This window comes from Cantharellus anzutake, assembly GCF_015039405.1.
Source record: "Cantharellus anzutake strain C23 chromosome Unknown EI90scaffold_26, whole genome shotgun sequence".
In the NCBI taxonomy this organism is placed as follows: Eukaryota; Fungi; Basidiomycota; class Agaricomycetes; order Cantharellales; family Hydnaceae; genus Cantharellus; species Cantharellus anzutake.
The window spans coordinates 676,129-748,217 of NW_024066976.1; the positions used below are offsets into that span (position 1 = coordinate 676,129).

The 72,089-nt window shown below is 49.5% G+C and overlaps 3 protein-coding genes across 3 annotated transcripts; 2 read left to right on the forward strand and 1 right to left on the reverse strand.

Moving 5' to 3' along the window:
- Positions 1-37,126: 37,126 nt before the first annotated feature.
- EI90DRAFT_3124294 (uncharacterized protein) lies at positions 37,127-38,032 on the forward strand (the record flags this gene model as incomplete). The annotated part of the gene is made up of 4 exons (XM_039063699.1): positions 37,127-37,181; positions 37,245-37,378; positions 37,442-37,571; positions 37,617-38,032. The coding sequence occupies 4 exons, from the start codon at positions 37,127-37,129 to the stop codon at positions 38,030-38,032; spliced, it is 735 nt and encodes a 244-aa protein (XP_038915592.1).
- A 1,054-nt stretch (positions 38,033-39,086) lies between these two features.
- Positions 39,087-39,714, reverse strand: EI90DRAFT_3124295 (uncharacterized protein; the record flags this gene model as incomplete). The annotated part of the gene is made up of 3 exons (XM_039063700.1): positions 39,087-39,319; positions 39,468-39,636; positions 39,700-39,714. 3 exons carry the CDS (start codon positions 39,712-39,714, stop codon positions 39,087-39,089), a joined length of 417 nt encoding a protein of 138 aa, XP_038915593.1.
- Positions 39,715-43,341: 3,627 nt separating this feature from the next.
- On the forward strand, positions 43,342-44,317 carry EI90DRAFT_1141781 (uncharacterized protein). Its single transcript, XM_039051541.1, has 3 exons — positions 43,342-43,775; positions 43,855-43,984; positions 44,058-44,317. Exons 1-3 carry the CDS (start codon positions 43,586-43,588, stop codon positions 44,182-44,184), a joined length of 447 nt encoding a protein of 148 aa, XP_038915594.1. The 5' UTR covers positions 43,342-43,585; the 3' UTR covers positions 44,185-44,317.
- Positions 44,318-72,089: the final 27,772 nt, after the last annotated feature.

Here is a 72,089-nt window from a genome sequence, read left to right on the forward strand (position 1 = left end):
ATAAGGAGTGGGGTTGGCCGCATAGCGGCCGGCAATGACCGAGGGTCAAAACAAACAATAACAGATAAATAAAGGAAGGAGCATAGGGCCGCGATAGCGGTGGTGGTATCGTAGCAGCGCTGGACTCGGAGTTGGGCCAGAGTCGGGCATGGGAATGGTAGTGGCCCTGTAGGGGCCAAGTGGGTGGGGTAGAGGAGTCGCACTGGGCACGGTGCTGGAGGCAGACTCAGGGTGGGAAGGTTGGTGTGGCTGTGGGGGAGTCGGCCAGGTGCGGGGGAGCCTAGTGTCAGGGACTCATCTGGGGTTGAGGGGGCCTGGGTGTAGCGTCCAGGGCTGAGAGCCTGGCGGGGGGCGGATTGGGCATGTGTACTGACAGGCCTGATGCGGGACAATGGTCCCTGGCCACTTAGACTGAAGTGGAAAGTTGAGAAGAAGGCTACTTCTTTGGTTCCCACTTCAGGTTCGTTTATATACATGCGGCTTAGATCACATGACGGGTGCCATGTCACCCTTGCACACAGCCGTAACCACCTGGGTGTCTCCATGGGAGATCCCGAGGGCATCCGGTGCAGGCACGTGTACTGGGCACAGCAGGGAGTTGCCTGAGGTGCCCGGGTCAGGTACATGGTGGGTGTGCTGCAGATGGGTCAATGGTACATTGATACAAAGAAGGTCATCCGTGTAGAATAAAGAGAGAATAAAGAAGAAGTAAGATAGGGAGAAAGTGAGGAAGGAAGAATAAGGAGGGAAGAAGGGAAAGGGGGAGGAGGTAGGGAAGGGTGGACGGTGGGGTACCGGGTCAGGTTGGGCCGGGTGGAGCCGGGTCAGGCAGGTGTGCCCTGACACCTACCACCAATCCCTTAATAGCTCACTACATCACCAATCATGATCGATGGGAATTCAATCGTCCACTCCCATGCAAGACTGGGATCACTCATCGATTACATATCCCATTATGGTACAGACTAGATACGACGTTCATCATCCCACTATAAGAATGGATTGAGGAATGGGGATTTCCCCCCATCCCTGTAACAGTGAGCATGAGCCCCAACTTCAGCCCTATCCTCCCTGAGGACTCCCTGCTCACTCCCCCACTTGCCCCTAGGTGTCAGGGCACACCCACCTGACCTGGCTCCACCCAGCCCAACCTGACCCGGTACCCCGCTGTCCACCCTTCCCTACCTCCTCCCCCTTTCCCTTCTTCCCTCCTTATTCTTCCTTCCTCACTTCCCCCCTATCTTACTTCTTCTTTATTCTCTCTTTATTCTACATGGATGACCTTCTTTGTATCAATGTACCATTGACCCATCTGCAGCATGCCCACCATGTACCTGACCTGGGCACCTCAGGCGACTCCCTGCTGTGCCCAGTACATGTGCCTGCACCGGATGCCCTCGGGATCTCCCATGGAGACACCCGGGTGGTTACGGCTGTGTGCAAGGGTGACATGGCACCCATCATGTGATCTAAGCCGCATGTATATAAACAAACCTGAAGTGGGAACCGAAGAAGTAGCCTTCTTCTCAACTTTCCACTTCAGTCTAAGTGGCCAGGGACCATTGTCCCACATCGGGCCTGTCAGTACACACGCCCGATCCGCCCCCTGCCAGGCTCTCAGCCCCGGATGCTACACCCAGGCCCCCTCGACCCTGGACGAGTCCCTGACAGTAGGTAGTCGGAGACGTCAGGATGGACGGGTCAGCCACAGGTACTTGGCGCTCCTCAATGGAGCGTACTGTGTGCGAGGTCGCAACTTGTGAGGTGGGTGAGAACTTTGTATAACTGCCATCGGGTACTTGGCGTTCGCAGAGCGAATGTACCAGTAGCGGGTTGATATCATGAGCGTGCAATGAGGATTGACTAGCGGGGCCTTCAGTGACTTGGCGTTCCCAAAGGGAACGTACTGTTGGCAGGGGAATATGATGACTGACAAAGGAGGGAACAGACAGTGGATGGATGGCTACTTGGCATTCGCATAGCGAACGTGCCAGCATCACGGGAAAGTGGACCTCAGAGTATTCACGATCTCCAAGATCATGATGTGACGTCGTCTGTCGAGCACTGGGGTGAGAGCGGAGTGATGAAGTCCCATAGGGTACAGATTCCATAGGATGATACACATGTCGAGAGTCTTCGACTTGCGACCTCAAGTGTTACAGGGATGGGGAAAATTCCCCATTCCTCGATCTGTTCTTATAGTGGGATGAGTGAGGTCATATCTGGTCTGTACCATAACAGGATATGTAATCGATGAGTGATCCCAGTCTAGCCTGGGGGTGGACGATCGAGTTCCCATCGATCGCGATTGGTGATGTAGTGAGCTATTAAGGGATTGATGGTAGGTAGTCGGAGATGCCAGGACGGATGGGTCAGCCATGGGTACTTGGCGCTCCTCAATGGAGCGTACCATGTGCGAGGTCGCGACTTGTGAGATGGGTGAGAACTTCATATAGTTGCTATCGGGTACTTGGCGTTCGCAGTGCGAACGTACTGGTAGCGGGTTGATGTCATAAGCGTGCAATGAGGACTGACTAGTGGGGCCTTCGGTGACTTGGCGTTCCCAAAGGGAACATACCGTTGGCGGGGAAACATGATGACTGGCGAAGGAGGGAACAGATGGTGGATGGGCGGCGACTTGGCATTCACATAGCGAACGTGCCGGCATCACGGGAAGATGGGCCTCAAAGTATTCACGATCTCCAAGATCGTGAGGTGACGTCGTATGTTGAGTACTGGGGGGAGAGCGGAGTGATGAAGACCCATAGGGTACAGATTCAGTAGGACGATACACATGTTGAGAGTCTTCGACTCTCGACCTCGAGCTCTCGCAGCGAGGGCCGTTAGAGGACTCAATATAACCAGACTTATAAGACATATTGAGAGTTGTACAGTCACACGGGTTCAGTTGAGTCACAGGGAGGGTTGTTACAGAAGACGGTACACGAGACAGTTGTAGAGCAGTTGTTAGTTAGCGGGAACCACCTTCGGCGGTTTCCGTACAAGATGCGTGACTATCTACAAATGGTAAGGTCGTGGGAAATCCCGCGAAACACAAACAACCTCGGCCAGCACCAAAACCCCAATGGGGAAAGCTTTGCACGAGGGGGGGGAAAGGGGTAGAACGGGTAAGGAGGATAGGGTAGCGGGATAGAGGACGGAAAGGAGAAAGAGGGGAGGAGCGATAGAGAAGGGAAGTCTTTGACCATGCGACGGATATGGTCGTTGGAGACTCCGTATCTGTAACATCGAGTTCTCACGGCGAGGACCGTTAGAGGACTCGACATAACCAGACTTATAAGACATGTTGTGAGTTGTACAGTCACACAGGTTCAGTTGAGTCACAGGAAGGGTTGTTACAGAAGATGACACACAAGACAGTTGTAGAGAGTAGTTGTTAGTTAGCGGGAACCGCCTTCGGCGGTTTCGGTACAAGATGCGTGACTATCTACAAATGGTAAGGTCGCGGGAAATCCCGTGAAACACAAGTAACCTTGGCCAGCACCAAAACCCCAATGGGGAAAGCTTTGCACGAGGGGGGGGGCAAAAGGGGTAGAACGAGTAAGGAGGGTAGGGTATCGGGATAGAGGGTGAAAGGGAGAAAGAGGGGGAGCGATAGAGAGGAGAAGTCTTTGACTATGCAACGGATATGGTCATTGGAGACTCCGTATCCATAACACTCACGCTTGCGTAGCGGGAATGGGCTTGGGCGGCATCGGGATGGGTGGCTAAAGGGCCGGAATGCATGGCCGTGACAGTATCCTTCTCTTAGGGCCTGAACCCTTGAAGGCCTAAGAGCGGCGGTGTCAGGAATGCCAGCTGCAGCACAGCACCAGAGTCGGAGGAGAAAAAGGTGCGAGATGAATGCTGCCGACATCTCAGCAGGGTCTTGGTGTCCATAAAAGGACAAGGGTGCGGTACCTTGCTTTGGTATCCAGTCAGCGCATGCAGCACCGAGTCCAGAATCAGCAGAGGGTACAGCAGAGGGTGTCCCACAAGGAGACAAAGTCGGAGCGCTGCAAGCAGCGGCACAGGAAAAGCAGAATGCCTCAAGCAGAGGCGAAATCGGCACGGGATTGGTGTGGTACTCAAAATGGAAGTCGGACATAGAGTCGGCGATGATGGCTGGAGGGTCAGAGGAGAACAAGTTGGTGGACTTGTCTCTTAACTCAAACTTGGCCTTCCTACCATGCTTCCTATGAGTCCAGGGATCCGGGTAGTGGGAAGGAAGTGGCCTAATCGGCCCAAAGGGTGTGGAGGCGACAGATGGAGGCCGGTTGGGCAACTCACATCATGTCCAAAGGTTCAGAGGTGTGGCGCATGGAGGACAAGAGTCCACTCAACATGACCATGGAGTTCGGGGATGCGGCGCAAGGAGGACAGGAGTCAACTCACAAGGCAGCCACAAGCGGAGGGGTCAAATGATGACACATGGGAGACCACACAAGTGACTCTCATAGTGCCTGAAGGAATGGAATGTGATAGAGTTCCCAGTGGTGCAGCAGTACAAGGCACGGTACTGCTGCAGCATGGTGCAAACTCATCACGGAAGGAAATGGTGGGGTTGAGACGAGGTCCTCAGAGTGCTGGAGCACAGGCCGAGGGTAGACTCACTCAGGGTGTTCAGGTGGTTAGCCTGCCAAGGGCCGGGAATGCGCAGATTTGCGGCATTTGGTATGAAAACTCGGCCAAGTGGCAATGGCATCACCAGGAGAACGGGAACAACGGACTTGGGATCCCATTTGGTGATGGCACAAGGAGGTACTCCATGCCGCTATGGTAATTACGGCGAAGGCGGCGATAGCGGGATTGATGGGATGGAGTCCTATGGCCATTTGGGGAATCGGAGTCAACTGGGGCAGCCAAACAGGCTCGGAGCGGTGTACCTAGGTGCAGGTGAGGGAAGACATCTAGTCCTCAACTGGGTTACAAGGACCCAGCCAGGTGGGTTCGGAACCGGTGGTGTTGTATCATCAGATACGGACTCAAGGGTCATCGGGGGTTGGATGCAAGAGTTGGCCATACTAGGCCTTCTGCAATGACTGACCTATGAGGTCGGGAGAGGACTGTAGGGGTGTGCACTTGGCACTGAGGGGTCGGGAGTGGATAGGGATGATGTCTGTGTGGTGAGGGAGGATCGGTGTCTGTCAGGGACAGCTCCGAAAGCGGCAAGGTCCCGGCGTGAGGGACTCGATGGGACAGGTGTCGGCTATGTGTAGCGGCGGTCCCGTCGTGGGGTGAGCGTCCCCGACCACTTAGGCTGAAGTGGGAAGTTGAGAAGAAGGCTGCTTCTTCTGTTCCCACCCCAGGCGCTATTATATACATGCGGTCAGGGTCACGTGGGAGAAGCCACGTCATCTCCGCACACAGCCGCGTCTCCCCGCATGTCTCCATGGGAGATCCCGGAGGTGGCCGCTCAGTAGGCAGGAGTGTGTGCACGGTGCATGCGGCGATCAGGGGAGCGGGGTTAGGTACATAGTGGTACATGGAGAAAAGGGAAATCGACTGTAGAATAGAAATAGAGAGAAAAGGGGAAAGTGAGAAAGGAGGGACGGGGGGTGATAGCGGGGAAAGCGGGGTAGGGCAGTATGGCGCGGGGTGCGGCGCAGGGTCAGGCGGGTGTGCCCTGACAGTGTCATGCACGGGCTCGCTCCAGGCTATAGCGGTGCAGTGGTTGACAGGACAACGTGGTGAAAACTCCTAGGTGAAAACCGGTCAAAGGCCAAAAGTTGTTAGGCATGGAGTCCTTATCCCCCTCTTAGGGAAGACGTCCCATCATCTAACTGTACTTATAGGCTTGCACCGAGTCTTCTGGGGACAGCGGCGGAACATCACGGTGTCGGGATAGTACTTCAACTAATGGACAAGCCAAAATAGCCGAAGCCGGAGGGTGCAGTGCTATCGGGATAATTCCCAATAAACTACCACAGGTGTTCAGGATTCCACACACAGGCGGAATAGCAAATTTTCTTCCTCAAAGTCGGTCCTAAGGTTAAACCCATGATAAAACATGGTATACCCTCGGAGTCGGCAGAGAGGTCGACGGCGATGGGGTGTTAGCCCATAATACAAGGCCGGTGACAGCCAGGTGGGGTGTCAGCCAGCGGGGGTAAAGCTGGTGACTGGTAAGGTTGGAGGGTGCAGGGCTTAGGTGCTCAGATGCTCAGGATGTGTGGCCCATAACGTCAATCACTCAACGGAGTATCATGACTAGAGTCCGTGATCCTAGCAGTAGAGTGGTGAAGTCTGGCAAAGCGGAGTCGAGTCGGAGTGGAGTGTTTGGGGTTGGACTGGGTGCGCCGTTATCTAGATGCGGTATGTTCAAGTACCATTGCTCAACGGAGCCTCAGGGAGAACAACCTTGTCATAAGACAAGTGGGATCACGGCCCATCCAACAAAGTGATGACGAAGCATCGGTGAGATAGGCGAAGGTGGGTAGTCAACCAGCGGTGTGATGGCCGAAGGTGATGGGGAAACTAAGGGTGGAAGCGGCACAAAGGCATGCTATCCCGGGATGGTGTACCTAGCATTGCTAATGGAATGCCTGGCAGTCAAAGTGAATACATGGTGAATTGGCTGAAATGCCAACCAATGGGAGTACTGCCCAAAGGTGGCCGGGGGTGCGCAGGAGTACTAAACTGGAATACTCGGACATTCAGACTAATTTACTTGCTCAAAATCCCAGTCACTCAATGGAGCAAGGTGGGTGAGTGTAGTTGGTGTCCCAGAAACGGTAGGGTAAGGTCCATATAGCGAGGTGACATTGAAATGTCTAAATTGATTGCACCGGTAGCGTAGCGGGTTTGATACTTGTTGCAGGCCTGGATACCGGTTCGCTGGTAGTTGTCAGGGACTCGTCTGGGGTCGAGGGGGTCCGGGTATAGCGTCCGGGACCGAGAGCCTGGCGGGGGGCGGATCGGGCGTGCGTACTGACAGGCCCAATGTGGGACAGTGGTCCCTGGCCACTTAGACTGAAGTGGAAAGTTGTTATTATCATTAAAGGAGAGATATTGTACTACTTACCTGAAGTGGAAAGTTGAGAAGAAGGCTACTTCTTCGGTCCCCACTTCAGGTTCGTTTATATACATGCGGCTTGGATCACATGACGGGTGCCACGTCACCCTCGCACACAGCCGTAACCACCCGGGTGTCTCCGTGGGAGATCCCGAGGGTATCCGGTGCAGGCGCACGTGCTGGGCACAGCAGGAAGTCGCCCGAGGTGCCCGGGCCGGGTACATGGTGGGCGCGCTGCAGATGGGTCAGTTGTACATTGATACAGAGAAAGTCCTCCATGTAGAATAAAGGGAGAACAAAGGAGAAGTAAGATAAGGAGAAACTGAGGAGGGGAGGATGAGGGGGGAAGAAGGGAAAGGGGGAGGAGGTAAGGGAGGGTGGACCGGCAGGGTACTGGGTCAGGTTGGGCCGGGTGGAGCCGGGTCAGGCAGGTGTGCCCTGACAGTAGTACCTCAACAACAGTCGAAGTGATAATCGGCGATGAGCCAGATCATCAGGGGGTGACAAAATCCTCAGAGGTGAGGAGACGGTGACTGAAAAATCAGCAAGAGGACAGAGTCCTCGGATGGAGTGGACGGTGTTCCCAAAAAGGAAACAAATGTCCCAGAAGAACAGAAACGGAAACAAAAAACAGAGAGACATTGAAAATGAGCGACATGTTTCAAAATGGAAGTAGACCATTGGAGAGAAACAGAAGCAGAAAACAGCAAAAAATTGCGGGCAAAAAATCGGCGAAATACCGGTTTTGGCAAATAAGTCATTAACGGTGAAGGTGACAAATTTTTGGGGAAGTCATATTTTTATTTTGAAAATCTTAGGAACATGGAAAACAAAGATTGGATGGGAGACAGAAGTCCCAGGAATGGAAAACAACCTAGAGCCGGGGCATGTCCCCTTGAACGGGAAATCAACCGTAGTCAAACCAAAAAAGGAAACAGAAAAAGAAAACGGAAATGGAGCGACTATTTGTTTTGTCTCAGAAGAGACACCCGGTTTGATTTCCGGAGGTGCGGCTTTGGTTGCTCAGGCCAAAGGTGCACTAACAAGAGTCTTAGGTGATTCAAAGCCGTTAAGGCTAGAAAGGCCGCAAACTAATGCAGGGTTGTGAAGCGGTGAGCTTCAACAACGGGTCAAGAATGTGACAAGGTCTTTGGCAGTCCCTAGCTGTCTAGGCTGGGCTAACTGCAGACTAACAAGGAGTTGTGAAGCGGCGAGCTTCAACAACAGCAGGGGTGTAACAGCGATCTTTGGCAGTCTTTGGTCATCTAGGCCTGGACTTGCCGCAGATTAGCGGGATTGCGGAAATGCGGAGATGGTTGGTTCCTATCGACCTAATGGGTTTCACAAGCATCTACAGATGCGTCCTAGGGTACAAGATAACGGCTGAGGGTAAGCATATGGGTACTGTCTCGCCGAGACTTTGGCCATACTCCTAACCACTCTAGCCTAACAGAAAGCGGCATCTAGCCAAATGCGGGGGTGATGGCAAACTCAGCTGTCAGCAGACTGAGGAGAGCTAGATGCCAGCAGGGAACACCCATAAGGAAATCCAACCATGATGTGACCAGCGGCGCACTAAGCGTCTCCAGCAATCAATAGTCAGAGATCTGGGTGAATACCCAGCGGCTTGGAATGCGGGATTGATAACCGAAGTTGACGGTATCACAGGTGAATGAGTGGGGGTGCCTGGATGACTGGAATGTCATGTGGCATGGAAAAGCGGGGAACAGGATGGCAAGGAGACAATGGCAGTGCAAGCCAGACTACAAGTAGCCTGACCAGCTGAACACTCCCCCCTGGAGATGTGCTCATTCTGCATTGGCAATACCCCCCTGGGAGCAAGCCAATTGGCATCATCTGGGTCGGAATGGATAAGGAATGCCTACATCAGCAAAAGTCCGTTATGCTCCGGAGCATCAGGAGTGGCTGGAGCATGTGGGAGACAAAACAGCAGATTGGGCACTCCTGGAGCCAATAGTGTTCTCCTGGGAGGGGGTTCAGGAGCAGCTGGGAGTGGTGAGGAGTATGCAATGTGCCAGGAGCAGTGGGAGGAAAATTTTAGTCTCTAAAAAGTTGAAAAAAAAAATTTAGGGAAAAAAATCAAAAAAATTCAGGAACTATAGTGCCTTTAAAGTGCTTTCAGGACATATAATTATTTGCGAAATTGAGGAAGAAATGATGGAGAAAAATGGAAAATACTTTCGGAGACCCGAGAAGTAATGAGAACTGAATTGATGGGAAAGTCTGAAAATTGAATAGGGAAGCCTTGTAGCATTGTTATTTTCTGCTGTTGTGATTTTTCCTGATTGTTCTTGGTCTCACTCCCAGCTGCTCCTGGACCCTCCCAGGAACTTTCAGGAGCTTCCAGGAGTATTGAGGAGCAGCTGGGAATGAGACCAAGAAGAATCAGGAAAAATTACAACAGCAGAAAATAACAATGCTACAAGGCTTCCCCTCACTTTCCTATTCAATTTTCAGACTTTCCCATCAATTCAGTTCTCATTATTTCTTGGGTCCCTGAAAGTATTTTCCATTAGCTGCTCCTGGACCCTCCCAGGAGCTTCCAGGAGTATCCAGGAGTATCCAGGAGCAGCTGGGAGTGAGACCAAGAAGAATCAGGAAAAATTAGAACAGCAGAAAATAACTACAAGGCTTCCCCTCACTTTCCTATTCAATTTTCAGACTTTCCCATCAATTCAGTTCTCATTATTTCTCGGGTCTCCGAAAGTATTTTCCATTTTTCTCCATCATTTCTTCCTCAATTTCACAAATAATTATATATCCTGAAAGCACTTCAAAGGCACTACAGTTCCTGAATTTTTTTTTGATTTTTTCCCTAATTATTTTTTCAACTTTTTAGAAGTCCCTATTTTTCAAATTTTCCTCATTTCCCTCTGTATTCCCCCCTCATTTCCCCCCTCATTTCCCCCCTCATTTCCCCCCTCATTCTCCCCCATTTCCCCTTCCTCCATATTCTGCAAGTCCGAAAGTGATTAAGTTGCCAGATGTCAGGGCACACCCGCCTGACCCGGCTCCACCCAGCCCAACCTGACCCGGTACCCCGCCGGTCCACCCTTCCCTACCTCCTCCCCCTTTCCCTTCTTCCCCCCTCATCCTCCCCTCCTCAGTTTCTCCTTATCTCACTTCTCCTTTATTCTCCCTTTATTCTACATGGACGACTTTCTCTGTATCAATGTACAATTGACCCATCTGCAGCGTGCCCACCATGCACCCGGCCCGGGCACCTCAGGCGACTTCCCGCTGTGCCCAGCACGCGCGCCTGCACCGGATGCCCTTGGGATCTCCCATGGAGACACCCGGGTGGTTACGGCTGTGTGCGAGGGTGACGTGGCACCCGTTATGTGATCCAAGCCGCATGTATATAAACGAACCTGAAGTGGGAACCGAAGAAGTAGCCTTCTTCTCAACCTTCCACTTCAGTCTAAGTGGCCAGGGACCACTGTCCCACATCGGGCCTGTCAGTACACACGCCCGATCCGCCCCCCGCCAGGCTCTTGGTCCCGGACGCTACACCCGGACCCCCTTGACCCCGGACGAGTCCCTGACACCAGATTAATCATATATCAGGCCATAAATTTTGACTGTGTATTGGTGAGTCTCAGTGTCCTTGATGTATAGTATAGTGTTTGACCTAAATGGTAAGTAGTGTCTTGTTGTGTTAGTCTTGTGGTAGGAGGAGGTATTCATGGGGAGTCTTCCCTCTTTTTTTTTCCTTTTCATTTTCAAATGCTCCAGGAGCTCCCAGAAGCTTCTCACCCCTATACATTTTGAAGCATTAAATTGTATTTACTGGATATGTTTGTGCACAAAGCAATGCTCCATGCCCTCCTGGGAGTGCCCTGGAGTACCTGACCAACTCCGGAGGAAATGAGCTGTTCCTGGACCGGCCAATCTCCTCCTGATTCTCCCAGTGCTCCCCATACTCTGGAGCACTCAGGAGCATAACAATTTTTTGCTGATGTAAGTTAACCTACTCCCAGGACTTTGGAAGAGGTATCAGGGTGCAAAGCGGCGGTGATCTTGAAATCAGTTGCATGCTTGCTGGAGGTTTGGATGTCGGAGTTGAAGTGAATGATGGGTGCCTATCTGAACTGCTTCCAGGACTTTGGAAGAGATGCCCACAAGGGCTCGGGGTGCCAGCGGCTTGCTAGCAGCGTCAGAGGGGTCAGATTGGAGATCAGGATTGGCAGAAGTCAGGTTTCCGAAATCTGATCGAGATTGGATAAGACTGATGGGGGTCGTGATAAGACTGGATGGGGTGTCAGAAAGGACAGGGAGGGGCTACAACTCAGGCTCGCAGATCGGGGCACAATCTGTAGCACAGATTGGTATAGCCAGAGTCGGGTTGGAACTGAAATGTCATGCATCCAGTGAATATGGTGTTCAGTGACCTAAAAACCCCATCTGAGTGCCTATCCAAGGCCCCAGAGGGTCACAGAACGTGGGTTTGAGCTACACTAGCATCAGGAACCCAAGAATCCCTACTGAGAGCAATCCAGCTTCAGTGGGAGTGGTTTTCGCGCGATTATCGGCTGCGGGAAAGCTGAGATCGGAGTCAAAACTAGGAACGATGTTGAGACAACCTAGGGAGAGAGCTCTAATATACTGTTAGACACTGGTCTGGGGTCGGCACCGAAGGTCGCTATAGGCTGCGATGGCTGCGATGCTGCAAACAAGGCCTGAGGGTAGGGCATTTGGCCTCAGTGACTCTAAACTGTGCCCCCTAGTTGTCTCTTGGCCTTCATTTCAGACTTACTGGGGTTGCCTTGCTGGGGTCAGGACTTGGGAGTCATTGTTATAGGAATGGTGTCTCTCGCAACCGTGTCGACTGAACGTCCACCACAGCGGGTCCTCCTTCTCCATATCCTCCCTTCTCTTTGTTACCTTCTCCCCACTTCCCCCCTTTCTTACATGCTCACTCCACGCTAAGCTTTCCCTTATCGGGTTTTGGTGCTGGCTGGATTATTTATTCTATTTTGCGAGATTTCTCGCGATCATTTCTTATTCAATAGTTAGCATCACGTTCATGTACAGCTACAGCCGAAAAGACGGAACCTAACGAATAACACACCATCCTCTTCTGTGCAACAACTGTAAACCTCCTTGTGCCAACACTGTATCGTCTGTGTAAGATTGTGTATGTCTCAGTCACCATCTATATGGGTCATCCCTGCCGAGGTTGACGACTCCAACCACGGATCATCAAGTTTGCGTGCGACTCAACTCAGGTATGTGTGAACACCTTTTGTTACGACTCACGTCGCTCGCCCAGGTACTGGGCTCATGTCTGTCTCACCTTACGATGAGCATCTGGTTGATTCTATGGACGGATTGGTATTCGATACAAGCCCGTTTCCCTCATCACCAGTATGCTCTTGTGAGCGCCAAGTAGCCGTTGAACCCACCACGTGTCGTTCGACCTACGATCGACTAACCCCTCCATCACCGGTATGCTCTTACGAGTGCCAAGTACCCGTTGACACGAATACAGACCGTTCGCCAGACGAATGGTCTCATACCTCGTTGCCGGTACGCCCATCTGGGCGCCAAGTATCCATCAACCCAGCCTCTAGTTGCTCCCTCAAGGAGCTAGAACATCATTCGTTGCCAGTACACCCAATTGGGTGCCAAGTACCCGTCAACCAAATCTCAGGAAGCTCCCTCAAGGAGCCGTTATCTCACTCGCTACCGGTACACTCCCTCGAGCGCCAAGTACCCACTAGCCCTATGTCCTCGACTAGTCCCGTTCTGGACATTCTCTCAACCTGTGATCCTATACACCTGCACACGGTACGCTCACGTAACGAGCGCCAAGTATCCATCGTAGCAGACTCCCATTCACTGCAAGGTCTCAGCTTTCTGTCAAAAGCTCCAAGGCTATCGGACTATTCTAATTACAGGACTAGGCCACCCTACATACATGAGGTGGACGATTCCAAGTCGTCTATAAGGACGGAAAGAAATGGATTGCCCTTAACCCATTTCTTTAACAGTCATGGTCAATCGATATTAGAGCTAAAGTACTATAATGTAGTATTGTCATGGCCATGCATTCCGGCCCGTTCCCCACCCGTCCTGATGCCGCCTGAGCCCGTTACCACTATGCGAGCGTGAGCGCGAGCCCCGACCTCAGCCCTATCCTCCCTGAGGACTCCCTGCTCACTCCCCTGCTTGCCCCTAGGCTCCCCTATACTTGGCCGACTCCCCCGCTGCTGCACCAACCTCCCCACCCTGAGTCCGCCTCCGGCACCGTGCCCAGCGCGACTCCCCTACCCCACCCACTTGGCCCCTACAGGGCCGCTATCATCCCCGTGCCCAACTCCGGCCCAACTCCGAGTCTAGCGCCGCTACGATACCATCGCCGCTATCGTGGCCCTATGCTCTTTCCTTTATTTATCTGTTATTGTTTGTTTTGACCCTCGGTCATTGCCGGCTGCTATGCGGCCAACCCCATTCCTTATTCTTGTTTGCTTCCGGACCCTTCGGCCTCTGGCCTGGGTCCACCTCCATTCATTCTTCCTCCTATATATATCCTGTATGATACTTTATTGTACCTTAGCTCTAATATCGATGTGACCACGACCCCTAAGTCCTGACTCCAACAAGGCAACCCCAGTGAGTCCGAAATGAGGGCCAAGAGACAGCTAGGGGGCACAGCACTCCCTTTAGAGTTGCTGAGGCCAAATGCCCTACCCCTGGGCCTTGTTCGCGGCATCACAGCCATCGCGGCCTATAGCAGCCCACAATGGCGACCTTCGGTGCCGACCCTGGACCAGTGTCTAACAAGTATACAGGATATATATAGGAGGAAGGAATGAATGGAAGCAGACCCAGGCCAAAGGCCGAAGGGTCCGGAAGCAAACATGAATAAGGAGTGGGGTTGGCTGCATAGCAGCTGGCAATGACTGAGGGTCAAAACAAACAATAACAGATAAATAAAAGAAGGAGCATAGGGCCGCGATAGCGGTGATGGTATCATAGCGGTGCTGGACTCAGAGTTGGGCCGGAGTCGGGCGCAGGAATGGTAGCGGCCCTGTAGGGGCCAAGTGGGCAGGGTAGAGGAGTTGCACTGGGCATGGTGCCAGAGGCGGACTCAGGGCGGGAAGGTTGGTGTGGCTGTGGGGGAGTCGGCCAGGTGCAGGGGAGCCTAGGGGCAAGCGGGGGAGTGAGCAGGGAGTCCTCAGGGAGGATAGGGCTGAGGTCAGGGCTCACGCTCACACTTGCATAGCGGGAATGGGCTCAGGCGGCATCGGGACGGGTGGCTAACGGGCTGGAATGCATGGCCATGACAGAGCCCCCATATTCTGCAATCACCTCCAACTCCCTTGATGGTCACCACCCCCTCTTTTCAATATATTACCTATGCCTCCCTAAGTAGGAGCCCCAAAGGCTTCCAGACAGCTCCGATGTCTGCTAGCGCACTCCCACCCCTGCTGGGCAATTCACTTGCTTGCCCTGCAAGTCTACCTTTGGGCCTATCCCTCCTTTCCTTTTCTGGGTTATCACCTGCAATTCTGCTAACTCCGTAACCCGACTTGTCAGTAATATTCAGTCAGCTAATGTTTAACTCCATTAGCTCCACTCTGCTTGGTCCCACCATTCATGGCTGTAACTATATATACTTAACTTGTAGATAGGTTACACTCCAGTGATAAAATCGACTAGAGTTGATCAGCCTTTTTAGTTCTTGTTGCCAGTAAGTAAATTAGGGCATGGACATGTAACTTGGCACAGCGCTCCTGGTCTGAGTTGCTGAGGCTGAAGCCCTCTGCCACAGAGACAACTCCTTCATCTCACTCTGGTCTCTAACAGTTAATAGTTCCATGTGATAGAAAGAGAGCACAAAAGTAAAGTAAAAAGGGAGAAAGGGGGGAAGAAGGGAAGTGTCAAAGACTGGATTCGAAGTGAGAGTGTCAGAGACCAGGTTTGGGATGAGCAATGACATCCCTGTGAACAGAGGAGGGCTTCGGCCTCAGCGACCTATGCCAGGAGTGCTGTGCCTAGTAACATGTTGGTGCCCTAATTTACAGACTGGGAGGGGACTCTAGAAGAGGGGGAAAACTCTAGTTGATTTTATCACTGAGGTGTAATGTATCTACAGGTTAGGTATACATGGGTACAGAGGGAGTTTAGATCGCAGGCCCACAAATGGCAGGGGCTGGGCAGAGCAGACCTAATGGAGTTATGGGTCAGCTGACTGAGTATTACCGACGACTTGGGTTACAGGGTTTAACAGATTAACAGGTTATAACCCAGAAGCGGAATGGAGTAATTGGCCTGAAGGTAGACTTGCAGGGCAGGCAAAGAAATTGCCCAGCAGAGGCAGGGGTGTGCTTCTGGACATTGGAGCTGTCTGGAGGCCTTTGGGGTTCCATACTTAGGGAGGTGCAGGTAATATATTGAAATGAGGGGGTGGTGACCATTGGGGGAGTCAGATTGTGGAAACCAGAGGCTCCAAGGTTAGTGACAAAGGAGTGGAGGCAATCTGGAAGGACCAGAGGTGGTGGAAGGTGATGGCTGTGGATGGATATGACAGAGAGAGACAACTCAGTGTTTCAGAGGGCTGTGGCCTCAGCGACTCAGGCCAGGAGCACTGCACCCAGTAACACATTGGGGCCCTAATTTGCAGACAGAAGAGGCCTATGAGAGTGGGAAACTTTGGTTGATTATTGACTGAGGGTTTTCAGTATAAATGATGAGCAAGATAGTATGGGAGGAGCAGGGAATACATGGTGCATTTCCCCTATCTCGCTGAATAGTAGTCCAAATGTCCCAAAAGTTCGTGCACTACAATACATGTCCTCAAAGTAAACTTGATATATTTTCTCGTGACATCTGAGAGGCACTGAACTTTGACCTTGCATGTCATTTCCCATGCATGCCACTCCCATGCAGTGTTGAGTGAACCGAGAACCTGAAAGGTTTTGCTTACTATTTGGGGATGGTAACGTTCCATTCCCCTGTTCACCTCAGGTCTCAGGTATTCCATCTACATATAAGCTTGGATGTGCTGTATATTCAATGGGGTAGAGGTAAAAGGCTACTGGGCCTTTACAACTACTCTGAGGTATATATATGTAAATTACATATCTCAGCACAAATAAATAAGGAAATAACAGCATTACTATAATGGGAATTATAGCGATGCAACATAATGTAAATATCACTATAATTGGAATTATAGTGAAGTAAGGTTAATCCCTTACATCCTCCTCCCTTGCAATATTGAATTGCAGACAGGGTACAAGCATATTAAAGAAATATAGCACTCTACATACAAAGAATGTATGCAAGTGGGGGCACACTCATTGCAGGAGGCTATAGTAGTGGTTTGTAGGCAAAGCCCACTTAGAGTTTCTCCTGGAACATATGTACCCAGCTCTTGATGACAGTGTTGTCAACAATGAAGTAGCAGGTGTCAATATGACAAGCCAGAGTAATGGTTGAGTCACCATCAAAAATCAAAAAGGGAAAGAAAAAGAACCAACAGCAGCATTGTTGTTGATGAGAAAAGGCAGTGATACCTGAATTGGTCCATTGCAGAGTTGGGCACATACTGTGCAGTTGAGTTTATAATGCCCACAAGTTTGCAGCATCATGGGTTCTACCCAGCAAGAGATGAAGCAGTCAACCCAAATGTCAGAGACCAGGTTGAGACGAGGGAATGTCTCCGTGGCAGAGGGCTTTGGCCTCAGCAACTTATGCCAGGAGTGCTGTCCCAAGTAACACATCCGTGCCCTAACTTACTAAACTGGCAACCAGAACTGAAGGGGGGTAAACTCTAGTCGATTTTATTACTGAGGTGTAACCTATGTACAAGTTGAGTATATATATAGTTACAATGAGGGCGGGTCTGCAAATGGCAGAGTGGGGCTAATGGGGTTAGACATTAGCCGATTGAATATTACCGACAAGTCAGGTTACAGGGTTAACGGAATGGTAGGCGATAACCCAGAAACAGAAAGGAGGGATAGGCCCAAAGATGGGCTTGCAGGGCAAGCGAATGTATTGCCCAGCGGAGGCGGGAGTGTCAGGGCAATAGCCCCGAACCCCGAGTCATATGTAAATTAGATACATATAGTCACGTGGGTAAGCGGGAACCTCCGGGTAACTGCTTACACACCACCGTAAAATACACATTCTTGTATCACTTACGGCTTTGTGTGCTGAGCTACCTGTCAGAGACCAGATTTTAAGACGAAGGAATGTCTCCGTAACGGAGGGCTTTGGCCTCAGCGACTTCTGCCAGGAGCGCTGTGCCTAGTGACACGTCCGTGCCCTAACTTACTGACTGGCACTTAGAACCTAGTGGGGGTAACTCTAGTTGATTTATTTGCTGGGGCGTAACCTATGTACAAGTAGTGTATATATATGGTTACAGCGGAGGCGGTTCCGCAATTGGCGGAGCCGGAACGGAGCGGAGCTAACGGGGTTAAGACATTAGCCGACTGAATATTACCGACGAGTCGGTTCGCGGGGTTAGCGGAAAGGCAGGCGTTAACCCAGAAATGGAAAGGAGGGATAAGCCCGAAGGTGGGCTCTGCAGGGCAGGCGAGTGTATTGCCCAGCGGAGGCGGGAGTGCGCTAGCGGACGTCGGAGCTGTCCGGAAGTCTTCGGGGCTCCGTACTTAGGGAGGCGTAGGTAATAAATTGAAATGAGGGGGTGGTGGTCATCGAGGGGCACCGGGAGGTTTGCGGAATACGGGGGCTCCGAGGTTGGTGAGGGGGAGCGGAGTGAGGATGGAGGGGTCGGAGAACCCGGGAGTCGATGGCCGGGGATGGATATGACACTACCCAAAGACCTCACACTTTTTTAAGTGTATGAGGTGTGTTTTACAACACAACCCACAACAACTACATAATCTTAACTTCTGACTCGGTAGCGTGTATGGCACCTAAACACGCCTGCAAGGGCAAAGTCGCATCTGCAGCGGCACTAAAGAGAAACGGGCAGTTTGTTAAGGGACCGCGATCTCCCATCGTGGGGGGTTCAAACCGAAAGCCGTTGTCAGGTGGCGGCGAGGATCGACATGATCCGGCATTAGCAACCACCTCAGGGCTGGTCCCTGAAGGTTTTAGAAACTTACGTGGAGTAAGTGCGGGGCCAAATACCCCCAGAACTCCATGACATCCTGATCTAACCCAAGCTGGGGAAGATCCCTCACCTCCACACAAGGTGATCGACTTGCACGAAAAATGCATAAGTGCCAAACGATCAGCCCAAAAAGCTGATCGGATAGAGTTGCAGGAAACTCCAGGGCCCCACTATCCCCTGGAGTCCCCCCTCACGTCCCCAAGTCAAGCCCCAAAGGCAGACAAAGGGAAACAAAGGGAAGAGCCCCCACGTCGGCTATCCGAAAAACTACTGGACTTGTTCCAGGTTCCGTCTGAATGGAGGATGGAAAGTGAAGACCAACTTCTTCTCAGGCTAAAAGCCCGAGAAGGCGTGAAGATACGCCCTGAGAGTGTTAGAGATGGGCGGAAACGGACGACTCCGGAGTGGAATCGGAGACTTAGCGTGGAGGGACCTTGGCCTCAGCGACTCAAGCGGAGCGCTGTGCCATTGCTGTTTGTCCATTTGGTCCTTAATTTCACAGTAGGTGAGCAGGAAGTCTCTTGGGGGCATTTCAGGTCGATTTCGGACTGAAAACAGACGAGTATGTACAAGCGCCGATATATAAGGAAGGGGCAAAAGCACAAGGAGAAACAAAGGGTGACCGAATCGGAACGAAGACGTCCGAACGGGAACAAAGGGTTAGAGGGAGCGGAGCGGTACCGAAGGTCATAGGGCAAGACCTGTGATACATCCGAAAGGAGGTAGAGTGGGCGAGGCCCAGAGGGGCAGGAGGATGAGGGGAAGTGGGGGTGATGACTAACTGGCTAGAATAGAAAGAAGCAGTAGTCCAAATAGGGATGAGGGGGAATTGCGAGAAATACATTACAAACGGCGAGAGTGCCGGAGGCGGTCCGCGAAGCTCGGGGGTTGCGGAGCTTACGGAGGTTACGGAGGCGGGGTTGGAAGTCCGAGGAATATTGGCAATGGTGTTCACGTAGTATGAGGTCACCAATGCAATGGACTAAGACCGAGGTGGAGTCAAAGTCCGAGGTATGGACTGTGACGGAGGCTCGGAGTAAGGTACGAACGGTGTCCGAGTGTGAAGTACGGAACAGCGGTGGATGGTCGTAACTTGGCAGAAGGGTGGCAGAGGAATGAGAGAGGGGAAGGTAAGGAAGAGTAGTCAGGTCCGAAGGTGGATATCGGAACGGACGGAGATAGCGTAGGGGATGACGGGAGGGTGGAGGTGGTGAGGGGGAGCGGAGTTGTAGGAAGGGTGGCGAGTAGGGAGATGTTCGGTCCGAGATGAGTATCGGAACGGACGGAGAAGGGGTCGGAGAGGTAAGAGGAGGGGTGTGTTGCCGAGACCGAAGGTGAGTATCGGAAAGGCAGCGGTAGGTTATGACTCCGGAGGTGAAGAGGGTGGAGGTCCGGAAGTCGGGTCGGGGTCGGGTATGCACGGATATGACAGAGAGCAGGATCTCCCAGAGCGTGGAAGCTCCAAAAGAACTTCTGCTGTTTACACTCCCACACACCATGCCAGACAAGGCAAGGTCGCCAACCTTGGAGGAGGTCTCCGAGATAATGAAGAGGAGGCGAACTGAAATGAGGGAGTTCGCTGAGGAAGCCTTATGTAAAAGTAAGGAAAAACCAGCGAACAGACCCCTCTATGAAAGGGAAGCACCCTCTGCAACAGCCTCGCCTAAACAAAGCGAGCATGGAGTGTTCACTCCAAGAACCCATTCTGGAACCCCCAGAAGCGGAAATGTCAACTGGGGAGAGTCTCTGCTCGCCCAACCAAACTTCCTCCTGGAAAACCAGGAATCGCGCATAATAAACGCGATAAACTCGATCCAAAAAAAGATCGAGGAAATGAACCATAATAGTATGGCTCGTCTAGAGATAACTCTAGAAAGAATGGCCAACGCAATAGACATGTTGACTGAAAAAATCAGCGAACAAACAGACTTGCTGAAGGAAATAAATTTCTCAAAAAAAAGTGAGGAAACAAATAAACACCCCTGGACCACGGTCCAGGACATAAATAGAACTCGTGAAAAATTCACGAAAAGAACCACCAGTGAAAGTATCATCAGCGACTCGACAGAGACGCTAAGGGGATCCTTCTCCCAAGGATAGGAGAAGACGATGCTGAAAGAAGGCATCGTTCAGAGATTAGGAGGAGAATTGGCACGTACCAAAGGTTCGGCCAAACATCCACTTATGACGGACCTCTCGAACAGAGAGGTAACTCAATCACACCCTCTCAAAACAATGAGAGAATACAAATACAACTTCAGGCAAATTCGCCTGAAACCAAAGAAATGCTGCGAGGAAGATTTCCCCCAGCAAAAACCCCCCAAAGGAGAGATCTCCATTGGATAGCGACCCTGTGAAGGCAGGGGAGCAAGAAGAGTACCTGGAGAAATGGTACAAAAAGGCCATAAGAATGGCTGAAGTGAGAATACTCACTCCCTACCCAGAAGGAGTGAAGCCTGAAGCCCTAAAGAATGGGCCGGCATTCCCTGACAAGAAATGGTCAGGGGAGAACGACATGGAATCGTTCTGGCAGTGGTTCACAGAACTACTGGGATTCCTTGCCTCATGAGGATGCAAAGGTCCCCAATTCGACGAAGTCCACCTGGACTGCTTGATTCGTGGATTAGGGGGGCCCACATTCGACCTCGGAATTAGACTCCGAGACGAAACTCTCCTCAGAGGAGACGAGGGCATGTTCCTCTAAGTTTTCAACATATTGATGAGAACTTTCATTAAAGCCTCTGCCGTGCTGAACGCAACAAAGAAGTACCGCAACGTCAAATACGAAGCGGAAAAAGGCCTAAAACAGTTCTACCTAGAACTGTCCAAAGCAGCATCCCAGATGGTGATGCCGCCAGACCAGGCGTCCTTCAACGCCAGGTTCCTAAACTACATTCCCCTCAAATGGAAGAGGGAAATGATTGCTCATGATAGAATCAGAGCAGACTTCTCCTCAAACGAGGAGATGTTAAAAGCAATATCTCATGTAGACGAGATAATCGACGGGCTGAAGATGTCCTCAGCCTACAAATCAGGTTACTATACCCGAACAACTACCATGGCAACCACGAGCCGCAGTAGAGTCCTCCCATCAGGAAAGAAGGCTGAAGAGCTGAAACCCAGATGGAAAGAGGATACATCCTCGAAAAACTCAAGGAAAACTGACCAAAAGTCAGTTCCAATTTGCGGCAAATGCGGCAAAATAGGGCAAACGAAAGATTGCCCAAGACACAATGTAACGGGCGATGAAAAACCAAGGCGCATAGCTGCCATGGAGATCGCGACCTCAATGGATGGAGAGTCGAAAGGCTCATCAGATGAGAAACCAGAGAACAACTCCGGTAACTCTGAAGCATCAAGCTTTGAAGTAGAGGACCCATACAAAGGACCTCAATACTCACCTGACTCAGAGGATGAGGAAGTCAATGTCGGGACCATAAGGATGGGCCCAATGTCAGTCGTTGATCACGATGACATAAACTACAAATCAAACTGGCTGTAGCACGCCAGTTAGAAAACATGGGAGACGAAAAAGTCACCGAAGCCTTGGTGGAAGCACCAAGAAAAGATGCCTTGGGGAAATACACCAAAGTACCCAAGGAAAACAAGGACAAAGGGAAGAAGGACCAAAAGTCCATCGAAACCCAGTCCCCCTTGTTTGATGCGAAATTCCACATCTCTGTTAGAACCAGGCGGAAACAGACGACTCCGGAGTGGAATCGGAGACTTAGTGTGGAGGGACCTTGGCCTCAGCGACTCAAGCGGAGCGCTGTGCCATTGCTGTTTGTCCATTTGGTCCTTAATTTCACAGTAGGTGAGCAGGAAGTCTCTAGGGGGCATTTCAGGTCGATTTCGGACTGAACCAAAACGAGTATGTACAAGCGCCGATATATATAATGGAAGGGGCAAAAGCACAAGGAAACAAAGGGGAACCGAATCGGAACGAAGACGTCCGAACAGGAACAAAGGGTAGAAGAAGCGGAGCGGTACCGAAGGTCATAAGGCAGGACCTGTGATACGTCTGAAAGGAGGCAGGGAGGGCGAGGCCCAGAGGGGCAGGAGGATGAGGAGAAGTGGGGATGATGACTAACTGGCTAGAATGGGAAGAAGCAGTAGTCCAAATAGGGATGAGGGGTAAACGCGAGAGATACATTACAGGCGGCGAAAGTGCCGAAGGCGATCCGCGAAGCTTGGAGGTTGCGGAGCTTACAGAGGTTACAGAGGCGGGGTTGAAAGTCCGAGGGATATTGGCAATGGTGTTTACGTAGTATGAGGTCACCAATGCAATGGACTAAGACTGAGGTGGAGTCAAAGTCCGAGGTAGGGACTATGACGGAGGCTCGGAGCAAAGGTACGAGCGGCGTCCGAGTATGAAGTACGGGACAGCAGGGAAGGTCGTAACTTGGCAGAAGGGTGGCGGAGGAGTACCAGAGGGAGGAGAGAGGGGAAAGGTAAGGAAGAGGGAATGGCAGAAAGGAGAGTTGTCAGGTCCGAAGGTGAGTATCGGAGTGGACAGGGGAAGCGTAGGAGGATGATGGGAGGGTGGAGGTGTTGTGAAGGAGGAGCGGAGTAGGAGGGTGGAGAAGGAGGTGTGTTGCCAGGACTGAAGGTGAGTATCGGAACGGCAGCGGTAGGGTATGACTCCAGAGATGAAGAGGGTGGAGGTCCGGAAGTCGGGTAGTGGTCGGGTATGCACGGATATGACAATCTCAAAAGACGCAGGAAAATACCCCGCAAACAGACCGCTCTCAACGAAGAGAACGCTGATGGCTCACATAAAAATAGCAGGCATAAAAGCCTATGCGCTATTCGATAGTGGAGCCGAAATGGACGCTTTATCACCGGACTTTGTCCGTGTGGTCCACATCCCAATTCTCCAATTGGAGAACCCAGTCATCCTTCAAATGGGGATGAAAGGAACAAGATCACAGATCCTGTTCGGAACAAACGTGGACATTGAGATCAACGGCCATGTAGAAAAACACTACTTCGATGTAATCAACATCGATAGATATGACGCCATCTTCGGTGCCCCATGGTTAAACAAAAACCAGGTAAGCTTAGACTTCCGGTCCCTGTCATGACCAACAAATCCTGGGGCTCCGTCAGCGGCGAATCAATGCCGATAGGCGAATCCGCTGACCTGAAACCCAATCTAACCAGCCCCCAATCCGATGTCTGGCCCCCTGCCCTATCAACCATGCACTGCATCCAGACCTCCACCTGCATCTGTACCTCTGCCCACCTCCACACCCTCTGGACCTCTGCCACTCCTGGTTGCCCCCACACCCTGTGGTCAGGCCAACACTCCCCTCCGACCTTGCTGGCCATCATGCTGCCCTTGTTTGTGACGGCACTGATGGACCACCCTCTGTTGCGGACTTGTCAGCACCACACTGATTTCCATGTCCCTTCACGGACCTGTGTCAGCACCGCACCGACCCCGCTTATTTGCGGACTTGTATCGGCGCCGCGCACTGACCTCCGCTTTTCTCTGGCCATCTTGTCACTCGGCAGCATACCATTCATTCCTTGCCGAGTGCCTATATTGTTCATCCATTCATTCACTTAACTTGCCAATATTGGCACTTGATCCGCTTTCGTTTAGTTCATTGCCTCCCATTTCCCGGGCTCTTGTCCTTCATTCAGTTTGACAATCCCCGCTTATTTCCGTGCCGGACCACGCCGGACTGACCGGTCCTTCTGTGTTTCCCTCCTGCCTATTTATATCCTGTAAATACTTTCGGGGACCTTAGTCTAAAATCAACTAGAGTACCCCCCCTGTCTGGTCTGAGTCTCTCCTTCTGCAAAGGGGGCCCCCCACCTCTGAGTCCGTGCTCGTGGAGCCCGCACTCCTCCTACAGGTCCGCTCTGCCTGCAAGTCTTGTTTGAAGTCCGCTGTGAGTGTCAATCCATAAATACGGGATCTCCCCCAAACGTCAAGCTCAGGGCACAGCGCTCCACCTGAGTCGCTGAGGCCGCGATCCCACTCTGCTAACCTTGAACAGCGCTTCCGGACGCGCCGCATATTTCCGCCTGCATATCCGCACGCGCGCTCCAACAGACCTCTGCATCAACTCCGACCTCAACTCAGACAGAACCCAATCCGTCTTCTATCCGTCTTCTGACAGTCTGCCAGACTCTAACAATATTCCCAGTCTCTGACAGCATTCCAGATCTCTGACAGTATTCCGACTCTGACAGTAATCCTGTCTCTGACAGTCCCACAAAGTGAGAACGGTGAACAAGGGCAACATAGACACCCTTGGAATAAGCGAAGACCATGTGATGAGATCACATGGATGGAAAACTCGAGCAAGAGCTCGAGAACAACCAAAAAAGAAGTCCCCCTGACAGGGAGGTGGGATTGAAACACACCTCAGGGTAATCAAAAGAAAATACCCTGAAGGTTGGCCCAATCCTAGTCCGGAAGGACTAGAACTTCCAAACGTACCACACCTGGAAGGTCTCTCCATGAACAACCCCGAGTTCGAAACACTCAGGGAGTGGTGGAGAGAAAAATTCGAAACTGTAATGGCACCAGCACCATTAGAAATGCCTCCCTTGAGGGAGGTGAACCATCGAATCCCGTTGAAGGATCCGAACAAGAAATTTTGGGAAAACACCCTGAGATGTCCTGCAGCACTGCAGGAAGCACTAGCAACCAAAATAGATCGCTATGTAAAAGCAGGATGGTGGTATCCTGCGAACAGCGAGCAAGCATGCCCGCTACTGTGCATCTGCAAAGCAGATGGATCTTTGCACATGGTAATAGACGCGAGGAATCGTAACTCAAACACAATCCTCAACGTCACACCAATGCCAGACATGCGACTGATCCAAGAATCAGTCGCCAGAGCAACATACCGATCCAAGATCGATATGTCGGACACATACAAACAAATACGCGTGGACCCAGACGATGTCCATAGGACGACATTCTCCACGCCCCACAGGACGTACAACTCAAACACGATGCAGCAAGGAGACTGCAACGCTCCCTGCACCTTCCAGCACACACTGACCTGGGAACTATGAGGAGAAGTAGGCAGACGCCTACATGTCTGGTTCGACGATATATTCACCAGCACAAGCTCGGTGGAAACCACCACAATAAAGCACTATTGTGGTTGTTCACTTGCCTGAAAGGGGCAAAATTCTACATAAGCCGGAAAAAATTCCAGCCATTTGCCCCAATCCTTGACGTTCTAGGAAGCTGTGTGGACAAACAGGGCATCCACGCTCAAGCAGATAAAATGGAAAAAATGCGCAACTGGCGAGAGCCAGTAGACCACACAGGAGTCCTAAGATTCCTGGGAATGGTAGAATATCTATCGATATTCATGCCAAACATCAGCGGTTACACAGGACCACTGCAAACTATCTGCTCAAACAAGCAGACATTCAGGTGGACACCACTCCACCAGAAATGCTTTGACAAGATCAAACGTCTAGCATGCAGGGCTCCTGTCATATCCATCCCTGGCCATTGACTTCCGGTCCCTCCGATCCCTCCGGTCTACCTCCACTCCTTCCTCACTAAACCTCGGAGCTCCCGTATTCTGCAATCCTCTCGGTACCCCTCAATGGTCACCACCCCCTCCTTTCAATTTATTACCTACGCCTCCCTAAGTACGGAGCCCCGAAGACTTCCGGACAGCTCCGACGTCCGCTAGTGCACTCCCGCCTCCGCTGGGCAATACACTCGCCTGCCCTGCAGAGCCCACCTTCGGGCCTATCCCTCCTTTCCGTTTCTGGGTTATCGCCTGCCTTTCCGCTAACCCCGCGACCCAACTCGTCGGTAATATTCAGTCAGCTAATGTTTAACCCCATTAGCTCCGCTCCATTTGGCTCCACCATTTGCGGACCCATCTTTGCTGTAACCATATATATATATCCAGCTTGTACATAGGTTACACTTCAGTAATAAAATCGACTAGAGTTACCCCCCTTCAGTTCTGGTTGCCAGTTAGTAAGTTAGGGCACGGATGTGTTACTAGGCACAGCGCTCTTGGCATAAGTCACTGAGGCCGAAGCCCTCCGCCACGCAGACTTTCCTTCGTCTCGAACCTGGTCTCTGACAGTGTAGTAGAAAAGGAAAGAAGGAGAAAGAAAGGAGAGAAGAAGGAGAAGGAAAAGGGAAAGGAAGGAGGAGAGAAAGGAGGAGGGAGGATGGGGGCAGCGGGTGAGGATAGTGGGATTGGGTGGGGTCGGACCGGGGGAGTGGGGTCAGGCAGGTGTGCCCTGACAATTCCACCCGCAAGGCGACGGCCAAGCGGAAAGAATGATACAAAAAGTAGTACAAATACTACGTGCAATGGTTAGACCAGATCAATGCGACTGGGCAGCGAAACTGTCGATGGCGGAATTCGCAATCAATGCGAGCTCGAACACATCGACAGGATTCGCCCCGTTCGAATTAATCTACGGCCATATGCCAAAGATGTGCCTAACAGCACCACTCTCGGACTACCCAGGAGTAAATGACTTCGCCCAAAAAGCGAAGGAAACCCTCATGGCAGCACACGACGCAATAATACACAATCACGCTGCCCAAACAATCCAGGCGAAAAAGAAAAGACGCCCGGACCCGCCTTTGAGAAAAGGCGAGCTTGCATACTTATCCACGGATAAGCTGAACCTACCCAAAGGGAGGGCAGGAAAACTAAAGCCCTTATACATAGGGCCTTACGAAATTCTGGAAACATTTCCAGAGACGTCAAACTACGTCCTCAAGTTGCCACCACAACTTGAACAACGCGGAATCCACCCAAGATTCCACGTATCCCGGCTCATACGTCACGAGCCGAATGACCAGGAAATCTTCCCAAATAGGGAAGTAAACATATTCTATGATTTTGGGGAAGACCCCGATCGCGAAGCAGTAGTTCGCGAAATCCTAAACCACGCGTGAGTTCACAATGAACTCTGGTTTAAGGTCAAATGGGCACTAGGGGACACCACATGGGAACCCCTAGGAAATTGCAATGACCTCGTCCACCTGGACGAGTACCTCACCTTACAAAATGTAAGGGAACCAGAAAAACTCCCTATCAAAGAAGACAGGGAACTATCGGCATCACTACGCCCCCAAAAATGGAGGTGGAGGAAGTAAAGCCGAGGGATGATGGCCCACAGCCAAGAGCATGGGAAAGTTCTGGGCAAGTAACTCACCCGGACAGCCACACCATGTACTAGAGATCACATGGGCTAGGCAAGTAACTCGCCTAGACCACGTGAACCACAGGCTCACATGCAAAAGAACACACAATTGTGGCCAATCCCATGCACGCAAGAACGAAAACCCCTCCCACCACCACAAGAAACATAACGACGAAATGTCGTTCTCTGGGGGAGGCAACCCTCGGTTCGATCCAGATAAGCCACCAGATATCGAAATACGACCAGGCGCAGATAAGCGCCATGGACTACACGACACACGCAGCACAAATGAGTGCTGCGAACCAACAACCATCCACGTTGCTAACAGGCACCGCATACCCTCAGCCTCCTCAGAGGGGCTTCCAACCATACGTGGTGCAAACTGCACCGATGGCGCAACAAGCGCCATTCCAAGGGCAGCATTTGCTGCTGCAGCCCCAGGCATACTCCCCAGGGAACTTCCCTGGCCAGATTAACCCCTGGATTGGCCAATTCGGCCCAGGTCCAACAACACCCCAGCCAAATGCAGGCTGGGAATCAGCCATCACGTCAGCGGTAGCTGCTCAGACAGGTCAGCTCTGCGAGGAGCTGAAAGAAATGAAGTCCCTCGTAGGAGGGAGACGAGGGAGCGACAGCGGCTCCTCGTCCAGACCGTCCAAATGGGCACGGTCCGATAACTCGAGGGCATCAGAAGATGCCTGCGACCATTGCGCCCACTGGAGGTGCGAATACAACAGAGCACGAAGAGATGCTGAGGGCATCTTCGACTCTCTGAAAGACACAGAGAGAGAAGTCGATCTCCAAAAAAGGGAGATTGAATTACTGAAACGCGAGCTCAGAGAGGCACGCGCACTGGCAGACCTCGCTGCCAAACCCATCATGATGGGGGCCTCCCAGGTCAGGGGGAGGGGATACGGTTCCGGGCCTCATGAGGTGCAACCCCACATGGGGACTAGCGCATCAAGGGGTGGGGCACCGACTATCCCGCCCTCAGAAGGGCAAACCCATGTCGAGGGGAAGAGGGAGAGCGGTAGGCAACCGACGGCAGACCCTAAAATGGGGACCACTGCCAGAGGTGGCAGGCTGCTGAGTACCTCAGCACCCTATGGGCAAGCTACCCTGCAGGGAAGTGTCCACATGCTATACGAGACCGCCAAACTCAACGAGTTCGGCAAAGTCGAAGCCCCAGTCGACGTAACATTCGACCCCAACTTCCCCATGAGGAGAATAGCGGGGTCAGAAGCGGCACACGACGCTGCATACGCTTGGTGGACAAGTGTGAGTGGGAAAGAATTTGTACACTGGTACGAACAGGCCGAAGCCGCCTTCAAAAGTGGCAAGGTACACAGAACCCTTCGCGATAAAGTGAAGGAAACCGAGAAATACTTCTTGGGACTCCCGAGTATTGCAAGACTCGCAGAGGAGTATAATTCCCCGGAGAATAAGGGAAAAATCTCCTGGGAAAGCCTAGGCAAAGCCGCCTATCTAAAGTCCCAGTTCAAACCACTCAGGACTCCTGAGGAACATGCCACAAGAACTGCGGAACGGGAAGCGAAAGCTTCCAAATACCGGGAAAGAGACGCAAGTCTCCGTGCTGGACAACCAGCCCAATGACCACCCTTCCCCATGGGAAGAACGGTAAACCTACCGTACTCCACACCTGAGCCAAGTAGCTCAGGAACACAACAACCTGCTCCCACCCAGGGAGCACCCACTTCGTCGAGCCCACAGCCCGACAATGTAGCCCAGGCTATGTCATCACATCTGATGCAGCAATCGGATGTCCAGATGAACAACCCGGAGGAAAACCCTCCTCCAGGGCAATGACTCCACCCTTGAGAAAAGGGGAAAGTGACATGGTAATATGCCATCGAGGTGCCCATGAAAACACCTTCCCCCAACTCGAGGCCCCGCACACAATACTGTATGCGAGGAACTGCAAGTAACAATTGCGGAAATCTCCACTCCGCCAAAAGACCCACATCCACCACCGCTCATGTGTGAACACCACTTACACACGAACCCTCACGGAACAAGTGAGGAACACCAAAGACATACAACCTTTGGGTCGAAATTCATTTTCGACAAACTCCACTATCTTTCTCCCTGCGATACCCATGTATCGCCGTTCACTTCAAAGTAATGGCCCACACTCATTTACTTCTCAAACCTTCCCTCTCTCCTTCACTGACATGTATAAAATCACCCACTTTAAAGTGGCGACAACAAAAACACTCATTGACAATTCCAAACTCAATGTAAATCAATTATTAAAAATTTGCTTTATTTCACTATCAACCTTGTATGCGTCGCAACCTTGTATGCGTCGCAACCTTGTATGCGTCGCAACCTTGTATGCGTCGCAAATGCAATGCAAGGGGGGAGAATGTCAGGGCAATAGCCCCAAACCCCGAGTCATATGTAAATTAGATACATATAGTCACGTGGGTAAGTGGGAACCTCCGGGTAACTGCTTACACACCACCATAAAATACACATTCTTGTATCACTTATGGCTTTGTGTGCTGAGCTACCCAAAGGCCTCACAGGGAGTGCGCTAGCGGATGTCGGAGCTGTCTGGAAGCCTTCAGGGCTCCATACTTAGGGAGGCGCAGGTAATAAATTGAAAGGAGGGGGTGGTGACCATCAAGGGGTACCGAGGTGATTGCAGAATACAGGAGCTCCGAGGTTAGTGAAGAAGGAGCAGAGGTAGACCAGAGGGATCGGAGGGAGTGGAAGTCGATGGTCGGGGATGGATATGACACCAAAGGTTGATACTCTGGTGATGGAAGTAACTCACCGAAGGTCAATGCCCCAGTGATGGCCCACCAAAGGCCAACACCCCAGTGATGGCCAGTGATTCCAAAGGTCACTGAGGCTGCTCCTCCCTAGAGTGTTGTCTGGGGAGTAAAATAATAGTTGAATATAAGTCAGCACTGTAGGAGAAATAACAGTTACACTATGGAAACCCATTATGGAAATATGCCAGATAAATCACAAAACCCCATATGACAAGTAGATATGAGAAAATAGAAGAACCTGAATTTTAACGAATTTTAACGAATTATTACGACTACATACGATAAATTGGAAGAAAGAAAATTAGCAAAAATACTTCAAGCTTAGCATCAACAAGATGGAATTCTCGGGAAAATTTATAGCAAATATTAAAAAAGGAATTAGGACAATTGACCAAGATTTGACTATAAAAACAACCAGAGAACCTCCACAGAAACTACTTTCCCATGCCTGCACATGTAGCCAAGGATGGAAGTACCACAGAACAAGGTTTCCTTAGGAACCAATGCAAAAGTCAAAGTCGTGTTTATAATAGGAAATGTAGATGTCTCCCAAACGGACCCAATGAAAGTAATTACAGGGAAAACTACCCATAAACAACGGAGATATGCCCAAAACTCTTGGAAAATGAGGACAACGTTTAAAAGGCAAGCACAAAGAACAAGCAGTAATGACCGAGTCAAGCTTGATAGCCCATTAGAAAGGAAGGGATCTAATCTTGATTCACCCAAACTTTCATAATAAAAGGTTCACACATCAATGAGATATTCAATAATTGTTAGAACTAGCGGATTCGGACGACTCCAGAGTGGAATCGGAGACTTAGCATGGAGGAACCTCGGCCTCAGCGACTCAGGCAGAGCGCTATGCCATTGCTGGTTGTCCTAGGGGTCCCTAATTTCGGATCTAGCAGAGGGAAAGTCTCTTGGGGGGAATTCAGGTCGATTTCAGACTGAGGTTATAAGTTACTAGGTACATTGTATATAAGGAGGGGTCCGGAATCAAAAGGAACAAGGGTAGGACAAAAGGAGACAAAGGGAGATGGAAAGAGGAACAACACCGAGGGTCAAGGGTTTGACTCAATGGTGTTTCCCAAAGGAGGAGTGAAGGGCCAAGGCCCAAGGAGGAAGGAAGGAGGTTGGGAGTGGGGAATGGCTAGCTGACTGAATAGAAAGGAAGCAGCAGCCCAAATAGGAATGAGGGAGAATAGCGGAATTGAATAGGACAATGCAATAGTTGCAAGGTCCGAGGTAAGTCCGGAAAGTCCGAACTCGGAAGTTAAACTCCGGAATATTGGCAAAGGTAATTAAATGGAATGAGCTAACCAATACAATGGGTATAAGTGGAGGTGGGGTCAAAGTCCGAGGTCGGAGCTAAGACCGGAGGTTCCAGAGATGGAGACGCGAACGGGATTCCAGAGCGGAGGTCCGGAGTCGGGAGCATAGGTTTTGCGTACTCGTCTGGAAGGTGTCGAGGTTGGGGTCGGACCCGGAATGTTCCGGAGTCGGACCAAAGGTGGTGTCCGAGCCGGAGGTGGGATAACCTCTTGGGAGTCAGCAAGGAGAAGGTGATGGAAGGGAAGTAGGGCTCCAGAAGTCAGAGTTCGGAGTTCCGGGAGCCCGGAGCAGAGGTCGGAATTGTATGGATATGACAATAATGGGAAGAGCAACATCAAAGTCATGGCTCAGGGAAAAGATGACGTTTACGTAGGATCCATATTTAAAACACACAACGAAATTTACATCGAAATTATGATAAATAGGAAACTATAGTTATGCAAAGTTTCAGCCCAAACGGTCCAGCCATTGTGAAGTTATACCAACGACGGGAATATAGAAATCTGCATCATGTTTAAAGACACGTGAGGGTGGCGATGTGAAGGGAACCGGCCATTGGGACCGAGATCCACACTTCGGCAGATCGCGAAGACCAATTTCTGTCCAAATAAGGAAGACCCCAGTCAAAACAAAGCACAGAAAGTACAAAACAACCTTAGATCATGAGGGAAAAATCTGAAATAAATCATGGAAGCCCATATAAAGGATACAAACACCTGTGCATACCATAAATCCCGAACAATTAAACAAAAACAGTGCTGGCATATGAATGACTATGGGAACGACACACGTGATTACCGAATGTGTGTGTGAACTTTTGCTAACCCGACGAATACCAAGAAATAGAATACAACTTTAGTACCATTGGAAAGGTGGGAATAAATGAAAATTTATGATACTGAGAACGTGAAAAACCATTCAGGAATGAATGAGATACAAGGACATGAAGTTAGAAACCTGAAAACGCACAGGAGGACAGCTTCTAGAGGTCCAGAGTCCCAAATAAAAGACATAAAAATATGATATCTTCGAGGACGACCTTTTATAACAACGAATAATACATATGAAGAACTAGGATGCAATAATACAAAGGGGAATCAGGGGAGATGGACGAAATCCATGAAATCCACTAAACTACAACAGACCATGATGGGAATTTTTGGGAACGATATACTAATGAAGCAGAGAGCTATAATACATTCATTTGAACAATTCTTGACTACTAGCAACTTTTTCTTTTGGTTCTAAACCTGAACAATTCACTCATTTATTATTTCAAGTCTCATTTCAACTAAATGTTACTGGATAAAAATAGAATAAATCAGCTGAAGGTCTCAGTGCAGCCATACACATAATAATGCGAAGTTTGAATTCAGATTGACCGAGTCATAGCGAACTTAATGGTAAATATGAGGAATTTGAAATAGAAAACTGTGACAAATGCAGTGCAGTCAAGTTCTAATTAACCATTAAAATAGCTTAGGTGAGGAAGGACAATAAGGATTCTAGGCGCAGTCTGACTGCAGTAGAACTATAGCATGAAATTTTCATTTTTTATTCAGTTTGAGGAAAATACACTGTAAATAAATCCTGTAAATACGAGGTAGAGCATGAAAAAGGAAGGCAACCCAAGGAGTATAAAAGGGAGACCCTTTCTGCGACCTTTTGCCCCCCTCAGAGAAGTAAGAAAATAGAGTATTATTTTTCTCAAGCATTTCTGGTTGTCACTCCAACGCAAAAAAGTGATATACAGTTAAGATTGCCACTGTAGTAAAAGGCAGCAATTAGGGAGAGGAATATTAAGTAAATATTTCAACAGGAGAGCTGGTTAACACTCCAGATTTCAAAGTGTAAACACAAAACAGTCATTTTGCTACTGTTAAAACAAGCAATAAAATAAGACAAAAATAAAACAAACTCAAGGGACACTTCAGACACAATCTGAACCCATTAACTGAGTAGAATCTTTGAAACTTCACCAGGTAGAAGATTTAATTCAAGTTAAAATCCAAATTAAACAACCCTACACAGAATTACACCCAGACAAATTGAGAAATTACAATAGAGGAACAGCTCTGCAGGGCTTGGTTTATCTGTAAGTCAATTCTCAGAAACTTTTAGACTAACCCATAAAATAGAATTAGCCAAAACACTTGGATTGGTACTATAATTACAACAAATATTACTAGTACACTTCCCCATCCTAACCAAAGAACCAGGGAACAGCTTGGTGGTGGTCTCGTTTGAACCTCCCAACTGACCTTCCTTTGTTCTCTCCTTCAGCACGATGCTGACCCACAAAAATAACCACTAAAGAGTGGCATGGGTTTGTTTCTCCTCCCTGGACAGTTGTCTGGGGGAGTAGTTGAAATTCAACCTAGGAATCTAGGTTAAAATAAAATTTCCACCACACTTGAATGTGGGCTGGAGGTCTGAGCAGTGACTTGCTCCTCCCTAGAGGTCATCTAGGGGAGTGAAGAAGATATTCTGTCCATAAGAGTGACAGAATGGGAGCATTGCCCATGAAACTGGGCAGGGATGAGCTTGTCTGATCATTCAGACACAGGTTTTTTGTTGGGGGTGGCCTGTCCATTGGTGGGACAGCTTGTTCACTATGAGGTGAACAATAGAGAGAATCCCTTTCCTTAGAAAGGGCCAGCCTTCCAGATGGAAAGGCAACAGAGAATTGAGCATGGTACAAAGAAGCACCACGCATTTTGGGGATCTGGCACTCAATAGTGCCAGGAATACACAGACCTTCCCTTGGAGGTGGGATGTCTGTTGGTAAGACAGATCGTTCACTATGCAGTGAACAACAGAAGAGAACCCTTTCCTTGGAAAGGGTTGGTCTCCCTTCCATGGAAGTGGTAGAGAATAATGAATCACCAAAATTGCAATGTAGAACAGCATTGCACATCTTGGTGACCTGGCACTGTTAAGTGCCAGGAAAGCGTCCCTCTTGGCCTGCAGAGGGCCAAGGGGGCAGATCAGATTCAACTTCCTGCAGAGTGGAGGGAGTAGGTGCTGCCGGGTTGTCAAACCCAGGAGTTGCCAAAGCAGTAAATGTAATAACAACCTGTCAGGATCCAGACCCCAGCTGGGAGTGGCTGGAGGGCAAGCCCAGGTGTGTGTCAGGGCATACACCCTGACCTAGCCCACACCTCACTCACACCCACACTCGCACCTGCATCTGCATGCACACCTGGCTGTTGCACCCCCTGCATGCACCCTGTGGTGGACGCTCCATGCAGCCAGATGCCCCAGGCCCCAGGTCTCGGGCCTCATGTGACTTCCGGATATCTCCGGAAGTTTTCGTTATATTGAGCCACTGTGGAAAGGTGAGAAGTTAGCTTCCTTCTCACCTTCTTACCCACAGCAGTGTGCCCTGGACAGGGCTGTTTGTCTTTAGGATTGTGGGCCATGGGGGGGGGTCATGGGGACCCATGAGTCGTCCCCTGACAGTGTGGAAGCTGGGGTACTCTCCCCAGCTGCTAACTCAAAGTTGCTGAGGGGACTAGCCTCAGCCTTCACAGGGAATGAGCTGAGAAGGGTAAGCTTCTCATCCCTGTGAGGCCAATGCAAAAGGACCCTAGGAACTACACAGTTCCCGCTTGCTGCCGACTTCCCATAATGGGAGTGACCCATGGGAAAGTTCTGGGCAAGCTGCTCTCCCAGAAAGTTCCCACAGCTGTGGCTGTGCATTTCTGGGCAAGCAACTCACCCAGAACGTTCCCACAGGTCTGCACATGTGCATCATTGTGTGAAACAGTAGGGGGAAGGATAGGGGGAATGGGGAAATGTGGGGAGAGGGTGGTTGAAGAAAGGGTGTGGGTGTCTGAGGGTGAGTGGGGTTGAGGGCTGTGCCCTGGTACAACCCCAGGCTGGATGGTGCAAGGGCATGTGAGATATCAAAAAAAGAATTTTCAATTTCAAAACCAACTAGAGAATTTTTTACCATGAAAATATCGGGGAAGAGTGAAGACCCTTAACTCCTTGAGTCATGTGTGGCCATTACTCCCTGAGTTTGAATGGATCTTGACACTTTATAGAGAAATAAATTTGTAGTATGGTATCAGTGTCACTAGTTGCCTAGTGGCTAAATTGTTGTTTGGCATTGTAGAGTATTGAATGTGTTGGAGTTTGATTCTCTGCAGTGGACTTATACTTTCTTTTGCCTGCCTGCAGTTCATTGAAGTTGAACCATGAGAATGCAATACTTATACAAAGTCATAGAAGCACCTTAGTATCAATGAACCGACTTGAATGGGGAGGCCCAAAACAAAATAAACAAACAAACAGACAAAACAACAACAAAACAAAAAACAAAAAATGACCCCAAGTGGGACTTGAACCAAAGTACCCCCATCTAATGTAACAGATGGGCTACAAGTGAACCACTGGGCAACCGGCACAGTGTCAGGGCAACCACACCTGACCATACAACCTCAGAACCACCTTCCCTGACCTCCCCCCACTTCCCTCATCCTCCCATCTCCACACACCTTTCGCAACTACAGCCCGCATGCAAACCCGCAGGAAAAATCACATGGGTCAAGGCAAGCAACTCACCTTAACCCATGTGACACCTTTTCCACATTGTGGGAACGTGCTCGGCTCCTACCCTTAGTCACGTTACAAACTGTATAGTACACTTCCCTTTTATAGTAGCCAAGCAGGGAATAGGGAAACTTACCCTTCTTCTCAACTCAATCCCCACTTAGGCAAGTTGTAGCTACCTTCCATAATACATGACAACTCAGTCCCCGCTTAGTGAGTTTGAGGAGCTTGGGGTAGGATCCAGCACTTGGCTGCCTGGGACACCGCAAGTGTCCAGTTCTGAGGTAGGGCCGCCCCCGGACAGAGGCCGGGCCCTGACACACAGGCCATAACAAAGTCAAAAATCATTTTTCCATAACACTTGAATATCAATTCAAACTAATGGAGTAAGATTAGCATGTGATTCAGGGCCTGTGAGGCCCCGGCCCATGTCTATATTCCACCCACAACATCAATTGATGTTGTGTTGTCTGATAATTATGTCGCGACACTAATTTAGCATCATGGAAGCTTCTCTATTTATTTGTGCCGAGAATGCATTAGAATGTATATAAACCCTCAGGGTAGCTGTAAAAGGCAGATCAGCCTTTACTTCTACCCCATCAATATACAGCAACTAAAAGCATATACTTAGACAAACCATCTGAGGCCTGAGGCGAATGGGGGAACTGTCAGGGGACAGTCCCTGGGTCCCCATGACCCCTCTCTATGGCCCACAGGCTAACCTGTAACAGCAGCCCATCTCAGGGCATAACACTACTGTGGGTAAGAAAGTGAGAAGGTTAACTTCTCACTTTCCCACAGTGGCCCACTATGGTGAAAACTTCTGGGGATACCTGGAAGTCACATGAGAAATGGGAACCAGGCCTGGAGCATGTGGCGCATGGAGCATGCGGGGCAGAGCACACATGCGGGTCCGGGCTAGTCAGGGTGTGTGCCCTGACAGGAACAGAACATACTGTCCCCAAAACAAGTAAGAAACCCTTCAGGGCCATACTCCCTGATATTATCAAACAAACAAACAAAGATTGGATTCAAACTCTGGGACCAAAAATAAAAATCTATTTTCTTCACATGCCCTTGTGACATCCAGCCTGGGGTTGTTATTGCATTTACTTTGCTGAAGCGCTGGGCAGCTCCATGAGCTGGCACTTGGCAGCAGCTGAAGTGCTGCCGATTCCATCTAAAACCGATGGTAAACAAGCCATTTGGTCCCTCATAATATCGCTAGATTGACACTTGGCTCCCACTGGGGCAGGAAAGTCATTGAGACTTCCACACAGCAAAGCGCTGGGTGGCTTGGTGCAGTCACACTCTGCAGCATTAGAGGAATGGTTATTCTGTCCCACACTGGGTGGAAGTGAAGTCTCAGAATGGCTTTCCAGCATACAAGTGAGTGGGGAAGGAAGTTGGGCCTGATTGGCCACAGGTGGGTCTGTTCTGAGAGTTCCCCAGTTGCTGGGTCACTTGGTGAGCTGGCACTTAACTGCAGCTGAAAACCCATCAATTGGGTTTGAAGACGACTCAGAACATGTCATCTGTCTCATTCCAGTCTCTGGAAAGGAAGAGGAACAAGTCTGTGCTGGTATGTAGCACAGTGGATTAGGGAAAAGTGACCACTGGATTTCAGGGTGGCAAGGCATACTGAAAGAGAAGGAAGGTGGGAAGAAAGATGGATTGGGAAGGAGGAAACAGGAGTGGGAAGCCCATGGGGAACCACAGTCTTGGAAATCCTTTGCCTTCCAGCAAGGTGTTGCACACCATAAGTGCCATTCTCATGAAGCCATTGTCATATCCATACCAACTCCGCCTCACCTCTGCTCTACTCCGCCACAGCTCTGGTCCACCTCCAGTCTGTCCTACCCCCACACCTCCACCATACCCTCCAGTCCACCTCCACCTCCAATCTCCAGTACCTTCTCTGGTACCTCTTATCCTCACCTTAAACGTTTATTAGTATTTCTACCTACCCAATATTACTACGGACCTCCTTGGACCTCCACCATGCCTGCAAAGGTTTTCCCACTCTCCAGTAGCTGTCACTAATTCCACCCTTCACCTACCCACTCCACAATGCTTGATAAGGTGATTCTCTCATGAGCTTGCCAATCCAGCAAGTGGGTAAGTGTCAGGGCATGCCTGTGAGGGATCAGCAATGACCCTGGACCCTACACCGGCTGCGCATATGCACATGGGAAGTATGCTGGTAATTCCCATCTACTCCGCTTACCTAAGCCCTGGTGGCCCAGATCATCTCCGGAATTGTTCTGGAACATTCTATGATCACACGATTCTATCAGCAATCCATTTGGTTTCCTTATTGCCAGACTCTACATGTATATAGCTGACCCTAAGATGGGGACATCCCTTTCCCCTGGCTTTAATCACAACTAGGTTATCGGAGCAACCTGTGTGAGCATGCACATCCCCTGACAATGCCCTGACATGCCCCACCCAACCCCCGCTCCGCACCATGTCTTCCTTCTTTCCTCTTCCTTTCCTCTTTCTTCCTTTCTCTCTCTTACATGGACCACCTTTCCTGCTGTTCAATGTATCACCAGGGTGCACACCCATTTCCTCTCCTGTATCTTACCATCCCTATATCGCTGTCATCGCCACCATGCTCGCCCTGTGCCTACAATGGACCCTCTCAGGATCTCCCATGGAGACACCTGGAGACCCATGGCTGTGCGCGAGGGTGACGTGATTGACCCTGCATGTATATAATAACAGCTGGAGTGGGAACCGAAGAAGTAGCCTTCTTCTCACATTCCCACTTCAGGCAAGTAGTGTAGCCCTCCCCTTGAATGATAACTCACATTCCCACTTCAGACTAAGTGGTTGGGGATGGTCACCCCGTGACAGGATCGCCACTATGCACAGCCACTATTTGTCCCACTGAGTCCTGCACACCAGGACCTCACCGCTTTCAGAGCTGTCCCTGACAGTAAGTCCCTCTTGGGTTTTCCCCTTTGTTCCCATTTGTCTTCTATTATGTATATAAGTCCTGTACTGTAGTTGATGGCACCTTAGTGCAAAATCGACAAACAACTATCCCCCAGAGTTCACGCCCCTCGTTCTGAAGTTAAGGACTAAACTCTTAAGTGTTACCAAACGTAGGCACAGTGCTCCACTCTGAGTTGCTGAGGCCATGGTCCTCCCACCCATTCTCTACCTCTGGCCTCCTTCCAGGGAAAGGTCCAGGGACACTGCCCCTCCTTGCCATGTCTTTGACAGCCATAGTGCACCAGAAAATGCAGTTCCAGCTCTTCTTCCACAAAAGAGCCCATTCAAACTTTTGCTTGAACATCTTCTCCAAATAGTTCTCTAAGCCTGGGGCATAGAGTGGGCATGTGAGTGCATGGAGGCAGGAAGTAACTCCATGGAGTTCTGCCTGGCAGTCTGATTCCACTCTCTGGAACATAAAGTCGGCATATGCATGCATGTCAACCTGATCAGGCTCAGACATCACTGAATGTACCTCTGGATGAGGTCAACATCAGCCTCAGCACCGGGAGTGTTGCAACTTTCAGAATGATAGTCAGCGCATAGTTGAGGATATCATCCTCATCATACACTGACCCATCAGGGGAGTCAGGGTTTCCCAGATCCTGAGATTGGGAGGGTTGGCCTCTACTCTGAGGCAAAGCCTAGGTGAGTGTGCATCTAGGAATGGCACACACATGATTTATGCATGAGAACTAAGTGCAAACATTGCCAATGCGCATTGTCAGGGTAGACAACATGTGTGGGACACAGTAGGGTTCCGGTGCCGATCATGGTACCAAGATTGTAAAAGGAAACTAGCTTAAAAAAGTGAAAGGTTTTGCTTACTATTTGGGGACAATAACATTCTGTTCCCCTGTTCACCTCAGGCCTCAGGCATTCCATCTAAATATAAGCTTGGATGTGCTGTATATTCAACAGGGTAGAGGTAAAAGGCTACCTGTCAGGGCACACCCACCTGACCCGGCCCCACCCAACCCGGCGCCCCACCATCCGCCCCTCCCGACCTCCCCCTCTTTTCCCTTCCCTTTCTTCTTCCCCTTCTTTTCTATTCTCTCTCCTCTTTATTCCTTTCTTATCACATGGACGACTTCCTTTGTATCAATGTACCATTGACCCGGCTGCAGTGTAACGCGCCCGAACCCGGACACACTGGATGACCCCCCGCATACCGGACGCTCCTAGGACCTCTTACAGAGGCACCCGGAGGGAGGTGGCTGTGTGCTTGGATGACGTGGCGCTTCCCATGTGGCCTTCAACCACATGTATATAAACACAGCCTAAGTGGGAACTGAGAAGCAACCTTCTTCTCACATTTCCCACTTTAGGCAAGTAGCTTACACTTCCCCTGATAATAACAATAACACATTTACCACTTTAGTCTCAGTGGCCAGGGACCCTTGTCTGCTTCGGGCCCGTTGTTACGCGTGCCCGCGTCATACCTACCGGACCCTCAGCCTCGGGCGATACACCTGGGCACTCTCGACCCCGGGTCGGTCCCTGACACTACCAGGCCTTTACAACTACTCCAAGGTATATATATGTAAATTACACATCTTGGCACAAATAAATAAGGAAATAACAGCATCACTATAATGGGAATTATAGTGAAGTAAGGTTAATCCCTCACAGAATCGCACATTTCTTCATCAGTTCTCAACCATTTTCCATCAGGTCTTTTGTGATAAATTCCTCTCAATCACCTCTTTATTTCATCCAACTCATGATTCTGCATGCACACAGCTGTCAGGGTTCAGCACCCTCCCTTAGGGTGCCCCAGACTCCCCACCTACTTTACTCCCTTTATTCTTTGATTGTTGCATTGTTGTTGCCTTTGTGTGTTGTGTACACATGTGCATGAGATAGCATGGGAACTTTCTGAGAGAGCAGCTTGCCCAGAATGTTCCCATGGGTCACAGCCACAATTCTGGGTGAGCAACTTGCCCACAATGTTCCCATGCATTCTGGGCACTGCCACCTGGATGTTCCCTCCGGGTCACACTACACAACTCTAGGAGCTGTATAGTTGTGGGCATGTGACCCATTCCCTTATATAGCAACCATGCAGGGAGATGAGACCTTTATACTTCTTTTCATCTCATGCCCCACATAGTGTGAGGACAGTGTCATATCCATCCCTGGCCATTGACTTCCAATCCCTCCAATCCCTCTGGTCTACCTCCGCTCCTTCTTTACTAACCTCAGAGCTCCTGTATTCTGCAATCCCCTCAGTACCCCTCGATGGTCACCACCCCCTCCTTTCAATTTATTACCCATGCCTCCCTAAGTACGGAGCCCCAAAGGCTTCTGGACAGCTCCGATGTCCGCTAGTGCACCCCCACCTCTGCTGGGCAATACACTCACTTGCCCTGCAAAGCCCACCTTCAGGCCTATCCCTCCTTTCCGCTTCTGGGTTATCACCTGCCTTTCCGTTAACCCCGTAACCTGACTCGTCAGTAATATTCAATTGGCTAATGTTTAACCCCGTTAGCTCGGCTCTGCCATTTACAGACCCACCCTCACTGTAACCATATATATACTCAACTTGTACATAGGTTACACCTCAGTAATAAAATCAACTAGAGTTTACCCCCTTCAGTTCTGGTTGCCAGTTTAGTAAGTTAGGGCATGGACGTTGTAGGCGGGATAATTGCCCACGCACAGAGCCGGCTCGGATACCCGCTTCCACCATTCAGAAAACCCCTTCCATTCATGTGACAACTCGATACGGATTTGACATATAAAAATAGTCCTAATTCGTGCGATTCTGACGATATCAAGAACGTCCCAATCGGTGGAGATTTGACGGAGTTCCGTGTTGGAGAAGTTAGACACAGCAGGTCACGGGCATGTGCGGGCGTGGGAATCTCAAGCGGCAACCCAGAATTCCAGCCTCACTCGTTCCCATGGCGTCTGATAAATTGGTAAAAATGCTCATTGGCTGCGTGAGAGTTATCTCCGGCTTCATTTCCAATTTTGGCCTTTAATTCCGTAAATCCGTTGAGATATCGCTTATTTCCTTATATTTTCATATTTTTGCATCATTTCAGTTATTGATCAATATTCTTTTATTGATACTGTTACCCTTTTTATTATTTCGCCTAATAAGGTACCCAGGTGCCATATGGCACCAATATTTGCCATCTATTCTTTCTAAAAATAATTATTAGATATAATCCTGTACATACCGGATTCTGGAATAGAAGTTCTCCCCTCCCCCAAAATTCTCTAAGGTGCTAGGATGCGCTAGAGAGGGTGTGAGTGTGTGGAATTCCAACAGTAGGAATAAGGGCAGTGATCTAGCTCACAACGAGTGAGTAGTGGACGCTGAGCGGCGGACCTTGTGGAAATCCCGGAGAACCCACCTCGGAGTTAAGGATCGAGAGTATAGCGAGTTCAGTCAAGAAAGTAGGAGTTTAGGGAGTTTGGCCCCACGAGCTTAGTCGGCATAGAGAGCCGCTAGCCCTCTTGCAACGTGTTACTTGGCACAGCGCTCCTGGCATAGGTCGCTGAGGCTGAAGCCCTCCGCCATGGAGACATTCCCTCATCTCAACCTGGTCTCTGACAGACAGGTTAGATGGGGGTTGAGGTCAGGGAGCCTCTGAGCCCGAGGCTGGGCCCTGACAACAGCTCCAGAAGTGGATTGTGAATTAAGGACATCCCAGGACATTGTTGCTTGAACATTTTGAATTGTCAGGATGTCTCAGGACATCCTAGGATGTTCCCATACAAAAGAGGCCTCTAGGCCCTCACTACACCTAGATATTGTTGGAGGACAGCCTCGAAACATGTATTTACATATGTTTGTGCCGACAATTTATTTAGCGGTCTACTACCATCTTGTCCGACTCTGGCCCTGGAACTGCCATAACCCTATATTTTTCTATAGATATCGGCCATCCAAGGTGTGTATTGTCTTGTATTGCTTGGGTTGTTTTTTGTATGTATCATGTCATGTAATCAGAACCCCAACTAGATTTGATTTCATGAAAAAGTGAAGTAACATCAATTATGTGCATAAACCCAATCAGCTCAATCAAATGCGTAATTGGTGTGATCTAGATCAAGGGACCTGATTGGAGTGATTGGAGTTTAGGTGACAATGGAATGATCTCAATCACCTCAATCGGCCTCAGGGTTTTCCTGATGTAGTGAGGTGATGATGTGATACAAGTGAACAAGATCAATCAAGAAATAAGGTAGGAACAGATTGAAAGCAAAGATAATTGTAAGACAGTGATGACGGACTGGGAATACAATATCCGACGTTCACCTGCGGTTGCGGCGTTTTATAACAGCCGGTTGCACCTCGCCTGTAATGTGTTGTGTCACACTGGTTCTACATACCACCAGCCGAGTACTGATATTGGTGTCAACACCTGCCCTTCGGCAGAGATATTGAGGATCAAATGAGATAACCATCGTCAATGATCAATATTTTTCCATTCTCTCTTTCTTCCACCCTGTCAGATTAGCTGTTGCTCCCCATTTACATGAAGGCTTTGCTTGGTCACTTGTTGCAACGACTCACGCCAGCGGAACTTAATTGCCCCCTTTCTTCTGCTCTCAAGCTGCGGTGGAGGGTTTTCCAACATGTTCAAGCGCGCTGCTCTGTCCCTACTTCTCTTCACTGCCTTTGTTTTCGCTGTCCAAGAGCGGGAGTTACGCCGCCTTGCACCTCGGCTTCGAGACCCTGTGCACGAAGATACGAACGCGAAGCGATTCGCGAGGGGTTTGCCTCCTTTACCGCCGAGGAGGAATATTGAAGCCTCACGAACTGATGGTAAGTTTGCAGCCATCTCCAGCGATTGCACGTAGCACGAAGGTGTATGTTGTGACTATCAATGCGGTTTGATCTCCAGCTGCTCGAAGGTCACTGCCCAGCGACACCCAAATCTGGAGCGGCAAAATTAAAGTATCCAGCGTCAAGGATACGATCGGACCAGAGAATAAGGCCCTCGGATACCTCGCACTGAACGCTAATCAGACATAGTGGGTTTCCGAGTCGTCCACTTTCTTCAGTTGTGTCGCATCTGAGTTGACACCTACTGGAATTGATCGATAGCTATGTGGTAGTTAGCGACTTGAACAATGCCAGTACATTCACGGCTACATTACGTCAATATGGTATCACTACAAACGTGAGCTTCAAGGATAAAGTACGTTATCTTTCTTCCTTTGTCTACCATTGAGTTTGCTTTCCAAATGCAATTCTCCAGAATGCTCCAGCTTCCCAACAATATTTGGCAGGTCTGATCCCGGCGGGCGGTGGAAAACTCACACTTCTGGGGACTTCAGAGTTAAGTACGTCGATCCGGGAGCATTGTCTAACCCGATCTAACTCCCCCAATTTCCCCTTATAAACGTCAAACGCAGCTTCACCCGATTCCCCCCCTCACGGTGGTGGCTCAGTTTCCATCCCTGGAGCGAGCTACAAGACAGTAATCTTTGATTACTATGTTTCCAACGGCAATCTTACAGCCAAGTGGGTTAATGACAGTGAGTGACTCTGGTTCCATTCGGGGATTCGTACCCTTTGGCAGTGAAGGGGCCTCTCTATCCACATTGCATGGCGACACTCATTTGGAACACTCCCGCACAGCCACACTATCAATCGTGTGGGATCCACAGGCACAGCAGATCTATCTCTCGGTAGATACGGGGCTCATCCTCATCGATGCTGCTCAGTTTGTGGTGTGTATGTCTGGTTGTGTTCGAGCCTATGTAGCTGATTTTTTACGCGTGTCCTTGCAGATGCTCTCTGGGGTAACTAGATGACTGACAACTGGCCACAGACTCCTTACTCGCTGTAAGCCATGCAGGTTTGGCTCTTTGCCTATCCCGTTATCGAGACATGAGAGAAACATATATAGTGTATTTTGAGCCTATAATCAAATTGTTTGATGCATTATTTGTCGAGATCGTGAGTATGAAACTATGCAGCTACTGATGAAGCAGAAGACAGCCAAACTGCATATTGATCGATTATTTGTTTAAGATGGGCCTTCCTTGGGCCAGATTTGAGGCTTCGGGCCTTTGTCTGGGGCAATATGAGTTCATCTTCACCCAAGCTACGGTGTTTATTAATCTGAAGTATAACCTGCTCCCCACATCACGAAAATCGGACTGGCGCTCCCACATGGTCCAGATGCTCCCAGGTGCTCTGGAGCCTCCGGAGTGCTCTGGACCAGGGGACCTTGCTCTAGTTGCCTGTCCAATTTTCGTGATGCATTCAACTTCTCGACTTCCAACGGGTCCAGTATTAGTCACGCTTCCAGCTCTCTTTTCATGGTCTTGGCTTGCTCTTGCTCTTGTTGGAGGACAGTGTGCTGAGGCCAGTGGGTTGTCACACAACCATTAGTTTGCTCCAACAGAGCAAATGGTCTGAACAGCCACATTCCCGCGGTAGCGTGACTACTTGGTCACAACACCTTTTTCTTCTTACTTATTTTGATCACTTCAGACTTATCCGCGAAGGCCACAAACTATATTCAATCTTTTGAATTAGTTTCCTTTTTCCTCAGTTCTTGTGCATATTAGTGAGACTGAGGTCAGTTACTCATCTTTCATTCCTTGTATCTTACTGTACCCACGTGACCAACTACCGGTGCATCCCAAGCATGACACAAAATTTCTGCCAGGTGATGAACCAGGAGCTCATTTTGATGCGTGACAACCCGACCAGCAGGCACGTGACCTTGGCTGTGGGAGCGTGATCCAAAAGGAAACCAACATGCTGGTGGTTATGTTTGGTAGCTAGAATAAATGTGATTAATTTGAAAATGAGTTTCCCTTTAAAATTTCTTTGCACCTAAGTATGGATGGTTTTGCTCTTGCACGACTTATACAGATGAGCCCATCCTGTACAGCGGTATCCCAAATGCACTTATCGGATCCTACTTTCCCTGTTATAGGAATGGAGTCTCTCGTGACCGTGTCAACCGAATGTCCACCACGGCCCTCCTTCTCCATATCCTCCCTTCTCTTTGTTACCTTCTCCCTGCTTCCCCCCATTCTTACACGTTCACTCCGCGCTAAGCTTTCCCTTATCGGGTTTTGGTGCTGGCTGGAATATTTATTCTATTTCGCGAGATTTCTCGCGATCATTTCTTATTCAATAGTTAGTGTCACGTTTATGTACGGCAACAGCCGAAAAGATGAAACCTAACGAATAACACACCATCCTCTTCTGTGCAACAACTGTAAACCTCCTTGTGCCAACACTGTATCGTCTGTGTAAGATTGTGTATGTCTTGGTCACCGTCTATATGGGTCATCCCTGCCGAGGTTGACGACTCTAGCCATGGATCATCGAGTTCGCGCGTGACTCAACTCAGGTATGCGCGATCACCTTTTGTTACGACTCACATCGTTTGCCCAGGTACTGGGCTCATGTCTGTCTCACCTTATGGTGAGCATCTGGTTAATTCTACAGATGGATGGGTATTTGATACAAGCCCGTTCCCTTCATCGCCGGTACGCTCTTGCGAGCACCAAGTAGCCATCGAACCCACCATGTGTCGTTCAACCTATGATCGACTAACTCCTCCGTCACCGGTACACTCTTACGAGCGCCAAGTACCCATTGACACATATACAGACCGTCTGCCAGATGAACAGTCTCATACCTCGTTGCCGGTATGCCCATCTGGGTGCCAAGTATCCATCAACCCAGCCTCTGGCAGCTCCCTCAAGGAGCTGGAACATCACTCGTTGCCGGTACACCCAATTGGGTGCCAAGTACCCGTCAACCAATTCTCAGGAAGCTCCCTCAAGGAGTCGTTATCTCACTCACTACCGGTACGCTCCCTCGAGTGCCAAGTACCCGCTAGCCCTATGTCCTCGACTAGTCCCGCTCTGGACATTCTCTCAACCTGTGATCCTATATACCCGCACATGGTACACTCATGTAATGAGCGCCAAGTATCCGTCGTAACAGACTCCCATTCACTGCAAGGTCTCAGCTTTCTGTCAAAAGCTCCATGGCCATCGGACAATTCTAATTACATGACTAAACCGCCCTACATACATGAGGTGGACGATTCTAAGTCGTCTATAAGGACGGAAAGAAGTGGGTTGCCCTTAACCCATTTCTTTAACATTCCCAGACACACCCTGTCTGTCGCTGGATTTCTCTGGTTCCCATCATCCAAACAAATTTATCTGCATCTCCCAGTAATTCTGGCACCCTTGATGATATCACCACACTCCCTTCCTCTAGCCTCAGCTTGGATCTTGGCTGTGGAATGCAAGCAAGGTGGACACACAATTTGGAGGAGATGAAGATTTTTCACTTCTAATATAAATATTACTAAAAAGGGCATTTGAAATATAGTTGCATAGCCACTGAGCTGCCACCAAGGAATTTGCATGACATGGGCTGTTCAACCACACCCCCAGCATGACATGTGACTGGTAGTTGGTTGCATGGGTACAGTATACTCATTGTATATAATAGTTCTTGCACATCTGGGCTACTTCTTTAGCTTCCAGTGGTTATTCTGTTAGCCCTTGTTTCTGGTCTTCTGCTTCCTTCACTGCAGCACTGACTAGGATCTCCCTCAGCCTAGTCAGCCATCTAATGACGGCCTATAGAGGGGGGGCTGTTTGGCCTTCAAATGGGCCTAAAAGGGGGTATTTACTAGTGGATGTCCTGGGATGTCCTGGGATGATTCTATAATTCAATCAAATTCAATCAAATGCTTCTGTGATTCAATCAAATTTGTATTATTCAGGGTAGACATTCAAAACATAATGCCACAATTGAATCTGATTTCCCATGACAATCCTCAGGCCGCTCAACTGTCTGTGCACAATGCTGGCCACTGTCTGAAGGGGTGTCAACACTGTTTCCCACACCCCCAACTGTTAGAGACCAGAACGAGACAAGGAGTTGTCTCCATGGCAGAGGGCTTCGGCCTCAGCGACTCAGGCCAGGAGCGCTGTGCCAAGTTACATGTCCATGGCCTAATTTACTTACTGGAAATGAGAACTAAAAAGGAGGATCAACTCTAGTCGATTTTATCACTGGGGTGTAACCTATGTACAAGTTAAGTATATATAGTTACAGCGAGGGCAGGCCTGTGAATGGTGGGGCCAAGCGGAGTGGAGCTAATGGAGTTAAACATCAGCCAATTGAATATTACCGATGAGTCAGGTTACGGAGTTAGTGGATGTTAAAGAAATGGGTTAAGGGCAATCCATTTCTTTCCGTCCTTATAGACGACTTAGAATCATCCACCTCATGTATGTAGGGCGGTTTAGTCGTGTAATTAGAATTGTCCGATGGCTGTGGAGCTTTTGACAGAAAGCTGAGGCCTTGCGGGGAATGGGAGTCTGTTACGACAGATACTTGGCGCTCGTTACGTGAGCGTACCGTACGTGGGTGTATAGGATCACAGGTTGAGAGAATGTCCAGAGCGGGACTAGTCGAGGACATAGGGCTAGTGGGTACTTGGCGCTTGAGAGAGCGTACCGGTAGCGAGTGAGATAACGACTCCTTGAGGGAGCTTCCTGAGAATTGGTTGATGGGTACTTGGCACCCAATTGGGTGTATCGGCAACGAGTGAAATTCTAGCTCCTTGAGGGAGCTGCCAGAGGCTGGGTTGACAGGTACTTGGCGCCCAGACAGGCATACCAGCAACGAGGTATGAGACCGTTCAACTGGCAGACGGTCTGTATATGTGTCAACGGGTACTTGGCGCTCGTAAGAGCGTACCGGTGACGGAGGGGTTAGTCGATCGTAGGTCGAACGACACGTGGTGGGTTCGACGGCTACTTGGCGCTCGTGAGAGCGTACCGGCGACGAAGGGAATGGGCTTGTATCGAATATCCATCCATCCGTAGAATTAACCAGATGCTCACTGTAAGGTGAGACAGACGTGAACCCAGTACCTGGGCAAATGACGTGAGTCGTAACAAAAGGTGATCGCGCATACCTGAGTTGAGTCACACGCGAACTTGCTGAACCGTGGCTAGAGTCATCAACCTCGGCAGGGATGACCCATATAGACGGTGACCAAGACATACACAATCTTACACAGATGATACAGTGTTGGCACAAGGAGGTTTACAGTTGTTGCACAGAAGAGGATGGTGTGTTATTTGTTCAGTTCTGTCTTTTCGGCTGTTGCCGTACATAAACGTGACGCTAACTATTGAATAAGAAATGATTGTGAGAAATCTCGCGAAATAGAATAAATATTCCGGCCAGCACCAAAACCCAATAAGGGAAAGCTTAGCGCAGAGTGAACGTGTAAGAAAGGGGGGTAGTGGGGAGAAGGTAACAAAGAGAGGGGAGGATATGGAGAAGGAGGACCCGCCATGGTGGACGTTCAGTCGACACGGTCACGAGAGACTCCATTCCTGTAAAAGTGGAATGGCAGGCAATAACCCAGAAATGGAAAGGAGGGATAGGCCTGAAGGTAGACTTGCAGGGCAAGCAAGTGAATTGCCCAGCAGGGGCGGGAGTGCGCTAGTGGACATCGGAGCTGTCTGGAAGCCTTCAGGGCTCTGTACTTAGGGGGGCATAGGTAATATATTGAAAAGAGGGGGTGGTGACCATCAAGGGAGTTGGAGGTGATTGTGGAATATGGGAGCTCTGTTACGGATACGGAGTCTCCAACAACCATATCCGTCGCATAGTCAAAGACTTCTCCTCTCTATTGCTCCCCCTCTTTCTCCCTTTCGTCCTCTATCCCGATACCCTACCCTCCTTACTCGTTCTACCCCTTTCCCCCCCCTCGTGCAAAGTTTTCCCCATTGGGGTTTTGGTGCTGGCCAAGGTTACTTGTGTTTCATGGGATTTCCCACGACCTTACCATTTGTAGATAGTCACACATCTTGGATGGAAACCGCCGAAGGCAGTTCCCACTAACTAACAACTACTCTCTACAACTGTCTTGTGTGTCATCTTCTGGAACAACCCTTCCTGTGACTCAACTGAACCATGTGACTGTACAACTCACAACATGTCTTATAAGTCTGGTTATGTTGAGTCCTCTAACGGTCCTCACCATGAGAACTCGAGGTCACGAGTCAAAGACTCTTGACATGTGTATCATTCTATGGAATCTGTACCCTACAGGACTTCATCACTCCGCTCTCCCCCCAGTGCTCGACAGACGACATCACATCACGATCTTGGAGATCGTGAATACTCTGAGGTCCACTTTCCTGTGATGCCAGCACGTTCGCTATGCGAACACCAAGTAGCCACCCATCCACCATCTGTTCCCTCCTTCGTCAGTCATCATATTCCCCTGCCAACGGTACGTTCCCTTTGGGAACGCCAAGTCACCGAAGGCCCCATTAGTCAATCCTCATTGCACGCTCATGATATCAACCCGCTACCGGTACGTTCGCGCTGCAAACACCAAGTACCCGATAGCAGTTATACAAAGTTCTCACCCACCTCACGAGTTGCGACCTCACACACAGTATGCTCCATTGAGGAGCGCCAAGTACCCGTGGCTGACCCGTCCATCCTGACATCTCCGACTACCTACCATCAATTCCTTAATAGCTCACTACATCACCAATCATGATCGATGGGAATTCGATCGTCCACTCCCATGCAAGACTGGGATCACTCATCAATTACATATCCCGTTATGGTACAGACTAGATACGACGTTTGTCATCCTGCTATAAGAACAGATCGAGGAATGGGGATTTCCCCCCATCCCCATAACAAGCTCCGAGGTTAGTGAAGAAGGAGTGGAGGTAGTCCAGAAGGACCGGAGGTAGTGGAAGGCGATGGCTGTGGATGGATACGACATTTTGGGTTAGTGTGGCTGTCCACCTCATGTCTGTGCACAGTGCTGGTCATTGTCTGGAGGGGTGTCCAGACTGTTTCCCATGGTGTCAACACACTTTGTGTAGTTGGATAGCCTGTCAGAGACCAGATTCGAGATGAAGGAATGTCTCCATAACGGAGGGCTTCGGCCTCAGCGACTTCTGCCAAGAGCACTGTGCCTAGTGACACGTCCGTGCCCTAACTTACTGACTGGCAATTAGAACCTAGGGGGGTAACTCTAGTTGATTTTTCTACTGGGGCGTAACCTATGTACAAGTGGGATATATATATGGTTACAGCGGAGATGGTTCCGCAATTGGCGGAGCCGAACGGAGCGGAGCTAATGGGGTTTAAACATTAGCCGACTGAATATTACCGACGAGTCGGTTCACGGGGTTAGCAGAAAGGCAGGCGATAACCCAGAAACGGAAAGGAGGGATAGGCCCGAAGGTGGGCTCTGCAGGGCAGGTGAGTGTATTGCCCAGCGGAGGTGGGGGTGCGCTAGTGGACGTCAGAGCTGTCCGGAAGTCTTCGGGGCTCCGTACTTAGGGAGGCGTAGGTAATAAATTGAAATGAGGGGGTGGTGACCATCGAGGGGTGCCGAGAGGATTGCGGAATACGGGGGCTCCGAGGTTAGTGAGGGAGGAGCGGAGTTGGAACGGAGGGATCGGAGGGACCGGAAGTTGATGGCCGGGGATGGATATGACATAGCCCCTTCAAATAGCTTCCAGAATATATAATTGGAGACTAAATTGACAAGCAAGTTATTAGGGGGCCTGTTATGGGGATGGGGGAAATTCCCCATTCCTCGATCCGTTCTTATAGTGGGAAGGCGAGAGTCATGTCTAGTTTGTACCATAACTGGAAGTGTAATCGATGAGTGGTCCCAGTCTGACCTGGGAGTGGGCGATCGAATTCCCATCGATCGCGATGGGTGATGTAGTGAGCTATTAAGGGATTGATGATTGATAGTCGGAGATATCAGGACAGAAGGGTCAGCCACGGATACTTGGCGCTCCTCAATGGAGCGTACCGTGTGCGAGGTCGCGACTGGTGAGATGGGTGAGAGCCTCGCATAGTTGCCATCGGGTACTTGGCGTTCGCAGTGCGAACGTACCGGTAGCGGGTTGATATCGTAGGCGTGCAATGAGGGCTGACTATTAAGGCCTTCGGTGACTTGGCGTTCCCAAAGGGAACGTACCGTTGGCGGGGACATGTGATGACTGGCAAAGGAAGAAACAGACGACGGATGGGCGGCTACTTGGCGTTCGCGTAGCAAACGTGCCGGCATCGAGGGTAAGTGGGCCTCATAGTGTTCACGATCACCCTGATCGTGATGGGACGTCGTATGTTGAGTACTGGGGGGAGAGCGGAGTGATGAAGACCCATAGGGTACAGGTTCAATAGGATGATACACACGTCAAGAGTCTTCGACTCTCGACTTCGAGTTCTCGCGGCGAGGGCCGTTAGAGGACTCGATATAACCCGACTTATAAGACATAGTGAGAGTTGTACAGTCACACAGGTTCAGTTGAGTCACAGGGAGGGTTGTTACAGAAGACGGTACATGAGACAGTTGTAGAGCAGTTGTTAGTTAGCGGGAACCGCCTTCGGCGGTTTCCGTACATGACACATGACTATCTACAAATGGTAAGGTCGCGGGAAATCCCGCGAAACACAAACAACCTCGGCCAGCACCAAAACCCCAATGGGGAAAGCTTTGCATGAGGGGGGGGGAAAGGGGTAGAACGGGTAAGGAGGATAGGGTAGCGGGATAGAGGACGGAAAGGAGAAAGAGGGGAGGAGCGATAGAGAGGGGAAGTCTTTGACCATGCGACGGATATGGTCGTTGGAGACTCCGTATCCGTAACAGGCCTCATGGTTGATTAAAGTGGAGCTAAACTGGGTTCTGAAGTGGTTCAAAATTGACCTAAATTCCGCCTCAAGTGGGGCCTCAGTTTAGAGCGAGTTTAGGTCACTTCAAGGGCACTCACAGTTAGAGCGGTTCTAAAGTGTGTCCAAAGTAGCTCAGGTCTGGATCTCATAAGTCCATTCCATTCTGTGTCATGCAATCACTATACATCCAAATGCCATCTACTTCCAACTGCCAGCTCCTCATACATGTGGTGTGCTCTGTTGGAGGAACAACCTCAGAGCATATTCACGTTGAACATGTTACATAGAATCAATTGCCATCCCAACTGAGTCAAGCCTTTGAACTGGTTCTTTTGATGAAGACTTGGGTGAACAGGAGCATGAAGTCGAGCTAGAGTGCAATGTTGTTTATATACGTGTAATGTACAATCCATTGGGCTAATGACAACAAAGGAAACAGTGAACATGAAACTAGTGCCTCTGATGCTTTGGCTGAAGCTGCCCCCTCCCCCTTTGTCCTTGTGTCACATCTGCCATGACAACATGTGGCCCTCCAGCATGCTCTGTGAATACCTGCATGTCACCATCAACAATGCCAATGTCTAAAATTAAGGATCCACTCTTGAGTTCTAGTTTGGACACTGATGACAACAGTGACAACAATATCCATGTCGAGTAGCAGCAGCAGCATGGTGAAGGGAATGGACAGGTGACCTAGGTAGCAAACTGTACAATTAGTGTTAACGCAGGCTTACTCAGTTTTAAAGCCAAGTTTGGATGGGTGACTTTAGGTGAATTGGGGCTCCTGAGCCCCAAGTCAAGAAGGACCTAAAGTGGCGACTCTAGATCCAGTTTTGACACACTTTTGTCACTTTAGGTTCACTTGAGAAATCTCACTTGAGATCCAGTTTAGGTGAATTTATTCAACCATGAGCCCCCCTATTGAGAAAAATGCAAAATACTTTTTTGGACATGAGTCTTTGGGATATCAGTGACCCAGGAATTTTGATGACTTCGATGACTGTCAGTGAAATTTAGTGGCCCAAGCACTATCCCAAAGACTTGCATCCAAAAAAGTATTTTGCATTTTTCTCAATAACTTGCTTGTCAATTTAGTCTCAAATTATATATTCTGGAAGCTATTTGAAGGGGCTATCCAACTATGCAAAGTGTGTTGACACCATGGGAAACAGTCTGGACACCCCTCCGGACAGTGGCCAGCACTGTGCACAGACATGAGGTGGACAGCCACACTAACCCAAAAGACTCACATCCAACAAAGTATTTTGCATTTTTCTCGATGATTTATTGGTCAATTCAGTCTCAAAATATATATTCTAGAAGCTATTCAAAGGAGCTATCCATCTGCGTAAAGTGGGTTGGGGCCGTGGGAAACAGTGTTGACACCCCTTCAGACAGTGGCCAGCATTGTGCACAGACATTGAGTTGGACTCATGTCCAAAAAAGTATTTTGCGTTTTTCTCAATAATTTATTGGTCAATTCAGTCTCAAAATATATATTCTGGAAGCTATTCAAAGGGGCTATTCAACTATGTAAAGTGTGTTCAGACCATGGGAAACAGTGTTGACATCCCTCTAGACAGTGGTCAGCATGTGCACAGACCATGGGATGGCATTCCGGGACAATGTGCAACCATTGAATCAAACTGAATTAGGACATCTGAGGATGTTTGCAACAAATGAATGAAACTGAATGGCCAGGATGTCCTAGGATGTTTATAGTGAAAAAGGCCTTTTAGGCCCCATGCAAACGTCCTGAGGTCCCCCTATAAAGGCCCACATAGTGGTTGTCCAAGGTGCTTCTCCAACTTCTCCCTAATGAAAGCTTCAGTGTTGTTCTTCTGGTATAACATCATTGCATTGAATCGGTGTTGGCTGAGGGATGCAAAATCATGTGCTCACTGTCAGGGAAATAGCCCTGAACCCCAAGTCACATGTAACAAAGTCGTATGTAAAGTCATGTGGCTAAGCAGCAACCTCTGGTTACTGCTTACACACATGATCATTTATACACATCTTTGTATCACTTACAGTTCTGGTGTGCTGAGTGACAAGACCTCACACTTTTTTAAGTGTATGAGGTGTGTTTAAGAATAAACACAACCACATGATTTTATCAAAAACTTTACACAAATTGACTCAGCAGTGCCCATGGTGCCAAGAAATGCCCACAAGGGCAAGGTTGCATATGCAGCAACAAAAAAGAAGAATGAGTGGTTTATAAAGAAACTGCAATCTCCCATTATGGGAGATTTGCAGAAGCAGCCATTGTCAGAAGATGATGAGTGTCATATCCATACCAACTCTGCCTAACCTCCAACCTACTCCACCACCATTCTGGTTCACCTCCAGTTTGTCCTCTCCCTCACCTCCACCATACCCTCTGGTATACCTCCAGCCCACCTCTGCCTCTGATCTCCGGCACCTTCTCTGGTACATCTTATCCTCATCTTAGACATTTAATAATATTTCTACCTACCCAATATTACTACAGACCTCCTAGGACCTCCACCAACCCTGCAAAGGTTTTCCCACTTTCCAATAACTGTCACTAATTCCACCCTTCACCTACCCACTTGTTAGAGACCGGAGTGAGATGAAGGAGTCATCTCCATGGTGGAGGGCTTTGGCCTCAGCGACTCAGACCAGGAGCGCTGTGCCAAGTTACACGTCTGTGCCCTAATTTACTTACTGGCAATGAGAACTAAAAGGGGGATCAACTCTAGTCGATTTTATCACTAGGGTGTAACCTATCTACAAGTTAAGTATATATAGTTACATCGAGGCAGGCCCATGAATGGTGAGACTGAGCAGAGTGGAGCTAACAGAGTTAAACATTAGCTGACTGAATATTACCGACAAGTCAGGTTATGGGGTTATGTCAGGGATCAGCAATGACCCTGGACCCTATGCCGGCTGCACGTATGCGCGTGGGAAGTATGCCGGTAATTCCCGTCTACTCCGCTTACCTAAGCCCCGGTGACCCGGATCATCTCCGGCATTGTTCTGGAACATTCTATGATCACGTGATTCTATCGGCAATCCGTTTGGTTTCCTTATTGCCGGACTCTACATGTATATAGCTGACCCTAAGATGGGGACATCCCTTTCCCCCGGCTTTAATCACAACTAGGTTATCGGAGCACCTTGCGCGAGCACGCGCGTCCCCTGACAGGTTAGCAGAATGGCAGGCGATAACCCAGAAACAGAAAGGAGGGATAGGCCTGAAGGTGGACTTGCAGGGCAAGCAAGTGAATTGCCCAGCAGGGGCAGGAGTGCGCTAGCAGACGTCGGAGCTGTCCAGAAGCCCATGGGGCTCCGTACTTAAGGAGGTGTAGGTAATATATTGAAAAGAGGGGGTGGTGACCATTGAGGGAGGCAGAGGTGATTGCGGAATATGGGAACTCCAAGGTTAGTGAAGAAGGAGTGGAGGTAGTCTGGAAGGGTCGGAGGTAGTGGAAGATGATGGCTGTGGATGGATATGACACCACTCCACAATGCTCGATAAGGCAATTCTCTCATGAGCTTGCTGACCCGGCAAGTGGGTAAGTCCCCCTGGGTTTTCCCTTTGTCCCAATTTGTCTTGTATTATGTATATAAGTCATGTATTGTAGTTGATGGCACCTCAGTGCAAAATAATAATGACTATTCCCCCAGAGTTCATGCCCCCCTCGTTCTGAAATTTCACTCAGACAAATTTCTATGTCACCTCGTTGGATGGTACTTGTTCCATGGTTCTAGGACACAACTGGCTCACCCACCACAATCCATTGATTGACTGGGTAAAGAGCAGTATCTCATTCTGAACCTCTGAACATACCAGTCCTGCCTCCATGCACACCCCTCTGTTGCATCCGGAACTTATTCTGCCTGTTGACTCCACTACCGCAATTATACCAATTGCATCTGACCACCAGGCTCCCTCCATCAAGTTCATTAGCTGCTCCACATTCACAAAGTTGTGCAAACTCGAAGGTTCTACTTCATATAGTCTGAGCACACTCCCATTAGAAGCTAAGCTCTGCGCTGCTTCTTCATCCTCCAAAGTGTTGACCTTTCAGCCGTTCCAGAGCAGTACCACAATTTTGCGGATGTGTTTAGCAAAAGTAAAGCCTCTATACTAACGCCACATCGCAAGTACAACTTAAAGATCGACCTTGAGGAAGGCACATCACCACCCCTAGGAACCCTTTACTCCCTCTCTCCCCTGGAACTTGAAGCTCTTTGCGTGTTCTTGGAGGAACACTTAGCTTCCGGTTTCATCCACCCCACTACATCCTCCCATGCAGCACCAGTTCTCTTTGTCCACAAGAAGGATGGATCTCTCCACCTTTGCATTGACTTCCGAGGACTGAACAAGATCATGAAGAAGGATCGTTATCTGCTTCCCCACATATCAGACCTCCTTGATGCTCCTAGCCATGCCAAAGTCTACACTAAACTCAACCTCTGCCATGTGTACCACTTGGTCTGTATTGCTGCAGGTGACGAGTGGAAGACTTCTTTTCACAGCCGCTATGGATCCTACAAATGGCTAGTCATGCTGTTTGGTCTGACTAATGCCCCTGCAGCCTTCCAATGATTCGTCAACATGATCTTCGCTGACCTCTTGGATGTTTCCATGGTTGTGTATCTGGATGATATCCTCACCTACTCCAAGGACGTTGCTTCTTACCAGGAGCATGTCCATGAGGTTCTCTGGAGACTCCATGCTAATGGCCTTTATGCCAATCCGAAGAAATGCAAATTCCACACCAATACTATGGAGTATCTCAACTACTGCTTATCTTCAGCTGGACTCACCATGTCTGCAGAGAAGGTTAAGGCTGTCCAGGACTGGCCTGAGCCCTGTAGGGTTAAGGACATCCAGTCCTTCCTTGGCTTCGCAAACTTCTATTGGCATTTCATCCACAAGTATTCCAACATTGTAGTACCCTTGACGCGGCTCACACATAAGGATACTCCATGGCTCTTCTCTGTCAGGGGATGCGTGTGCTCGCACAAGATGCTCTGATAACCTAGTTGTGATTAAAGCCAGGGGAAAGGGATGTCCCCATCTTAGGGTCAGCTATATACATGTAGAGTCCGGCAATAAGGAAACCAAACGGATTGCCGATAGAATCACGTGATCATAGAATGTTCCAGAACAATGCCGGAGATGATCCGGGTCACCGGGGCTTAGGTAAGCGGAGTAGATGGGAATTACCGGCATACTTCCCATGCGCATATGCGCAGCCGGCATAGGGTCCAGGGTCATTGCTGATCCCTGACATTCTCCGACAAATGTCGCTCCGCTTTCTGTCTTCTTAAAGATGCCTTCACCTCTGCCCCCATCCTTACTGATTGGGTGCCTGACACTCCACTCATCATGGAGACAGATGCTTCCGATTATGCAGTATCAGGGATCCTCTCTATTCGTTGTTCTGATGGTGAGATACGCCCTGTTGCTTTTCGCTTGTGTACATTATTTAGAAGGATCTTGTCATATCCATCCCCGGCCATCGACTTCCGGTCCCTCCGTTCCCTCCGGTCTAACTCCGCTCCTCCCTCACTAACCTCGGAGCTCCCGTATTCCGCAATCCTCTTGGTACCCCTCGATGGTCACCACCCCCTCATTTCAATTTATTACCTACGCCTCCCTAAGTATGGAGCCCCGAAGACTTCCGGACAGCTCCGACGTCCACTAGTGCACTCCCGCCTCCACTGGGCAATACACTCGCCTGCCCTGCAGAGCCCACCTTCGGGCCTATCCCTCCTTTCCGTTTCTGGGTTATCACCTACCTTTCCGCTAACCCCACGACCCGACTCATCAGTAATATTCAGTCAGCTAATGTTTAAACCCTGTTAGCTCCGCTCCGTTCGGTTCTGCCAATTGCGGACCCGTCTTCGCTGTAACCATATATATATCCCACTTGTACATAGGTTACACTCTAGTAATAAAATCAACTAGAGTTACCCCCCTTAGGTTCTGATTGCCAGTCAGTAAGTTAGGGCATGGACGTGTCACTAGGCACAGCGCTCTTGGCAGAAGTCACTGAGGCCAAAGCCCTCCGCTATGGAGACACTCCTTCGTCTCAAATCCGGTCTCTGACAGATCTGGAGATCCAACCGACGTTGTCACCAATCACAAGAACCTTGAATACTTCTCCACTATGAAGCTCCTGACATGGTGTCAAGCCTGTTGGTCTGAGTTTCTATCACAATTCAACATGATAGTCCACTTCCGTCCTGGAAAACTCGGTGCCAAACCTGATGCATTGACTAGATGTTGGGATGTCTATCCCAAAGAAGGGAATATGGACTATGCTCGCCTCAATCCACAGTTATTGAAGCTAGTTCCATGGTCGATACAGAGACACTGCACATGGACATCATCTCCACACTTCCCTTGGATACATTTGTATCATCACATCTCTCCTCTCCCATACCTCCTGACTCTCATTGGTCACTAGATGCTGAAGGCCTGTTGAGGCTGTGTCATATCCGTGCATACCCGACCCCGACCCGACTTCCGGACCTCCACCCTCTTCACCTCCGGAGTCATAACCTACCGCTGCCGTTCTGTCAGGGCACATACCCTGACTTAGCCCGGACCCGGACCCGCATCCGGACCCGCTCCACTTCCCGCGCACTTCCTGCACCGCATGCTCCGCGCGCCCCATGATCCGACCCCGGATCCCACCTCATGTGACTTCCGGGTATCCCCGGAAGTTTTCGCCATATTGGGGCCACTGTGGGAAAGTGAGAAGTTAACCTTCTTCTCACTTTCTTACCCACAGTAGGCAAGTGTACTCTTCATTTATCTATACACTTTCTTACCCACAGTAGCTATGCCCTGAGATGGGCTGTGTTTACAGGCCAGACTGTGGACTGTAGAGAGGGGTCATGGGGACCCGGGGTCCGTCCCCTGACACGTTCCGATACTCACCTTCGGTCCTGGCAACACACCTCCTCCTTACCTCCCCGACCCTATCTCCGTCTGCTCTGATACTCATCTCGGACCGAACACCGCCCCTCTCTCCACCCTCCTACTACTCCGCTCCCCCTTCACAACACCCCCACCCTCCCGTCATCCTCCTACGCTTCCCCCGTCCACTCCAATACTCACCTTCGGACCTGACTACTCTCCTTTCCGCCACTCCTTCTTCCCTTACCTGTCCCCTCTCTCCTCCCTCCGTTACTCCTCCGCCACCCTTCCACCAAGTTGTGACCTTCCACTGCTGTCCCGTACTTCGCACTCAGACACCGCTCGTACCTTGCTCCGAGCCTCCATGTCATATCCATACAATCCTGACCTCCGCTCCGGGCTCCTGGAACTCCGAACTCCGACTTCCAGAGCCCTACTTCCCTTCCGTCACCTTCTCCTTGCCGACTCCCAAGAGGTTATCCCACCTCCGGCTCCAACACCACCTTCGGTCCGACTCCGGAACATTCCGGGTCCGACCCCAACCTCGACACCTTCCAGACGAGTACGCAAAACCTATGCTCCTGACTCCGGACCTCCACTCCGGTATCCCATTCACGTCTCGTCTTCGGAACCTCCGGTCTTAGCTCCGACCTCGGACTTTGACCCCACCTCCGCTTATACCCATTGTATTGGTTAGCTCATTCCATTTAATTACCTTTGCCAATATTCCGGAGTTTAACCTCCGAGTTCGGACTTTCCGGACTTACTCTGGACCTTGCAACTATTGCATTGTCCATTTCAATTCTGCTATTCTCCCTCATTCCTATTTGGGCTGCTGCTTCCTTCTATTCAGTCAGCTAGCCATTCCCGACTCCCATCCTCCTTCCTTCCTCCTTGGGCCTTGGCCCTTCATTCCTCCTTTGGGAAACACCATTGAGTCAAACACTTGACCCTCGGTGTTGTTCCTCTTTCCATCTCCCTTTGTCTCCTTTTGTCCTACCCTTGTTCCTTTTGATTCCGGACCCCTCCTTATATACAATGTACCTAGTAACTTGTAACCGCAGTCCGAAATCGACTTGAATTCCCCCAAGAGACTTTCCCTCTGCTAGATCCGAAATTAGGGACCCCCAGGGCAACCAGCAATGGCACAGCGCTCCACCTGAGTCGCTGAGGCCGAGGTCCTTCCATGCTAAGTCTCCGATTCCGCTCCGGAGTCGTCCGAATCTGCAAGTTCTAACACTCCATCATAGTCCCTACCTCGGACTTTGACTCCACCTCGGTCTTAGTCCATTGCATTGGTGACCTCATACTACGTAAACACCATTGCCAATATCCCTCGGACTTTCAACCCCGCCTCCATAACCTCCGTAAGCTCCACAATCCCCGAGCTTCGCGGATCGCCTTCAGCACTCTCGCCGCCTGTAATGTATTTCTCGTGTTTTCCCTTCATCCCTATTTGGACTACTGCTTCTTTCTATTCTAGCCAGTTAGTCATCATCCCCACTTCCCCTCATCCTCCTGCCCCTCTGGGCCTCGCCTTCCCTACCTCCTTTCAGACGTATCACAGGTCCTGCCTTATGACCTTCGGTACCGCTCCGCTCCCTCTACCCTTTGTTCCCTTTCAGACATCTTCGTTCCAATTCGGTTACCCTTTGTTTTCCTTGTGCTTTTGCCCCTTCCATTATATATATCGGCGCTTGTACATACTCATTTTGGTTTAGTCCGAAATTGACCTGAAATGCCCCCTAGAGACTTCCTGCTCACCTACTGTGAAATTAAGGACCAAATGGACAAACAGCAATGGCACAGCGTGTTAGAGATGGGCGGAAACGGACGACTCCGGAGTGGAATCGGAGACTTAGCGTGGAGGGACCTTGGCCTCAGCGACTCAAGCGGAGCGCTGTGCCATTGCTGTTTGTCCATTTGGTCCTTAATTTCACAGTAGGTGAGCAGGAAGTCTCTTGGGGGCATTTCAGGTCGATTTCGGACTGAAAACAGACGAGTATGTACAAGCGCCGATATATAAGGAAGGGGCAAAAGCACAAGGAGAAACAAAGGGTGACCGAATCGGAATGAAGACGTCCGAACGGGAACAAAGGGTTAGAGGGAGCGGAGCGGTACCGAAGGTCATAGGGCAAGACCTGTGATACATCCGAAAGGAGGTAGAGTGGGCGAGGCCCAGAGGGGCAGGAGGATGAGGGGAAGTGGGGGTGATGACTAACTGGCTAGAATAGAAAGAAGCAGTAGTCCAAATAGGGATGAGGGGGAATTGTGAGAAATACATTACAAACGGCGAGAGTGCCGGAGGCGGTCCGCGAAGCTCGGGGGTTGCGGAGCTTACGGAGGTTACGGAGGCGGGGTTGGAAGTCCGAGGAATATTGGCAATGGTGTTCACGTAGTATGAGGTCACCAATGCAATGGACTAAGACCGAGGTGGAGTCAAAGTCCGAGGTATGGACTGTGACGGAGGCTCGGAGTAAGGTACGAACGGTGTCCGAGTGTGAAGTACGGAACAGCGGTGGATGGTCGTAACTTGGCGGAAGGGTGGCGGAGGAATGAGAGAGGGGAAGGTAAGGAAGAGTAGTCAGGTCCGAAGGTGGATATCGGAACGGACGGAGATAGCGTAGGGGATGACGGGAGGGTGGAGGTGGTGAGGGGGGAGCGGAGTTGTAGGAAGGGTGGCGAGTAGGGAGATGTTCGGTCCGAGATGAGTATCGGAACGGACGGAGAAGGGGTCGGAGAGGTAAGAGGAGGGGTGTGTTGCCGAGACCGAAGGTGAGTATCGGAAAGGCAGCGGTAGGTTATGACTCCGGAGGTGAAGAGGGTGGAGGTCCGGAAGTCGGGTCAGGGTCGGGTATGCACGGATATGACACAGCGCTCTGCTTGAGTCGCTGAGGCCAAGGTCCCTCCATGCTAAGTCTCCGATTCCACTCCGGAGTCGTCTGTTCCGCCTGGTTCTAACAGGCTGGATCACTATGTTCCTGACCTGAATGATCTCCTCCTTCAGATCTTGCATAACAAACACAATCATCCACTTTCAGGCCACTTTGGCCAGAATTGGACACTAGATCTGATTCATTGAGATTACACCTGGCCCAGAATCCACACCTTCACCAAGAACTATGTCTCATCTTGTACATCGTGTGCCTGCACCAAGGTTCCTCACCACAAGCCTTTCGGCTTGTTGATACAACTCCCCATCCCTGAATGTCCTTGGAACTCCATATCCATGGATTCCATAGAACAACTCCCCTCCTCTGGTTTCACCTCTGTGCTGGTCATTGTGGGCTGCTTATTGAAGCAATGTGTCTTCATCCCCACATACGATACCATCACCTCACCGGAGCTGGAAAAGTTGTTCCTTCTCCATGTGTTTTCCAAACACAGAGTCCCTTCCCATATCACCTCCGATAGGGATCCGGAGTTCGTTTCACACTTCTTCTGTTCGCTTGGTAAAGCCCTTGACATCTGCCTCCACTTCACCTCTGGTTATCACCCAGAAGGAGATGAACAAACAGAGCATATGAACCAGATGCTAGAACAGTACTTGTGCATCTATTGAATTATCAGCAGGATAATTGGGCTGAGCTCTTGCCCCTTGCAGAGTTCGCCTACAATAATGCTCCTAGCGCAACCACTGGCATCTCCCCTTTCTTCACCAACAAGGGTTACTATCCCAACCTCTCCATCCATCCAGAGTGAGATCTGTCTTCACTACGTGTGCAGGAGTACACTGTGGATCTCGACTCCCTCCACCAATTCCTCCATGAGGAGATGCACCATGCCCAGATCCATTATCAGGGTCTGGCAGATGCTAGGTGCATCCCAGCTCCTAATTTCAAGGTCGGTACTTCGGTCTACATCAAGGCCAAGTACTTCCATTCCACCAGACCTTTGAGGAAGCTGTCTGAGAAGAATCTCAGCCCCTTCGAGATCATTGCCCATGTGGGTAGTCACTCCATGATGCTCCACCTCCCTGAGTCCATGAGAGCCATTCACCCAGTCTTCCATGTGTCTCAAATCGAACCAGCCACTCCTAATGTCATCCCAAACCGCAACCAACCTCCACCTCCACCAATTGTGATTGATGGACAACCTGAGTTCGAGATTGGAGAAATCCTCAACTCGAAGATTGATCGCCGTAGATGGGGTTGTAACCTCGTCTACACCATGCATTGGTTAGGTTATGAGGGGACTGTCAGGGCACACACCCTGACTAGCCCGGACCCGGACCCGCGTCCGGACCCGCTTCCACCCGCTGCGCTTCCCACATGCATGCACACTCCGCGCACCGCATGCTCCGGGCCCGGTTCCTACTCCTTCATGTGACTTCCGGGTATCCCCGGAAGTTTTCCTGATATGGTGGCCACTGTGGGAAGATGAGAAGTTAGCTTCCTTCTCATCTTCTTACCCACAGTAGGCAAGTTGTATCTTACTTGCCTTCTGTCACGACCAACAAATCCCGGGGCTCCGTCAGCGGTGAACCAATGCCGATAGGCGAATCCGCCGACCCGAAACCCATCCTAACCAGCCCCCAACCCCATGTCTGGCCCCCTGCCTTACTGCGTGAGACTTGGCCAGTAATCAGAACCTAGACCCTGCCGGTATTCCGACCTTACCTCCAGTTCCTGAGCCCTTGGCACTCCCGGCATTCAGTCATGCCTGCCTTGTCTCCATCCGAACCACACTCATCGCTTCCTGCTATGTGGTCACAGCCATGCCCTGCTTCCATGCATTCCGCACCCTCTGCCCACTCCGCACCCTCTGCCCACACCGCACCCTCTGCCCATCTCTGCACCTTCTGGCCACTTCTGGTTGCCCTTGACACCTCTGGTCAGGTCAACACTCCCACTCCCCTCTGTACCTCTGTTGGCCTTCATGCTGTCCTTGTGTGACAGTGCTGGCAGATCAACCTCTGTTTGTGGACTTGTGTCGGCACCGCACCGACCCCGCTTATTTGCGGACTTGTATCGGCGCCACGCGCTGACCTCCGCTTTTCCTCTGGCCATTTGTCACTTGGCAGCTTATCATTCATTCCTTGCCGAGTGCCATTTATTGTTTGCTTCCCTGCCAATATCGGCATTTGATCCCCTCTTTATTGGCACTAGGTTATTGATCTCATTCAGTTATTCATCAATAACCCTTGCCACTTATTGTTTATTGATCTGTTCCTCGTTTCCAGTTCCCGGGCTCTTGTCCTTATTTAGTTTGACAATCCCCGCTTATCTCTGCGCCGGACCACGCTGGACTGACCAGCCTTTCTATATTCCCTCTTGCCTATTTATATACCTTGTAAATACTTTCGGGGACCTCAGTCTGAAATCAACTAGAGTACCCCCCCTGTCTGGTCTGAGTCTCTCCTTCTGCAAAGGGGGCTTCCCCCCCTCTGAGTCCATGCTCGCGGAGTCCACACTCCTCCTACAGGTCCGCTCCACCTGCAAGTCTTGTTTGAAGTCCGCTGTGAGTGTCAATCCGTAAATACGGGATCTCCCCCAAATGTCAAGCTCAGGGCACAGTGCTCCACCTGAGTCGCTGAGGCCACGATCCCACTCTGCTAACCTTGAACAGCGCTTCTGGATGCGCCGCATATTTCCGCCCACATATCCGTGCACACGCTCCAACAGACCTCTGCCACAATCTCCGACTCCGACAATAATCCAGTCTCTGACAAAATCCCGTCTCTGACACCTTCCTATCTATTCATCTTCTTACCCACAGTAGATTGTGCCCTGGATAGGGCTGGCCAGACCTGAGGCTGTGGGCCATAGAGGAGGGTCATGGGGACCCGGGAGTCGTCCCCTGACAGGGACTGATGAGGAATCAGACTCCTTCCCAGTCGCTCACATGATTTCTCCAAGGTTTAGCTGCAACTTACGTTGCCTCCAAAATCTGTCAAGCAACTGGTACAACTTGCAACACGTGATGTTCCCATGCTAAGTTGTAATGAGTTGTACATAGGTTACGGAATATAATTTTTAGTATTTACGCATGTGGTCATTGCACCCAACCCAACCTGTGGAGACTAAGGGAGCACATCCAAGGTTGTGAAGTTAATATCTGGGTGTGCGTGAAGTTTAATAGTTTATATATTACTTAGATGTCAGTCACTTGTTTGTGCCTGGTGGCATAAGTGGTATAGCGCTAGCTGAGGCTATGCAGTTTTTTTTAAGTGGCACATGTTCAATTCTCACTTAGGAAACTTTTTTTTTTCATACCCTCCACTCCCTAGTGTACAGAAAACAACCATTTCACACAATTATTCCATGGGAGGGCCTGAAAAAAGTTTTCCTAAGTGAGAATCGAACATGTGCCACTTAAAAAAACTGCATAGCCTCAGCTAGTGCTATACCACTTATGCCACCAGGCACAAACAAGTGACTGGCAACTAAGTAATATATAAACTATTAAACTTCGTGCACACCCGGATATTAACTTCACAACCTTGGATGTGCTCCCTTAGTCTCCACAGGTTGGGTTGGGTGCAATGACCACATGCGTAAATACTAAAAATTATATTCCGTAACCTATGTACAACTCATTACAACTTAGCATGGGAACATCACATGTTGCAAGTTGTACCAGTCGCTTGACAGATTTCGGAGGCAATGTAAGTTGCAGCTAAACCTTGGAGAAATCATGTGAGCGACTGGGAAGGAGTCTGACGAGGAATACTCTTCGCTCTTAGCCTCGGAACTTGATCATGCTCCTGATCTTGTTGCGGCCTTCCATGCCTGCTATCCACACAAGCCTGGGCCTGAGTATTAGGTTCGATAGAAATTTCTTCTCTTCTCCACTACTTCTCCTCCAGCCCCAACAATCCTCCTGCCTGCAGTTACCTTAGCCTCTCTTGTAGGTCTTACAGCCTTCAGGGGTTCAGGCCTAAGAAGGGGATACTGTCATATCCATACCAACTCCACCTAACCTCCGACCTACTCCGCCACCATTCCGGTTCACCTGCAGTTTGTCCTCTCCCTCACCTCCACCATACCCTCTGGTATACCTCTGGTCCACCTCTGCCTCCGATCTCCGGTACCTTCTCCGGTACATCTTATCCTCATCTTAGATGTTTAATAATATTTCTACCTACCCAATATTACTATGGACCTCCTAGGACCTCTGCCAACCCTGCAAAGGTTTTCCCACTTTCCAATAGCTGTCGCTAATTCCACCCTTCACCTACCCACTCCACAATGCTCGATAAGGCAATTCTCTCACGAGCTCGCTGACCCAGCAAGTGGGTAAGCCCTCTTGGGTTTTCCCTTTGTCCCAATTTGTCTTGTATTATGTATATAAGTCATGTACTGTAGTTGATGGCACCTCAGTGCAAATTCGACAATAACGACTATTCCCCCAGAGTTCATGTCCCCCTCATTCTGAAATTAAGGACCAGACACTAAGTGTTACCAAACATAGGCACAGTGCTCCCCTCCAAGTCGCTGAGGCCATGGTCCCTCTGCCCATCCTCTATCTCCAGCCTCCCTTCCAGGGAAAGGTCCAGGCACGCTTGCCATGTCCTGACAATGAGGATCAACATGATCCTGAAAAAGTGTCAGGGCACGCCACACCACTCCCCTTTTCTTCCTCTTTCTTCTTCCTCCTTTCTTTTCTTCCTTTCTATCCTTATACAGACCTCTTTTCCACATCTGTAGCACAGATGTGTCTGACACTGAGCACCCTGCATGGGTACCGCTGCAAGCAGGCTAGAGATCTAACCCCCTAAATGCAAACAAATTCATGGAGAGGGAGTCTGGGATGTCCTAAGCTCGTCCTAGGTTCGGTCCGGGTGCTAACAAAACAAAATAATCACAAAAACTTGTTAAGAATTACATACCCCTGGTCCGTCATGGACAATTGTCAGGGATTCTGTTAGAACCGGGCAGAACAGATGACTCTGGAGTGGAATCGGAGACTTAGCGTGGAGGGACCTTGGCCTCAGCGACTCAAGCGGAGCGCTGTGCCATTGCTGTTTGTCCATTTGGTCCTTAATTTCACAGTAGGTGAGCAGGAAGTCTCTAGGGGGCATTTCAGGTCGATTTCGGACTAAACCAAAATGAGTATATACAAATGCCGATATATATAATGGAAGGGGCAAAAGCACAAGGAAAACAAAGGGTAACCGAATCGGAACGAAGACGTCCGAATGGGAACAAAGGGTAGAGGGAGCGGAGCGGTACCGAAGGTCATAAGGCAGGACCTGTGATACGTCCGAAAGGAGGTAGGGAAGGTGAGGCCCAGAGGGGCAGGAGGATGAGGGGAAGTGGGGATGATGACTAACTGGCTAGAATAGAAAGAAGCAGTAGTCCAAATAGGGATGAAGGGAAAACGCGAGAAATACATTACAGGCGGCGAGAGTGCCGAAGGCGATCCGTGAAGCTCGGGGATTGCGGAGCTTACGGAGGTTACGGAGGCGGGTTGAAAGTCCGAGGGATATTGGCAATGGTGTTTACGTAGTATGAGGTCACCAATGCAATGGACTAAGACCGAGGTGGAGTCAAAGTCCGAGGTAGGGACTATGACGGAGGCTCAGAGCAAGGTACGAGCGGTGTCCGAGTGCGAAGTACGGAACAGCGGTGGAAGGTCGTAACTTGGTGGAAGGGTGGCGGAGGAGTAACGGAGGGAGGAGAGAGGGGACAGGTAAGGGGAGAAGGAGTGGCGGAAAGGAGAGTAGTCAGGTCCGAAGGTGAGTATTGGAGTGGATGGGGGAAGCGTAGGAGGATGACAGGAGGGTGGAGGTGTTGTGAAGGGGGAGCGGAGTAGTAGGAGGGTGGCGAGAGGGGCGGTGTTCGGCCCGAGATGAGTATCGGAGCGGACGGAGATAGGGTCGGGGAGGTAAGGAGGAGGTGTGTTGCCAGGACCAAAGGTGAGTATCGGAACGGCAGCGGTAGGTTATGACTCCGGAGGTGAAGAGGGTGGAGGTCCGGAAGTCGGGTCAGGGTCGGGTATGCACGGATATGACAGATTCCTTATAATACTCAAGGAGTCAAGCTTAGAATTTCTCTCTTTTACTTGGATCTCTCAGTGCTACAGTCTCTTTGTAGTCAAGAGGGAGGTCGCTTTTCCATTCCTACATGTACAGGGCTTTTAAACACATGGAATGGCAATAATGTGGAAAAACAAATGAAAGGAAAAATATAAAATGAAAGATTGTTGTTACGGACACCATGTGGACCGTTAAGTACAGCCGAGAAGTCCAACAGCTGACATGGAAGTTCAATAAAAAAAGACAGGAGTGATAAGCGGGCCATATCCACTAATAATTGCCATTCTCCACCAATTTCCACCATCACACTACACTCATCCGTCTCTTCCTACCTGTAGCATCCTTTCCTGACCTCTCCATTCGATTCCCCAGGTTCATAGCTTTCTCCCGATACTAAATTTGTCCCAAATGGTTGAGATTTGTCTGAGTGGCAGGCGTGAGAATCGTAAAATTGGCCCGTGCACAGGTTAGATGTCCCAGAAAGTGTTCGCAAGAGTCCCCGTGTCAATTGGATCTTCATATGCATCCTTTGTGATTTTTCTGAAATTTTCTGAGCACTCCGGAGTGCATTTTGGTTGTTTGTTTACTTCGGTATGGCTTGTGATTTCCATTTTGGGCTGAAAACCAGTTTCGCAATCTCCCGAAGTACACCACCACATGGGACTTTCGACATTGCCACCCTCACATGCCTTTTGACATTGTGCGGAACCTTGCAGTAAGATGAGAAATTGCCACCACAACGGCTGGGTCGATCTGGACGAAATTCGGGGAATCCATAGTTATGGTTTTTCTCTATTTTTTGAGCCCAAGTTCGTCTTCTGGCGGCCAGTAGTGCCAAGTGTAGTTTTTGGGCTGGACCAATTCAGTACCAGTGCATTATGCGCAATTGTACTCCATAAATGAAATAAAATGTTCTTATGCACCATTGGCATTGGTAGGTGATCATCACATATGGGAAATCCCTAAGGAACATAAAACTGCAAAAATACTGGCAGTGTAGGGTATAGTAGGTTATCCTGCCTACACCGCAACTGTCTGAGTCGGGGTCGGAGGTGTTGGCAGAAGTCTGTTGGAGCATGCTGAAGGAGAGAACGAAGGAAGGTCAGTTGGGAGGTTCAAACAAGACCACCACCAAGCTGTTCCCTGGTGCTTTAGTTAGGATGGGGAAGTGTACTAGTAATATTTGTTGTAATTATAGTACCAATCCAAGTGTTTTGGCTAATTCTATTTTATGGGTTAGTCTAAAAGTTTCTGAGAATTGACTTACAGATAAACAAAGCCCTACGGAGCTGTTCCTCTATTCAATTTGTCTGGGTGTAATTCTGTGTAGGATTGTTTAATTTGGATTTTAACTGAATTAAATCTTCTACTTGGTGAATTTTCAAAGATCCTACTCAGTTAATGGGTTTAGATCGTGTCCGAAGTGTCCCTTGACCTTGTCTTATTTTTGTCTTATTTTTATTGCTTGTTTTAACAGTAGCAAAATAACTGTTTTGTGTTTACACTTTAAAATCTGGAGTGTTAACCAGCTCTCCTGTTGAAATATTTACTTAATATTCCTCTCCCTAATTGCTGCCTTTTACTACAGTGGCAATCTTAACTGTATATCACTTTTTCGCACTGGAGTGACAACCAGAAATGCTTGAGAAAAATAATGCTCTATTTTCTTACTTCTCTGAGGGGGGCAAAAGGTCACAGAAAGGGTCTCCCTTTTATACTCCTTGGGTTGCCTTCCTTTTTCACGCTCTACCTCATATTTACAGGATTTATTTACAGTGTATTTTCCTCAAACTGAATAAAAAATGAATTTTTCACACTATAGTTCTACTGCACTCAGCTGTGCTGAACTGTGGCTCTACTGTGGTCAGACTGCACCTAGAATCCTTATTGTCCTTCCTTGCCTAAGCTATTTTAATGGTTCAATTAGAACTTGACTGCACTGCATTTGTTGCAGTTTTCTATTTCAAATTCCTCATATTTACCATTAAGTTCGCTATGACTCAGTCATTCTGAATTCAAACTTCGCATTACTATGTGTATGGCTGCGCTGAGACCTTCAGCTGATTTATTCTATTTTTATCCAGTAACATTTAGTTGAAATGAGACTTGAAATGATAAATGAGTGAATTATTCAGGTTTAGAACCGAAAGAAAAAGTTGCTAGTAGTCAAGAATTGTTCAAACAAATGTGTTATAGCTCTCTGCTTCATTAGTATATCGTTCCCTAAAATTCCCGCCATGGTCCATCATAGTTTAGTGGATTTTGTGGATTTTGTCCATCTCCCCTGATTCTCCATTGTATTATTGCATCTTAGTCCTTCATATGTATTGTTCATTGTTATAGTAGGTCGTCCTCAAAGATATCATATTTTTATGTATTTTATTTGGGGCTCTGGACCTCTAGAAGCTGTCTTCCCACGCATTTTCAGGTTTTTAACTTCATGTCCTTGTATCTCATTCATTTATGAATGATTTTTCACGTTCTCAGCATCATAAATTTTTATTTATTCCCACCTTTCCAATGGTACTAAAGTTGTACTCTATTTCTTGGTATTCGTCGAGTTAGCAAAAGTTTGTGTGCACATTCGGTAATCATGTGTGTTGTTCCCATACTTGTTCATATGCAGGTGCCGTTTCTGTTTAATTGTTCGGAATTTATTGTATGTGCAGGTGTTTGTATCCTCAATACAGGCTTCCATGATTTATTTCAGATTTTTTCCTCATGTTCTAAGGTGTTTTTGTATTTGTTTTGACCAGGGTCTTCCTTATTTGGACAGAAATTGGTCTTTGCAATCTGCTGAAGTGCGGATCTCGGTTCCGACGGCCAGTTCCTTTCGCATCACCACCCTCACATGTCTTTAAGCATGATGTGGATTTCTATATTCCCATCGTTGGTGTAACTTCACAACGGCTGGACCGTTTGGGCTGAAACTTCGCATAACTATAGTTTCCAATTTATCATAATTTCCATGTAAATTTCGTTGTGTATTTTAAATATGGATCTTGCGTGATCGTCATCTTTTCCCTGAGCCATGACTTTGATGTTGCTCATCCCATTAATGAATATCTCATTGATGTATGAACTTTCTATTATGAAAGTTTGGGTCGATTAAGAATGGATCCCTTCCTTTCTAATGGGCTATCAAGCTCGTCTCGGTCATTACTGCTTGTTCTTCGCCCTTGCCTTTTAAATATTGTCCTCGTTTTCCGAGAGTTTCGATCATATCTCCGTTGTTTATGGGTAGTTTTCCCTGTAATTACTTTCATCGGGTCCGTTTGGGAGACATCTACATTTCCTATTATAAACACGACTTTGAATTTTGCATTGGTTCCTAAGGAATCCTTGTTCCGTGGTACTTCCAGCCTTGGCTACATGTGTGGGCATGGGAAAGTAGTTTCCATGGAGGTTCTCTGGTTAGTTTTATATTCAAATCTTGCTCGATTGTCCTAGTTCCTTGTTTAATATTTGCTATAAATTCCCCCAAGCATTCCGTCTTGTTGGTGCTAAGCTTGAAGTA

What these genes read in the sequence shown, in the direction of transcription:
- EI90DRAFT_1141781 (XM_039051541.1), top strand. Translation starts at nt 43,586, where the DNA reads ATGTTCAAGCGCGCTGCTCTGTCCCTACTTCTCTTCACTGCCTTTGTT. An exon ending in TGAAGCCTCACGAACTGATG is followed by an intron (nt 43,776 to 43,854) that starts GTAAGTTTGCAG and finishes TTTGATCTCCAG; the next exon opens with CTGCTCGAAGGTCACTGCCC. An exon ending in CTGAACGCTAATCAGACATA is followed by an intron (nt 43,985 to 44,057) that starts GTGGGTTTCCGA and finishes ATTGATCGATAG; the next exon opens with CTATGTGGTAGTTAGCGACT.